Source organism: Manihot esculenta, chromosome 9 (genome assembly GCF_001659605.2).
Source record: "Manihot esculenta cultivar AM560-2 chromosome 9, M.esculenta_v8, whole genome shotgun sequence".
Lineage (NCBI taxonomy): Eukaryota > Viridiplantae > Streptophyta > Magnoliopsida > Malpighiales > Euphorbiaceae > Manihot > Manihot esculenta.
In genome coordinates, this window is record NC_035169.2 from 4,163,566 (window position 1) to 4,217,053 (window position 53,488).

General features: G+C 34.5%; 1 protein-coding gene across 5 annotated transcripts; it reads right to left on the bottom strand.

Moving 5' to 3' along the window:
* Nucleotides 1–233: 233 nt before the first annotated feature.
* On the bottom strand, nucleotides 234–50,699 carry LOC110621937 (ABC transporter A family member 1). Of its 5 annotated transcripts, XM_021766240.2 has the most exons (40): nucleotides 50,406–50,692; nucleotides 49,962–50,041; nucleotides 49,496–49,664; nucleotides 48,040–48,122; nucleotides 46,257–46,473; nucleotides 45,082–45,305; nucleotides 44,931–44,991; nucleotides 44,690–44,776; nucleotides 38,194–38,426; nucleotides 37,979–38,093; nucleotides 37,791–37,880; nucleotides 36,959–37,140; nucleotides 36,773–36,885; nucleotides 35,455–35,561; nucleotides 34,424–34,486; nucleotides 31,151–31,237; nucleotides 29,863–29,961; nucleotides 29,601–29,785; nucleotides 28,580–28,634; nucleotides 28,402–28,473; nucleotides 27,330–28,037; nucleotides 26,370–26,548; nucleotides 16,585–16,795; nucleotides 15,314–15,397; nucleotides 14,617–14,658; nucleotides 14,379–14,475; nucleotides 13,207–13,334; nucleotides 13,005–13,109; nucleotides 6,833–6,979; nucleotides 5,774–6,034; nucleotides 5,541–5,673; nucleotides 5,217–5,296; nucleotides 4,998–5,105; nucleotides 4,504–4,654; nucleotides 4,061–4,197; nucleotides 3,880–3,954; nucleotides 3,440–3,743; nucleotides 1,707–1,840; nucleotides 553–611; nucleotides 234–449 (listed from the first exon to the last, which is right to left on the bottom strand). In XM_021766240.2, the coding sequence occupies exons 1-40, from the start codon at nucleotides 50,490–50,492 to the stop codon at nucleotides 368–370; spliced, it is 5,634 nt and encodes a 1,877-aa protein (XP_021621932.1). In that variant the 5' UTR covers nucleotides 50,493–50,692; the 3' UTR covers nucleotides 234–367. The 5 variants fall into 5 exon arrangements, with proteins under 5 accessions (XP_021621932.1, XP_043815842.1, XP_043815843.1 ...); XM_043959907.1 differs by lacking the exon at nucleotides 4,998–5,105 and having other exon boundaries at nucleotides 50,406–50,694; XM_043959908.1 differs by lacking the exons at nucleotides 49,962–50,041; nucleotides 50,406–50,692 and having other exon boundaries at nucleotides 48,040–48,118; nucleotides 49,496–49,634.
* Between the last annotated feature and the right edge of the window lie 2,789 nt (nucleotides 50,700–53,488).

The window sequence follows — 53,488 nt, forward strand, 5'->3', positions numbered from 1 at the left end:
GTAAATAATTCATATATGAAGAAAAATAGCTTTTCACAAAATCACAACCAAATTCCATTCACCTACTTTTATGTCTCAAATCATTAGATATAGCTATAGCTGGAACCATGGTTGTTAAACTTGAATCAACTCATCAGTTGGATCGATTTAATGAAAATTAATTTAACTAGCATTACATGTTTTTCACAGTAGTTCAAAATTTTAATTATGAAATTGATAAAAGAGCACATGTATGTTCAAAGAGAAAAAGGATGGTAATCACCATGTTTGATTATGCTTTGGATTTTATATTTACAGTTACAGATGAATTTTGTGTCTGTGTTTCTCTTACAAAAGTTAGCACCATCTAACCAAACTAATGCATTCCTCAAAAACTTGCTGCAAAATGATTAAAGATGGTTTCCAGAGTTGCCTGGCTGATGCTGTATTCTGCTACGCCCAGTTGATTTCTGGAGTATGATATTGCAAACATTTAGTAATCAGCATTATATAAAGCAACAAAATAGATCAAAAAGTAACTAGAACTAGACAAAAGTGTTCATGTGTATTCACCTATTTTGCTCCAGGTGTCCGAAAACATCTGCGAGCGAGAGGCCGTCTTTGTATGGTAGCTGCAATAAAATTATGGATGAGTCATCACTTTGTAAGCTGTCTATGCATACACACAAAGTTTATAATTTTGCAGAATCAGCTGTAACAATGGCAAGGGCCACTGTCAAACACAAACATAAATCTGGAGTTCTTTTAAAGCCCAAATGATGCACCAAGTTGAACTTGCTACATTTCTAACATATACTTAAATGCTAGAAATAAGGGTAGCATTCTGGCAAAATTATACGAATGAGATCAAACTATAAAAATCAAACTTGCTGACTGATAGTTATGCATTTTAACATCCAGGCGAATAAATCAATCTGAGTTTCTTTCAGCCTACATATATTGAATTCCACATCATTCAATTATCAATATAAAACACTACAAATATACAGTTCCTGAGAAAACAGAACCGAAACATTACTAAAAGATAAAAAAATTTCTTAGAATAATTAAAGGTTTTACTTGGCTGGAACTCCTGTGGTACCTTATTTTGATTTTGGCCTCTACGAACAGGAATTCAAAAGCAAAATGGTGGAATAGAGGAAGCACTTGAAAGAAAAATTCATAATCTCTTCTGATCTCCCTCATAGATTAAACTTCAGGTCATTAATTTTCGTTCTTTTCTGGTGTTTGAATTTTGGGCCAAATTCTTTAATATTACGTTACGTAGTTTGCTCCACTGTCATTACTACCTAACCATGAAACACTTCCGCAATAGATTACATGTAAAGGGAGTTTCGTAAGCTCTGCTATTCCTAAGAATTTTCTGAGTTATGATGAATTATAATTTTCTTTTTCAAAAGAACCTCTATTGAAGATTCAAATAAACCGAACAGAGGCCTCATATCAACTGTGGCAAATTCAAGGTGATCTTGTATAAGTAATGGTTCAACCGCTCTTACTTCGTAAAAGATTTTTCATACATCACAAAGATGGTCAATGCAGAATGAAGTAGAAAGCGATAATAATACAGGGATTATGTAAAATGGATTTGCGGAAATTCCATTGCACTGCATATTTCCTCCAAACACCAGAACTGAAAATTCATGGACAATTGCAAGCAAATAATATAACATGTCCAAAGTACTTTTATGCATTAAGTATTTCACCTGATATTTAACACTCAAACTGTTGCACGCTTGAAATGTAGCCCCAGGAAATGAAGACAGCACAAATGAATCAATAGCTGAGAACTTTTCTTTGGCTAACCACCACTCAGAAAATATTGGTAGTGGTATCCCACCTATAGACAAATACAAACAGTAAATTATAAATGCATAAAAATATGTTATGAAGTGCTAAAAATACACAAATATTGAAACATTTCTCAAATGTATCTATCACAGAAACAAAAGAAAGATGCAGGCTACAGATATAGCCCCACCCATTTTCAGATAGCTTTTTCGAACTTTGACTGGGTTTGGGGCAGGCTAAACTAAAATTGTGGTTTCTGGAAAGGCAGGGTCAATAGATGACGTCTGCAACTTGAGACCCAATCTGACACCAAGCTGATTTTGAAATTGTGACTATATCCTTAATTTTATGATGCAGTTACAAGAAACCCATGTTTTTATTTATTATTTATTTTGTTTTGGAACTGATAAAGCCCATGTTTTTATGCATGTATAATTTCATCTTTAAATGAAAGAAGAAATAAAAATAAAACAAAAAAGAAAAAAAGAAACAGAAAGGAAACGGGATCACTGAGCCATGTGCAGGATGGCATGGGGTCAAAGACTTCTGTGACCCAGCAGGGTAGGGGTTTGCTTATCTTGTACGGATTGGAGCAGGGATAGAGACACCAAATCCCACCCCCAAGTAGTCCCATTCTTATTTCTAACAAAGAATCTATCCAATCAAAGGGCCGGCAGAAGAATTATCATTATCGTTGTTGAAGTTTAGAATATTAGAGATAACAGGAGAACCACAAGAGAAGGATTTTGTTATGTATCGGACCTAGAATGCACTTCAGAACAAGGAAATAGGGAGAGAGAAGAGAGATAGAAATAGACAGGTCGAGAAAAGAAGCAGAAAGGAGAGAAGATTTAGAGGGAACTACAGAAGAAATAAAGATAATTCTTTGTATTGATTCAGGTACTGCTTCTATTTTCTTACTACTTATAGCTAGTCAATGCTTTTAACAGCTATAGCTATTCTTCTAAGATAGTTGTAACTGTAATACTTCTTTTCCCTCCATTTCTAATGTAGGAAACTACCAGCTAAACTCATTGAGCTACTGCTGGTCACTTGCTGCCCAACACCTTGGTCGTAACAATTTATGACCGAAGATCCAAGATGTATAATGTATCCCAATTCCCAAATTACTTTGGATCAGCTAAATGAGTATGTTTCCATAATTCAATCCAGCGTGGCAGTATGATGCACCTTTGTGAAGATCTAGACCACTACATTCGTTTTTCGTTCCACCAAGTCTCTAATTAATAAGGCACAAAAATACACAAAGATGTGTAAACTGACCTAATTTACCTCAAAAGCTAGCTCAAGAGGAGGTGTACCTATGGCCCACACAAGAAGCACATTACCTTTTCCCTTTCCCAAGCCGATGTGGAATTCAACCCCTTACGCTCAGGATCACATTGGAGCGTGACACATTTATGAGAGGCCAATTTCAGTGGGAGGCTCTAATACCATTGATAAATTTGGGTCAGGTCTAACTCGTTTCAAAAACTAAAGCTAACTCAAGGAGAGGAGTGCCTATGTCCTATATAAAGGGCATATTATGATGTGGGATTCAATATAAACAAACATGAAAGGATTTCAAAGAATGTGCAAGTTATATAATAAATAAAAAGTGCATATAAGTATATGCAAGGATAGCTACCATCTCGAACTAACTGCTCTGCCAACTGTTCACCAAAAACTCCATCAGAAACTGGTGTTGAAGATATAAGAGAACGTGCTCTTTCTTCATTGCGTAGCCAGCGTCCAATCAACATTATTGTTTCTTGGGACAAGCTGATTTCTGCCACTGAAGCATTTTCAGATGTGATGCAGTCAACTGCCCCAATGCAAACTTCGAGGTCGTCAAGTAAGCTTCTTGGATTTGAAGGAATGTTCAGAAGCCTTTCTTGAATAATTCGGCAAAGATTTTCTAGGTCTACAGAGCTAACCTCAGTAGGTTTAACCTGCAGACAGAGACCACAGTTATCCATTAGATTATGCTCAATATGCTCATGAATGTACAAAGTGGTCATTGGTAATTAATTTTCAATCTTATCTTAAATATTAAACTAGAATAAGGAATGATTAATAATTTCATACCTCTAGCTCAAGGTGATTCCCAAATCGTGTTTTCAGATGTTGGGGACTTCCAATGCATCTTAATCTGCCTCCAACCTTCAAAATAAATTAAAAAGGGAAAGCAAATGCAATGTCGACCTTTAAAATACATGAGGGAAAAGTAAATTCAATTAAAACTAGTGAAGGACAAACATGTAAGTACCATTATTCCCATACGAGTGCACAGAGCCTGAGCTTCATTCATGCTGTGGGTTGTAAGAATTACAGCAGTCTTTCCTTGTCTAGTAGATAGATGGGATATCACTTCCCACATGAATCGTTTGGCGATAGGATCCATGCCTAAAATCATTGACAATCAGCAAGGAAGCAGTTACTTGAGATAATGAAAGCAATTACATTGATGAAGACAAGATTATGCTTGTATGCACAAAATGATTTCTAAACAAACTGATGGCGAATCAAATTTTCGTTACAACAAAAAACATAAAAGCATGAAACATTTCATATGCTCCAAACTGTGAAAACAAAAATTAAAGAACACAATTTTCATGTTTGCATGAGCAGCAACTATGTTCGCTTCTTTTTTATTTTCATTTCTTTTTCTCACAAAAACTGAGGCACTAACAGACTGATCACCATGCTTACCTGTTGATGGCTCATCAAGAATTACTATTGGAGGATCTCCGATCATTGCAATTGCAACAGATAATTTTCGTTTGTTTCCCCCACTAAGGGCGAATGATGGTTTATCAGCATGCCTCATTAAGTCAAACTCCACCAACTTTTCCATGACAACCTGATCAGAGTATACACATCATAGATCAGTTATAAAGCTCTTATATCCTAAAATAATGGCAGCAAATGAGTACTTGATAGTGCAAACAACAAAAAACAAATGAGAGTATGCAAACACAAACTTTATACAAAGCGATATTTACACTGATGTATAATATTGTTCGATTAATAAATTTACTCCAAGCTATGAAGCAGAAATGGAATAAAGATTCTGGTCAAACTCTCATGAATGAAGTTCAAAGTAGGCAGACAGAGGCAGAAATTTTTAACAAATCCCAATTTAAGGGCATAAGAAGTAACAAAACATGAACAAATATATATAAACTTTTTAAATAAATGCATACATCATTCATCCTGTAATCTGCAACTCCTTTTATTCTTGCATAAAGTTCAAGATGCTCCCTGGCAGTTAAGAATTCCAAGAGAGCATCAAATTGGGGGCAATACCCAATCTGCATTTGACATATATAACACAAAATTTTAGTTAGGTAATTGCAATATAAATAAACAGATAATCTACCTTCATTCATTAAGGGAATTTAATAGAAGAGATTAAAGCATACATGCCGACGAACAGCCTTGGGATTTGAACGTATATCTTTGCCAAAAATAAAAGCAGTTCCATCAGTTGGAGATTCTTCCCCTGAAACAATTTTAATAGGAAGACCACAATCAACCATTTAGAAATTTTAAGAATCAGATTGATATAGTACAGCTTCTGTGACATAATCAATTACCACTGATTATGTTCTTTTGGTGAGCTTCTCCAATAAATTAAGCAAGTGCACTCACAAATGTGTTACAGTATATGTAGGAAAATATAGATTAGGGCATTCAAATGCCTCACGCATGCAATCATAACATCACAGTCAAGCATTGCTGCGTACCAGATAACATTGAGAGAGTTGTAGTCTTCCCAGCTCCATTTGTTCCTAAAAAGCCAAAACATTCTCCTGGTTGAACTGAGAAAGTCAATGAATGGACAGCAACTTTCATGCCATATTTTCCTCCAGGATATACCTAGAATGGGCAGCGCACGTTGCAATATTACAATAGAGCATTGGAATAGTTTAAGCATTATATAAATATAGAATTCATGAAAATCAAATATAAAAAATACCTTCTGAAGATTGCGCAAGTAAAGGATGGCATTGTCAACAGATCCTGAAAGTACTTTGTTTCTTTCTGTTTGCACATCTATATCTTCATCAAAGTCAACAGCAACAGTTTCTGATGGAAATTTTAGAAGAGGTTCTGAAAATCCTGAAGAACCATGCCAGAAATTTGTAAAATTCCTCCAGCACTGCTTGATTGTAACTGGAGTTAATTTGTGAGACGGCAATAGTTCAAGCCCAATTGTCAAGAGAAAGTAAATAATGCTCTGTCACAATTGAGGAAAATAAATTAGATAAGATCAAGTCTATTTTCATTGACCATGCATCAAAAGGAACTGCTAATATATTACAATTAAAATAAAAACTGTATGGATCGATGGAATCCATTCATAGAGCCTCAACAAGCCTCTAAAGAGATTAAGTTAAGTCGTTTTTAATATGGTAATCCAAGTTTGTTTGATTCATGGCCAAATGCTAGGCAAGCTCTCAATTTATAGTATAATGAAACTTTAGACAAGCTAAACATCTCAGCACAAGCTAAGTAATAGCTTTGTTTCTTGAGATCTCATAGAAAGTAACTTGTTAGAAATTCAACTTCTAAAACTTTATTTAGGAATGATATACTACAAAAGAAAACCCTACAAATGATTCTCGATCTAGACACCATACTGAGGGGTGAGGCAATATTTGGTTCAAACAGAAAAAGAGACCAAACCAATTTATTTTGAATTTTCGGTTCAGCTTATTAGAAATTCAGTTCGGTTTGGTTTAAAATTTAAAACAAATCGGTTCTTTTGGTTCGGTTTAGAGAAAATGAAATATAAAAACAGATATGATATCTGAATTGCATGCAGCCTAATAGTAGAAAGCTTTTCTCCAGATGCTCACATCCTGGGCTCAATTCCTAATGTCATAGGTCTCTGAAACTCCTTTGACAACCCATTCAACTAGGTTCAATCCTAAGGGTAAATTGTTTTCTTACTGAACAACTACAACTAAAGCCTCATAGAGATGTAAAATAAATAACTAACATTATAGTACAGAGAAAAGGATATGATATTGACCTCAATGCCAAGGTAACAAATGGAGGCACCAGTAACATTCCAATCAAAAACTGCATCGCTAGATTTGTCTTTCATCCCTTGTCGTAAAAGGGCCAGTGAAGCAAGTCCATCAGCAAAGCAAAATCCAGGTGATATTCTGAAGAAGTTCTGTTTATATATACATATTTATACCAGAAACGTTAGGCAAGATGACTAATCCATCTAGAATATGAAAAGTAAATTTTAGCAAAAGGAAAACTAGAACATACACAACCAAATGCAATCACATTAATTTCTCACTAAAACCAGAACTTTACTACTGAAACAGTGATGAAAAGGAGAGGGAAACAGAGACTTTGAGAGAGAGATGCTTGATGATTCCCCTCAAGCCAATTTGGGTGTATATACTACTTACAAGAATATACAATAGGAAATAAAATAAATCAATTCTCTAGCCTAATCATATTCCAATTATATCACGTAATCTAAACACCTAGCACACAATCACTAAAAATTTAGACTATTTACAGAAAATATCTCAATGCTCCCCTCAAACTGAGGCGTACATGTCATATGCTCCAAACTTGTTACAAATATACTCGATTCGTGAATCTCATAAAAAAATTTTGTGAAAATATCAGCTAGCTGATCATTTGAGTTTACAAAACTAATAGAAATGTATCCCGACTCAATCTTTTGCCTAATAAAGTGACAATCGACCTCTATATGTTTCATCCTCTCATGAAAAATTGAATTTGATGCAATATGAAGGGCAGCTTGATTATCACATATCAGCTTCATTTGGTCAATGTCGCTATACTTCAATTCCTGAAGAAATTGCTTCAACCAAATGAATTCACATATTGCCAAAACCATAGCTCGATATTCTGCTTCTGCACTTTATCTTGCAATCATCCTCTGTTTTTTACTTTTCAAGAATATAAGATTTTCTCCAATCATAATACAATATCTTAAAGTAAAACGTCTATCTAAAGGGGAACATGCCCAATCTGCATCAAAATAGCCAATAATTTGTGAATAACATTTGTCCTCATAAAATAGACCCTATCCTAGAGCTCCTTTGATATATCTAAAAATGCAGATGACTGCGTCCCAATGACTACTGTATGGGATTTGAAGAAATTGACTAACCACACTTACAGCAAAGAAAACATCTGATCGCGTGATAGTGAGATAGTTGAGCTTGACAACTAATCTTCTGTATCTAATAAGATCTTCAAGTGGCTCCCTTGTTCAAGAACAAGTTTGACAGTTGGATCCATGGGAGTATCCACATGTCTACAGTCTAACATGTCTGTTTCTTCCGATATATTCAAAACATATTTCTATAGAGAAATCACAAATAACTGTTTGACTATGCCACTTCAATTCCCAAGAAATACTTCAATTTTTCTAGATCTTTAGTTTGGAAATGATTGAACAAATATTGTTTAAGCTGAGAGATTCTATCATGATCATGTTCTGTAATGGCAGTATCATCAACATAGACCACCAAATAGATGCATCTATCACCATTATGGCGAAAAAATACGGAATGATCAGATTTACTTCGAGACATTCCAAAATTTTGAACTACAATACTGAATCGTCCAAACCATGCTCTTGTAGACTATTTTAGACCATACAAAGAGCGTCGAAGACGACATACTAAGCCTGACTCTCTCTGAGCAACAAACCCTGAAGGTTGCTCCATATAAACTTCTTCGGCAAGCTCACCATGAAGAAAGATATTTTTAATGTCCAGTTGATGAAGGGTCTAGTGATTAACTGCAGCCAATGAGGTAAGGAGACGAACAAAAGCTATTTTGGCTATTGGAAAGAAAGTATCACAGTAATCAAGTCCAAAAATTTGTGTGTAATCTTTAGCTATAAGGCGAGCTTTAAGATGATCAATTTTTCCATCAGATCCCATCTTAACTGTGTAAACCCATCGACAATCAACAGTAGACTTGCCAGGTGGTAAGGATACCAGTTCCCAGGTTCCATTGTTGTGAAGAGCAGTCTTTGCATCAATTAGATATCAAGAATACTTTTCTTTATAGTGATCTTCATGAGGTGTATGTGAAGCAACTACCAAGATTTATTGCTTAGGAGTCGGGTTGGTTTGTAGGCGTCAAAAATCTTTGTATGGATTGAAACATAGTCCTCAAGCTTGCTTGAAAGATTCAGTGAGGCAGTACAAGAGTTCGGTATGCAAAAGATTTATAAGAGTCTGAGGCTGGCCTAGATTTGTTAGTTTATGTGGATAATATTATTATCGCTAGGAGTGATTCCACAGGCAGTTCCTCCCTTAAATCTTGCCTAAAAAGCCACTTTTAAATAAAAGACTTAGGCTTGCTAAAGTATTTCTTGGATATTGAAGTTATGAGAAGTAATAGAGGTATTTTCTTGTATCAGAAAAAGTATGTTATTGATTTATTGGCAGAAATAGGAAAGTTAGGTGCTAAACCTTGTAATGCACCAATTGATGCCAAATTTACAATTGACAATAGGGGACGGTGACTTGTTTGAAGATCCTGAGAAAAATAGAAGACTTGTAGGCAAATTGAACTATCTCACAACAACTTAGCCTAACATTACAAACTCTGTTAGTATAGTAAGCCAATTCATGTCTTCCCCGACTATTACTTATTGGGAAGTTTTGAGATTTAGTGTTATCTAAAAGGAGCACCTGGGTTGGACTTGCTATATAGTAATCACGAGCATTTGGATATTGAATGCTTCTTAGATGCAAACTGGGCACGATTTAACATTGATAGAAGATCAACTACAGAATAATGTGTCTTTATTGCAGGCAATTTGGTGTCTTGGAAGAGAAAGAAGCAAAATGTAATTTCTCGATCCAGTGCAGAATCAAAATATAGGGCTATGACGCAATCAGTGTGTGAAATAATGTGAATACTTCAATTAATTGATGAAGTTGGCATCAAAACGTCACTGCCTGTGAAACTATGCATGGTGTAATAATCAAGTTGCTCTTCACATTGCTTCTCATCCTCTGTTTCATTAGCAAACAAAAAATATAGAAGTTGAGTCACTTTGTTCGTGAAAAATTCAATAGAAGCTCATCTCAACTGAACACATCAAAACTAGGGAGTAATTAGAAGACATTTTCACTAAAGCTCTTAATAGAGCTCCGATTGACTACATTTGTAACAAGTTGGACATGATTAATATCTATACTCCAACTTGATGGGGAGTCTTAGAGAAATCAAATGTAAATATATTATATATACCTTTTCTTGTTAGATAGCTCGACTCTAGGATTGATTTTAGGGCTTGATTCTAGGGATTTTAATTGGATTTTACATTCTTTTTTAGTGAGAGAATATGTATATAAATATGAATTATTTCTCCATGTGAATATACATCAAATGATTATTTTTTATAATAAATAAGATTGTTGTGTTATAAGACAAAGAACCTATATAATTATGTAAAAGAAAAAAAAAAGATGGCCGCAGTTATTGGTACAGGCATCACAAAAAGAAAATAAGAGAAAAATTGAGATTTATAAATCTAGGATGGAACAATAGCTACGCTTTCAAATGTGAGAGAAATCCCTAGCAAAATTTATCATTTTTGTTGTGCTATCACAGCCATCCAACCTCCCCATCCCCGAAATGAATAGCAAAGCAGTTCTTGAGAAGTCAACAAATTAGTAGATATTTACATCTAAAATCACTCAGATCCCTCTCATTCATAAATTCTTCATGAGTTGGCAAGTTCAACTTCTTACATAGACCAAATATGAACTCAACTATGCTTAAACCTAACAAGATTGAATATGATGATACATTTCTCCATTACGATCAACTTTATTGAATCCCACATCGGTTGTGGAAAGGGGTAATGTGCCCCTTATATAGGCTATAGGCACTCCTCCCCTTAAACTAGCTTTTGGAGTATGTTAGGTCTGACCCAAATTTAATATGGTATTAGAGCCTCCCCTTCGATGTTGGGCCTCCTATAAAATATATCACGCACCAATAAAATTCTGGGCGTGAGGGAGTATTGAATCCCACATCGGTTATGAAAAGGGGTAATGTGTCCCTTATATGGGTTATAGGCACTCCTCCCCTTGAACTAGCTTTTGAGGTGAGTTAGACATGGCCCAAATTTAATAAACTTAAAGCCACTTTTTTCAGTACGGCCAGTGATGCTTAATCCTCATGACTATTTCAGCCTATGCCATCTTCAATCCTTCTCCCGTTTGCTTCAATCATAACTTGGAGAAACTTCCATACTTGTGCATCCTAGAATATTTATTAAGAAATCTGATGGACCTGGTCCAATGTAACTGTGAATATTAGGCTAAAATGAGCTTGATGGGCTTTAGCGATAGGTGGCCTCCTCCAAAATGACTTTAGGCATTTTTGGCCCCACTTCAATTTATAAACCCTTCCTTTCTCTCCTCATTTATCGATACTGGATTTGCTTACCCCCATTCTGCTTCTTCTTTTCTATTCTCCAACACTCTCCCTCAAGTCCAACTGGTCCAGCCCAGTTGTGATATGCCTTTCATATTGTCATCCTAGACTTGTATTTTTTGAATCTCAGTGGCCGCAGGTCTCCCTCTCAATTTTTGCCTAGGCTTGAAATTTTCTTCAATCTCAAAAGCCATAGGGCTTCAACATTTTGACTGCAACTTCCTCATTAAGCCTTCATTCTTGGACATCAGGTCTAGGGCCTCAATCTTCAACATGCATTGGTCTTCCTTACTAAGTTTTCATCTTTGGACTTGAGGTCTTGGACCACAGGTCTTGAATATCCTTGCTAAGTCTGGCCCGTAATTGCTGGCCCAACCACCAAGAAATTTCTTAGACCTTCGATTTTCATGGGTCGTGAGACAATTATTGGGCTATGATACCATGTTAAGAAATCTAATGGACCAAGTCCAATGTAAATATGGCATGCTAGGCTAAAATGAGCTTGATGGGCTTCAGTGATAGGTGGCCTTCTCCAAGTTTGGCCCCACTTCAATTTATAGACACTTCCTTTCTCTTCTCATTTGAAGATGTGGGATTTGCTTACCCACTTTCTTCTTATTTTTCTTTCCTATTCTCCAACAATATTTGCTATTTACATCATTTTTATCCACAATGGAAACTGTTAAACAATCATACAACCTCCAAATAATTTTAGTTGTGTTGAGACTATTTGAAACCTTGATTACTTAAAGCTTATTCTGAAATCTTTCACTCTTAACGCGCCCTTTTCGCCAACATTCTAGCCTAGGTATTTCGGCAGCTAGATTGACATACATGTTATACAACACTAAGCACTAACATGTGACAGACGTCAAACAAAAGACACATATGGCAAACTTGGAAGTGCAAAAAGTTGAAGTAAGACAAAAAGCCACATAAATTAGAACTGTATGTTAAACACTTAAATTATATGAAAGTCTTGAGTTAATAGATGGAAGGTATGTGATTAAATTCTAGTTTATGTTTATTCTAAGAAACCTTTTATAATGTGTCATTTCACCTTCTAGAAAATACATTCATTCCTTATATGATCATTTATAGGACCTTCATATCCTTTCAGCATCTTAATTTTTCACTTATTTTGTCAAAATGATTTTATTATATGTACCACGTTGTTGCTAACAATGAACAATATTCACAATAACAAGTAACAACGCTAAATTAAAGGAAAAGCGGAGGATTATGAGGTATTCTCACATATATAAATAATTTTTTTCAATTAACAAACATTTGCTAAGCAACTTCAAAATGGAAGAGAAAGAAAGTGACAAAATTAAATGTGTATATTCCTAGTGCAGGAGGTGAAAGCTTTAAACCATAGCACCACGACCGTACCACCCTCCTTTTAAATTTCATATTGTATGAAATTTAAATAATGTCAAGGATTTTTTTCCCTCCCAAGTTAACAAGTATATATTAAGCAACTTCCACAATGGAAGATGATGGAAGTAGAGAAATACTACTTTCTCACTGATTTTTCCTAATCCTAGCAAATACACCTTTATGGTATAAATAATTAGCAGGATGCTTGGTTCAAGTTTTGGAGAAGAAATGGACTGCTATATATATATATATATATATACCTACTTAGACATCAGATATTTCATTGGTTAGAAATTATGACCATTACAAATAAAGTAGTTCCTTGACAAAAAAAAGGACAGCATCAAGAAGAAATAAACCTTGAGAAAGTTATTTGCACTTGTTGTTGTCTCTATAAGCCCCATGATGAATGAGATAACCATAAGAATCAGTCCAGTGAAGAAGTGAACCAGCAGAACCACATTCTGCAGATATAGTAATTAGGAAGAAAAATTTGCAATTTGGTACAGCCTAGTGACTTGGAAGTAAGGAGAACACAGGGAGAAAGGAATATTGAGCTACCTGAGCCATTGTGTGATCAGAAAACATGAATGTAAGGCAGTATGTTGAAGATGCAATTGCTAGTCCATACTCCAAAAATATCAGAATTGTTGGCAAGAAACAATCCCTTCCAATAAACTGATCCAAACCTGCAGGCCCAAATTAACTTCTCAAGGTTAAAACACCCAAAAGGATATGTGTGTATATGCATCAAATGTGAAATTCTGTAAATCAGGTACAATTTGTGACAGCAAAGAGACAGGATGGATATTTATGCAGAACCAATTCCTCCTTGTTTGTGATGGGTCAAATTGTCACTATTAAGCAGGAGGAAAAACTTGCAAAGGTTTCAGGATGATCCAATTCAATTTTGAGCACCGCCACCCATGCAAAAGATTTGGAACCTACACGCAAAGAAAAGTTTTGTATGCAAAAGATATGGCACAAATGATTATGCAGAGGAATTAGCTTTGAAAGCTACAACGATGTGTAATAATAACAATGCTTTTGCATATTTGATTGAGAAAAAAGCTAGAATATTTCCCAGTCAGTCATAAATTTCCAGTCATTATTATGGCTTCTATGTCAAGGTCTTTAATAAGGATGTCTTAAAAAATCCAATATTCAGGTTTATTAATTTACTGTTCATGAATTCTTTGTTTGAATCACAGGAGGGACCTTCTCCATTATATTATATTTTTTTTCTTCCATAGCTCATCCACTACTATACTCCCAGTAACTTCCTAAAATTAATTCTGCTTCACGATATCACTGCAAACTAGAATAATGGAATGTGTTGGCCTATAATTAAGAACCCACAAAGCCCATTAGGATGACAAACTTCTAAAACATCAACCAATATGTCAAAAGTCATTGCTTAAGAAAAATGATTGAGCTTGAGGAAATCAGAACCGGAGTTTAAATTCCACAGGACATTCTTTTGAATATAAACAAACCACAACAGAATATAGATTCATCTTGCATAGGTCAATAAGCTAAGAAACAGCCGAGACACTTGAGAAATCAATTTGAAATTCTATATGACACCATGTTCATCAAATGCATTTTTGGAAGGAAAAACAATAATACTCTAGCATTAAAAATAAGATATCTAAATTCTATATAATCAATATATTCATCAAACCCCCTAAAATAACGGAACTATTAGCATGTTGCTAACATTTAAAACTTACCAAATATGTAAAAAAGAACTATTGCAAAAAATGAAGGAAATAAGAAGCTGATGAAGTCCCAAATGTATGTAGAAGCCCAATATGAAAGTACTGAAACCTGAGAACACCATGACATTGTTAATCATTACTTTTCAAAGTTACAAGAGAGAGAGAGAGGGAGGGAGAGAGATTTTCAAGGTTATGACAAAATAAAGGCTAAGAAGCTAATTTGGCCTTAAAGATTACAGAGCAATCATACCCCACTAATCAACTGCTGGTGCTTAGCCTTCACTTCACGTTCCTGGATGAAATGGAATATAGATAATATGAGATAACATCCATAGAAAAATGAAAATACTCAATTTATCCAGTCCCTTATGAGATCATTAGATGCCAGGCAAAGAGCAAAATGACACTTATGAAACAAGCAAATACTTTATGAATTGGCCTTGCTGAAAGGTAGAGCAGTAAAACAATGAAGATGAGGTAACACTGGAAAAATGTATAAGAGCAGTAAAACAATGGAAAAATAATGCAACAGGACAGAAGGAACATGGTTCCATCAAGATTCGTTTACAGCCAATGTCCTGTGTACTCTCTATGACAATCTCTTTGAAACAAAACTCATATACAGACCCATGGAGATGCACATACCTGATACCTACAGTTGTACACAGTGCTATTGTTAACAGAGCTAACATGCTAGGAGAACAAAACGAATAGGAATAATAATGGAAATTTTTTTAAAAAAAATCTACATTCAAAAAAACCTATTTATATTACCTCTACTTCCAGAGATAAATGTTACATAATATGACGCTGCTTAAACTGTCATAATCGTCTTGCTACTAAAGTTACCACATGCTCTTTGAGTAGTGGGTATTAGGTGTATGATAATAATCCATTAAGAAAACCACCTACAATAACTAATTCAGAGTAACATTCATAAACAGTACCTTCACGATGGCAACAGCAAATGAAGCAGGAATAAATGAGAAGGCGATATTAACAATAACAGCAGCAGAGAAGGCATCCAAGTCCTACACAATACAAATGATAATTCAAGAAGTAAATTCACAAGTTGTCTGAATGAACTAGCAAAATATTCACAAATAAATATGTCAGAGGCAATGCCAAATCAAGATGCACATATCATTTTATACAATGTTACATTTAGTAGAGTCCATCCATAACATAATATGAGATGCTAATATGCTGGTAAAGCAGGCAAACAGATGAGCATGCATGTCAGACAGCATTCCTTTCAGGGTATTAAAAATCTGCAACACATAACAAGCATCTAATGATGAAACAAAAGACATAGGCACTACAGTCCTTTTACAAAAGGTAAGTCTAATTTCATGTGGTATGCCATTTGTTAGCAGCATGCTTCACAATACTCTCCAGAATGATCTTGTCCCATATTCCCAAAGAATGAATACAGGAGATTTCTAGATTGAAGAAACAATTTCCTTGGAGCCTGTCACCTCCTAATGTCAACCCACCCCTTCCCCACATATCCATGAGCGCATGAGAACATAAACTGTGATGTGGATCATCCAAGGAGGTGAGATCCCATATAGACCCAACTATCTATTCACTCATGGGATCCGGCTGATTAGAGGGGCCACAATGACTCTTTTCTTCTCAAAAAAATCCAATTGTTTGTCATTGTATGGACAACAATTTCTCAAGCTAAGATTTAATCCTCAATTGGAAAATAAGGAGGAGCAACTAACACGTATCGTTATTACAACTAAAACTATCTTTATATTAATATTTTAATACCCAAATGGGCTCAAATTGACTAGCGTATAAATTGTTTACACTACAGAATATGTGCTCCAAAAAAAATTTTGATTTGAATGTTTTTCATAAGAATAGGTATTTCACCAGTTCTAATCGAATGTAGAGTCAATAACCTATCAATTAAAGTAAATATATCAATTTCTGCCTGATAACTATCTTCAGTAAGAACTGAGAATTATTGACTTGAGAATTTAACCAGCAACTGGTCAGTCTATCCTTTTGCTATTATTCTGTCCAATCTTATGATTTTACCTTTTACTACTAAGTATCTCAAATTGCATAAGCTTATGGATGTTATTTCCAATACTATATATTTTTAAATTGCATATAAAAGAGTAACAATAAGGCTCAATCTTGGCTTCTAAAGTAACCTGTTTGTGTAAAATGCTTGAGAACAGAACATGGAAGGGAAACATACATGTCGTTGCAAGTGCTGGCTTTTTGTCATCGGCAGAGGGTGATTGCGTGTTCTGATTGTCATATTTTGGTCACCAGTAGCAAGCCTAAGAATTGCTGCATTCATTACATTGATATAAGTTGGAGCAGCATGCTGACAAGAACTATTATGCAAAACAGTATATCCCAAGCTTCCATCATCATACTGATCATCCATCACAACTGCTCCATACCTGCAAAAGGATCAATATCAGATGGAACAGAACCCTGGATATTATTTTTTTGGTCGAAACCCTGGATAATATATTAACAAGTTCAAAATGATAACATGTAGTTCCAGATGCTTCCCTCGGAAAAAAGTGCAACGTCCAGAAATTGGCCCTATCCTAACCTAACAGCCTAATATAGGATAAAAATCAGTTTCATCCAACAAAAAAGGCATGTAAAGTAACCAGAAAGCCATTCAACTACCACATTCAACAAGAATAATTACATGCATTGGACTTTGATGTAAGAAAACTAAAGCTTATGTACTATTAGTCTATTAGTTTGACAATAATTATGACAAATAAGTCTAGTTAGACATAGCCACCAGTTTAGGTGGTTTCCTGGAACGAGGGACCTAGGACTGGAGAAAATACGATCCTCCGGCGTGGTTCAAGTTTGGTCCAGTACCGTTTTGATCCAACAGTTGAAATTTTTAACACTTCTCTTATTTTTTTTTTCTAAAGCTGGTTTAGGATGGGAGAGAAAATTGATCAATTCAAGCCAGTCCAGGGATAGACCAGTCTGGTTCTAGGTCTGAACCAGGCTGTGGCCAAGTCTAAGGCTAGTGACCATATACAACTATGCCAAGTGACATTCCAATTTGGACTCAGAAACAAAATATTCTTCTAACAAATTGACAGTAGTTCACAATCAAGATGCAAGCAGTGTTTGAAGATTTAGCAGTGAATGTGAGTTCATAAAAATGTCAACCCACTCAATGATGACACACAATAGTTGAGTAAGCAACCATGGCTGTACAATTTACTAGGGAAAGCACAATAAATCACCATGCACAAAACTAACAAAAGCATTTGGTGACACTACAAGTATATCTATATGTCAATGGGATTATGTTAAGTTCCCTAGTTAAGGATTGTGTCATGGGTCCGCGGGTAAGAGAACTGCCTTCAGCTATGACCTTGCCTTTATTACGATTCCCTCCTGTATAATTTGAATTTGAGATGAATTTTTTATTTTATTCTGCTTAAATTGATCTTTACAAGATTTATACATAAAGAATCTACTTAAATTAAGAATATTTACAATAAAAATAAAATCTCTTAAATCAAACCTAATTAAGATCTCAAAGATTTAAATCCTCCTAATTAAGAATCTTGTATGTTGGTCAATACTCCACTCAAGTTGGTGCATAGATATCACACGTGCCCTCAAGTTGGTGCATAGATATCATATATGCCCAACTTGCAAACCAAAGTATGATAGGTCTTGTTGCTGAGCCTTTGGTAAACACATTAGCTAGCTGTTCATCGAAAGTCACATGATCTAACCTCAAGACACCATTTATTAACTTCTCTTTAATGAAGTGTCGATCAATCTCTATGTGCTTTGTTCAGTCATGTTGAACCGAATTGTGAGCTATACTGATGGCAGCTTTGTTGTCACAGTACAAGAGGAATTTATCCCTCTCCAATAATTTTAATTCCTCCAACAATCTCTGCAACCATAAGAGTCCACGAACACCTTGTGCCATCGCTCCATATTCTGCTTCAGCACTTGATCGAGCAACAATACTTTGCTTTTTGCTTCTACAAGTGACAAGACTTCCTCCCACAAGTGTGCAATAATCACTAGTTGACCTTCTATCATAAAGAGATCCAGCCCAATCTACATTTGTGAATGAATGTATGTGAAGATGACCGTGTTTAGAAAATAGGAGACCTTTTCCAAGAGCAGACTTTAAGTCTCGCAAAATGCGAAAAACAGCTTGTATGTGAGACTCATGAGGATCATACATAAACTGACTGACTAAACTGACTACATATGCTATGTCTGGTCGAGTATGTGCAAGATAAATCAATCTGCCTACCAACCTCTGATATCTGCCTATATCCGTTGATTCACTAATCCCTGCTTGTAGCTTGTGATTGCCCTCAATGGGAGTTTCTGCTGATTTGCAACCTAGCATATCAGTTTTTTCTGAAAAATTCAGAATATATTCTCTGACAAATGAAGATTCCCTTCTTTGACCTGACAATCTCAATTCCCAGAAAATATTACAATTTTCCTACATCTTTAATTTCAAACTCCTGAGCGAAAAGCTTTTTCAGCCGAGTCATTTCTTCAGAGTCATCCCTTGTCATTACTATGTCATCAACATAAACTATAAGGAGAGTAATTTTACCCTTGTGATGTTTGATAAATAGGATATAGTCAGCATCGCTCTATTGATAGTCAAAGAAAATCATAACTTTACTGAATCAATCGAACCAAGCTCTGAATGACTGTTTTTACCCATACAAAGCCTTCTTTAGCCTGCACAATTTTCCTTGTTTTTTTTTTCATCAGCAAATCTAGGAGGGATTTCCATATATACTTCCTCCTCCAAGTCTCCAAGGAGGAATGCATTTTTCACATGAAATTATTGGAGATCCCAATCAAGGTTGACATCGCAAGATAGCAATATTCTAATTGAGTTCATTTTGGCAACAGAGGCGAATGTCTCCTAGTAATCCACTCCATAGGTTTAAATGTATCCCTTAGCCATTAGTCTAACCTTGAATCTTTCAATTGATCCATCTGCTTTGTGTTTCATAGTGAACACCCATTTGCAACCAACAAATTTCTTCTCAAGTGGGAGAGTGACAAACTCTGAGGTCTCATTTTTTACCTGTGCTTTCATCTTTTCAATCATTGCTTCTTTCCACATAGAATCTGCAAGAGCTTCTTTCCACTTAGAATCTGCAAGAGCTTCCTTCCAATCTTGTGGAATAGATACAGAGGAAATAGATAAAGCAAAAGCTCTATAGGATGGAGACAAAGAATCATAAGAGAGAAAGTTAAAAATAGAGTGTTTTGTGCAAGATCTAACTCCTTTTCTTTGAGCAATTAGTTTATTTAGATCATCGAAGACTCAAGGTTTAGGATGACTCACCAGATGGAGAAGAGGAAGATTCATGACACTGAGTAGGCTGCACAATGGCTTTTTTTTGTTTATGTTTTGTCTCTTATTGAGTATCTCCTTAAATTTAGTTTATCCAAATGCCCAACTTGGTCACCAATAGTCTCCTGATCACCAATAGTCTCTCCCTGTATAGTAGTCTCCACTACAGTAAAACGTTTTAGAGTTATAAGAATAGGAATCACCTCTTCTCTCTCATTGACCTCATTGTCCTCCCTTGAAGAGGTGATGGCTAATACTGAAGTAAGATTCAGTGTCTGTAAATGTAACATCCATACTGACAGTATTTTCTAAATGGAGGGTGGTAACACTCGTAACCCTTCTGTGTGGGAGAGTACCCAACAAACACACATTTAATAGCCCTCGGATCGAGCTTCCCACCTGTCCTAGTATGAACAAAACACGTGCATCCAAACACCTTTGGTGGAACAATATAAGCATTTTTCCCTTGTAACACCTCTAAATGGCTTTTAAAGGCAAGAGCTTTGAGAAGCATTCTAGTAATGAGATAAACTGCAGCTAAGACTGCATCTCTCCAATAGGTTTTTGGAAGGCTCATGTTGAAAATGAAAGATCGGACTACTTCCAATAGGTGTCTATTCTTTCTTTTAGCAACACCATTTTAAGCACTAATGTAAGGACAACTAGTTTGATGCAATATCCCATTAGACTCCAGATAAGCAGAAAAACGGTCATCCACGTACTCTATACCATTATCAGTTCTCAAAACTTTTATCTTAGCATCAAATTGAGTACAAATCACCTTGTGAAAAGATTGAAAGCAAGAAACCACACCACTCTTTGCCTTTATCAAATAAACCCAAATCATCGAGCACAACAATTAATAAAAGTAACAAACCAACGATTACCAGATAGTGAGACCGTATGAGTAGATCCCCAAATGTCAAAATGGATGGTCATAAAAGGGATCATACTCCTATTATTACCGGAGGGATAAGAGGTTCTTGTATATTTAGCATACTCACAAGTATCACAAACTAAAGAATCACACTGAGCCTTGGAAAATAAATCAAGATAAAATTTCTCTAACACGGATAATTGTTGATGCCACTATACGATTTCCTAGTTGACATCCTGATTTTTTCCAAAACAAGCTTTAGGTGAATTCAAACTCAGATTCCCTTCCAACATATATAAGCCATCGTGTTTGTTGTCTACCATTGCCTATCATCTTCTCAGTTTGAAGGTCCTGAATAACACAATGATTAGAAAAAAAAAATTCAATTTTACAATTAAGTACTTTGGTGAGAACACTAACAGATAAAAGATTATCACGAAAACAAAAAAAAATGAAAAACAGAGGATAGCTTGATATTTGGAGTACAAACAATAGAACCGGCTCCAGATATAGGAGTGGAAGAATATCTGCAATTCTGACAGTGTCTTTTTGTAGATATAGAAAGTAATTAAGGAAGCCTTCAGAGGAGTCTGTCATATGTCTATTTGCACCAAAATCAACAATCTATGAAGCAAAATCAATAATCTACGGAGCATAATCAAGAGATGAAACAAAAGTATTATCAAAAGTACTTAAATAACCCACACAAGTCACTGCCATTTCAAAAAACCCCACCCTTTTTCTATCAAAAAACAGTGCAAAATTATTGTTAAGAAAGAATTAATGTTCACCGACGAAAAAGGCACAGGTTCAACAGAACAGAAGCGCGACTTGAAGGCGAGTCTGCTGAAAAGGATCACTGCCGGAAAAACCATCGAAGTACCAATGGAATTAGTAGATCAAGAGACAGAATTCCTAAGTGGCAATATTAGCCGCCAAAGCCAAACCCAAAGCTACTAAGGGTAATCACCTTACCAGAGTACCAAACCTCAAAACATCACCCAAGGCTGCAATACCCAAGCCGAATCAACGCCAGAAGAGGAGACGAAGCTGCCGGATCTCGTCGGAAAAGGACACGCGCCAGGGCGTGGCGTGGGAGTGGAGAGAGAGGAAGGCGCATGTGGGCTATGCGCTTCGTACGGTCGCCCGAATAGGACAGGAGGCCGATCTCAGGCCGCGATTTTGATTGGTAGGGGTGGTGACACAAACAACTCACCCTAAACAGGTGATCTAGAGACGGCAGATTTGAGACTCAAGAAGCTATCAGAAAAAAGAAAAATTTAAACCAACAGACCGGAGCTGCAGGCAGATCTGAGAACTAGACTCTAATACCATGTAGAATTGGAGAGGAATTTTTAATTCTATTTTGATTAAATTGATCTTTACAAAGTGTGAGTATTTATACACAAAAAATCAACCTAAATTAGAAATACTTACTGAAATCGATGATGAAAAGAAGAAGAAAGCAGAAGTTTTGAGAGAAAATACTTGATTATTCCTCTCAAGCCAATTGAGGTATATATACTACTTACAAGAGTACATACTAGGTAAGAAAATAAATTAATTCCTTAATTATAGTCTAATCATATCCCAATCATATCACATAATAATATCCCTAATTATCACTACAATTCTAGGCTATTCACAGAAAGAATCTCAACACTTACAATAAAAATAAAATGCCTTAAATCAAGCCTAATTAGAATGCTAAAGATTTGAGAGCCCTCCTCTTCGGGTGGAGGGCTAACGAAGGAGTATGAGAGCTCAATGGAGGGAGCTCGGATACCTCAGAGCTCATTAGAACAAAGCTCTAGATATTGAAAGAATTTGGCAAATAGTTTTTGCTTATTTTATTCATTAGTAGTAACCCCTTTTTATAGTAAGGCTTACAATGCAGATAACTAATAAGATACAAGCAGAGTTTAATTTGAATTTGGTCACTTATCTAGCTGATAAAATAAAGATAAAATCTAATCTAACTACTTAATGAATTGAGATAAAAATAAATCTCTTAATTTGAAAAGATAAACTTCTACTACTCATAGACTTCTAATTCTGTTTGGAGCGCTTGTTGTAGTGCTTACTGCTTACCCACAAATGCATCCATAATAGATTAATTGGTAGAATATTACTGGCAGAATATCTGCCATTATTAGCCGAACATTCTGACAGAATATCTAGCATTTAAACCAGCAAAATTTGTGGGATTGTACAACTTTAATTATGTAATTATGTTATTATCTCCATAATTAGGATAAACCAGCGGTAGAATAGCATTTGTAGTAATTTAGCTAATTTTTAGGGCTGAAAATCAGCATTGTATTACACTATTTATATCAGAATTCTCCAGTAGAAGAGAACACAATTTTGACCTACATTTTTTTCAAACTTTGACATAGTATCAAAGCGGGTTACGATCTAAGTCTAGCCCAACCAGAAATTCTTAGCCTCTTGTCTCTTTTGTCTCCAATCTGTCCTCCTTCGGTCCAAGTTCCTGTTTTTTTTTTGTCCCTTTTTGCAATTCATTCCTTGTTCAGTCTTTGTTCTTTGTGAATTTTTTTCCTCAGCCTTATGTCTACTGAAAAGTATGATGTCTTCTTGGTTTGTCTTAATCGCAAGAACTATTCAGCATGGGCATTCAAGTTCCAGATCCGTGTCAAAGGGAAGGACCTTTGGGGTCATGTTAATGGTAGCAATCATGCCCCTCACAAAGAGATATAGAAAGACGAATATGCCAAGTGGGAAGTCATGCTCAAGTCATGGCATGGATCACAGGCTCGGTTGATCCCTATTAAATTTGGGCCAGGCCTAACTCACCCCAAAAGCTAACTCAAGGGGGAGGAGTGCCTATGGCCATATAAGGGGCACATTACCACTTTCCACAACCAATGTGAGATTCAACACACCCCTCACGCCCAAAATTTTTACTGGTGCGACACATTTATGGGAGGCCCAACATCGGATGGGGAGGCTCTGATATCATGTTAAATTTGGGCCAGGCCTAACTCATCCCAAAAGCTAGCTCAAGGAGGAGGAGTGCCTATGGCCCATATAAGGGGCACAATACCCCTTTCCACAACCGATGTGGGATTCAACAATCCCAATCTTGTCCTCAATCTTAGACCATTCAACACTGCTGCAAAGATGTGGAACTACCTGAAGAAAATCTATAGCCAGAACAACACTGCTCGAAGGTTTCAGCTTGAACATGAAATCGGCATTTTTCAACAGGATAGTCAACTCCATTTCTGACTTCAATTCTCATTTCATGGATCTTTGGGCTGAATACAAAGACATTGTCTATGCAAATTCGTCATCTGATGGTCTTACTTCAGTGCAAACAGTTCATGAAGCTACTAAGTGAGATCAATTTCTTATGAAATTGAGATCTGATTTTGAAGGTATTCGGTCCAATCTCATGAATCTCCTGCACCCTCCTTGGATGTATGCCTCAATGAACTTCTTCATGAAGAAGAGCGTCTTCTTACTCAAACAGCCATGGAACAACAAAAATCCACCTCTCTTCCAGTGGCATATGCTGTCCAAGGCAAGCCTAGAGACGAGACAGGAGTGTTGTTCAATGTTTCTGCTGCAAAGGTTTTGGTCATTTTGCTTCAAACTGTACTAAAAAGTATTGCAATTACTGCAAAAAAGACGGCCATATCATTAAAGAATGCCCAATTCGACCACCCAAGAAAAATGCTACAGCCTTTACTGCTTCTGTCGATTTTTCTGCTGCTCCTATTTCTGTGGATACAGAAAATGCACAACAAAATGCTCCTACTCCTGTTCAAACTTTGACCCCTGAAATTGTTCAACAAATGATAATTTCAGTATTCTATGCTTTAGGACTCTCAGGTAAACCTTTTCCTACCTCTTCCCCTTGGTATTTTGTCTCCGCCGCATCCAATCATATAACAACAGTGCTGAAACTCTTACAAATGTCACCAAATATTCTAAAAATCTCAAAATTCATACTGCTGATGGAAACCATTTACCTATCATAACAATTGGTTATATTTTTTTCCTCTTTAACTAATATCTTTGTTTCACCTGGTCTTTATTTCTGTTGGTCAGTTAGTTGACAATGATCGCCAAGTTGAATTCTCAAAATCTGGTTGTCTTGTGCAGGATCAACAATCAGTGATGACGATCGCGAAGGGGCCTAAAGTTGGACATCTTTTCCCTCTTTCTCCCAAAAGAAAAATCAAAATCATAAAAAATTAAAACGGAAATCAAATGAAAATTAGAGAATAATCGAATCGAACCAAACCAAATCGATTTAATTCAGTTCAATTCGAATAACTAAAATTAAAGATACAGCATGCATGCTTCATCCCTTTCCCTTCTTCCCCAATTCTACGGCCAAATCAATTGTAAAATCACTCAAAACTCAATAGTTTCATCAACAAAATTTTCAATTCTAAAAACAAAACAACTAATTACAACTATAATTACAAATACAAAATCGTCGCAAGGAGAGCTATAGATGGCACAACACTGACGGCGTGATAGAGTAGCATCGACGATGACGGCAAAAAAAAGTAGCACCGGCGATGACAGCAATGACGTCAAGATCCAGAGCGAAGGCGAGACAAAGCAGCACTAGCGATGATGTCGATGACGGCGAGATCTAGAGCAAAGGCGAGATAGAGTAGTACGGGCGATGACATCGAGATCCAAAGCAAAGGCGAGATAGAGCAAGCGAGATAGAGCTGCAACGGCGATGACAGCAATGATGACGAGATCCAGAGCAAAGGCGAGACTGGGAGTGGCATTAGCGACAAGATTGAGAGTAGCATTTGGGTCTTTGAAGCATTTGGGTCCACTGAAGAAGGAGGAGGAGGAGAAAAAGAAGAAGAGGATTGGGACGGAGAGATAGCGAGATGCATAGATTTGGAAGTGGAAAATAGTGTTTGGTTGAGTTTTTTTACTTAAAGGGCATTTTGGTCCTCTTCATAAAAATTAACAGCAAGTTAAGTCTAATTCTAATGGTAGGGACTAATTTGTAGTTTTTTTTTTAAAATGTGAAGGATTAAATTGTAGATTTTTAAAGTTTCAGGGATTAAAATAGACATTTCATTAAATCAAAGGGACTAAATTGCAATTTACCCTAAAATAAAATACTATACCTATTTAGGAATACAATAGGAATAATTTTCCACATCACTCCCCCTTAAGTTGGACAATATTTTCAACATCTCATATCGCTTTGTGAGTGAGTGAATAAAGAAAAACCAAATTAGGTGAAACGGCATTCATCCTAGTTCTCAAATAATTGCATCTTGAATTGGAGTTGCAGAAGAGGTTTTATTGCTGATAATTGGAAGAATGAAACAAAAATGGTATGGAGTTGTAAAAGAGGGAAATTTTGGGTTTTCAAAATTCTCTCTCATTTGACTATCTTTTTTAAGGGAAAATATGTTAAAATTGGATGGAATGACTAAATTGTTAATGGAGGCAAAATCCAAGGATGTATTGATGAGTTTTTTTCAAAATGCATGGATTAACTTGTAAATAATAGCACAACCTGGGACTAAATCTTAAATCTCTCGTATACAAACGGAGGATCCAACTATTCATCATTTCTGATGAGGGAGAAAAAGAGACATGGATTTAGAGGAAGCAAATTAGCAAAAGCACCAAAACTATGAAGTAGACAGAATTAAAAATGATTCACAAGATGTTGTATTTCCACATGTAGTTTCGAGAATGCAAACTTTTGAGAGAATCAAGTGATTCAGCATTCTAGTTAACATACCTCGACTGATAAGATTCATTGAAGCTAGACATTAAGAATTCACTCATTGAAAGTAAGACTGGTCCCAAAGTTGGCCCAGCTGCTTTGATGGCATCAGCCAATGCCCCCTTTGAATCAGGGAATTTATACACACTCTTCTTAAAGCTTTGAATCCAACCACCTTTAATGTATTCTACAACCTGCAGATTCGTAATATTTATTGTTGTTAAAAGAATATTTGCAATCACAAAATAATCAGAACATGAAGTTTAACTTGTTCAGAAATTTGCCTACTCCATGAATTCTTAATATAGAAAAATAAAACAACTAATTAATCACACCAAAAATCCTTGAACCCAATTACATACAATGTTATTCACCTTACCAAGGACACATTTAACATTGAGGTTGGGAGGCTAAAAGACACCTTTTAGAAAAGCACCATTTTAGATGCTAGTTAAAAAGGAGGTTTAATTATTTTGTAGTTCTTATGAGTTATGCTCAAAGCATGTCAGATTTAACATTAAACTAATTTTTTATCTCTTGTAACTAACACAGTTAAAGAGGGTATTTTTCTCAACGTCAGCTCTAACAACAATGCGAAATAGAATCCAAGCTAGCACACTCACAAAATAAACATTTAGACAAAATAATTGCTCTCACATGCAAGCAAGGAGCTTGCTCCACCCATGGCACTCACTTCACGATCTCTCAAATTTGTGGCCACCCCAAACAAGAGCTCAAAGCCTCGAGCCTAATTTGTGTACCTACAGTAGTTTACTTGGGTACTACTCCAACTTTCAAGAAGTTTCTTAAATAGCCTACATATTTTCTCAATTACTAAGTATGCTATGGGTAGACTTAAGATTTAAGAATTCAAATGTTTTTGAAATGAATTTGACTGCCCAGAATACAGCTTCAAAGGCTGCAAGAAAAGCATAAAACAATAAAATCAGAAGAAGGTAAATATAATAAACAGACCTCTCTTGCAATAGGCTGGGATAGATCAAAAGGAATTGGACCACCACCACCACCTCCACTTAAGAGAGGATTAAATTGCGAAGTTGTCAAGGTAACAGACTGCTGATCAGGATGTGGCTTAAGTTTGAGAAAAAGAAGACCAAGAAGCAGGAATACAGCAGGAATTACAAGCTGGAAAACAATTGTTTTCCGGTCTCTCCTAGCAGATATTGCCCTCTTAATAAATAGTGCCTTGGTATGTTGCCAAAATGTTGACCCAGTAAAGATACAACAGCTACAGCATTGCATGCCTAAGAAATTAATGAAACTTAAAACTGTAGCAACCATTAAACCACATGCTTTCGCCACTATTGCAGAAATGAAGCCCAAAAACTTTCTATAATTTCCTAGAAGTTTGGAATCAAAAACTCTTTCTGAGCCATCATTGTGAGAAGCCGTAGGAACCACAGAATCAGATGAAAGAATATTGCTCCTCTGCTTGAAACCATCATTCCCATCATAGTCGCATCCTGCAACTCTCAGAAATACCTCCTCCAAAGTCGTAACTGAGATCCCATAACTTTCAATGCCAAGATATTTTTTGTCCTCATTGCTACTTATTTCTGAGTTTGAGACTGATATTCTCAAGCAACTTTCGATTTGCCTGAACATGCTCTCAAAGGACAAGGAGGATGCCAAAGGGAGCTTGAAGGAAATCTCAGTTCCAACCTGGAAAGGCAAAATAAACCGCACTTGAAAGTTAAAAAGCAAGATCAAGAGTATCTGTATATTATACAAAAGGAATCAGGGATGAGTGTGGGAAAGAACAGAGATGCTCATGTAACATATAACATCAATAGCATAAATATATCCAAGATAATAGATCAACTTAAAATTTTAATGGAACTTATAATTCAAATTTTCAATTCATTGAAGTATCAAAGTCCAAGCCTATAAAGATTTCTATCTTGAAAATGAAGAAAGTAATCCATTCTTAAAGTAGTAATCATCAACAGGTGTGTTTGGCATCAGAGTAGAAAGCATAAAATATATACACTAACCATGTAAATCCCAATTAAGCAATATGTCATACCTCACTCACACATATTGCTGATGGAATATGGCGGTAAACAATATCAGCAGCTGCAGAGGCCGTAGGTGCAGACTGAAAGAATGTAGTTTTAACAGTAAGGCCATTTTCAATGATATCAAAAAAGAACAGGAAGTCAGAAAAGAAGCTTTACAACTAAACCATCACAGAAAGGACAAACCTTCACTAAAGTAAGAGTATAACCAACCCCATACTGATGCTTCAAGAATAGAGAGCTGTCAAATGAGAATTGAAAACATGAATGATGAGAAATACTATTCATATTGTAAAAAGATTTGACGATATCATTCTCTCAATCTCTCTCTTTCTAAACCAACAATTGAAACCAAACCAGTATTCTGAAAAGGACTAAATTAAATAGAGTTATAATATAAGAAAGCCAACCTTGCATTATAATAATCCTATTTAAGATAGAAAAATCTTAGGAATCACATTATTTTAGGAATCTATTCCCTCATAAAACTTCAGAAAAAGAAAAATGCCTTAAAAAGCATCATGGGAAATAGAATTCCCTTTCTATTCTTTTAGAGAATTTCTTCAAAAGCTCCTAATGGCCTTGAACAAATATTAGTCATTGGAGAAAACCACGATTTTTGTCTCATTCATCATTTACATTAACCATATGACCCTCGTTTATTAAATATAACTTCTCTATACTTTTATTGATTAAAAAAATGAAAAGATTGTGGGTTATATAAAAGAAGAGAATAATTCATAATACAAATGTTAACAGGAAAAGGAGTATTAGAAAAAGCAGCAAAACATTTCGCTTAAGATACTGTTTAACTACAGAAACATGAAGTCTCAAACAAATAATGAGTTAAAATAGTTACATGCAACAGGGAATTAGTGTCAGAAGCAATAACCGAATCTTCAAATTGCGATTATGTATATGAAGCATTTATGATATCACATGTGATCCATATTCATACCCAATAATGAATAGTTGCTAATACTCCAAAATAAATATAAAATTTTTCAAAGCATTTTTTCTTGCCAATGAGATTGTTCAAGGCACCTTTTATTTGAGAAGCTACAAAACTAATCATAACAGATAGATTAACCATCATATGCTTAATTATTTTTTCGAAAATATTTATTCAACCAGCTGTTAGATTTCCTTCCTAGACAATTTTCAAGAACAACAGGAGCAATTGGTGAAAATAGAATGAGATAGTTACCTTCCACAGCATTTTAGAGAACCATTAGCCATGATAGCTATCCGATCTCCTAGTTCATCAGCTTCATCCATTGAGTGGGTTGTTAGTAAAATTATCCTACCCTTTTTTATTTTTTTGATTAATTGCCATGTCAAACGCATCGAGTATGGATCCATTCCACTAGTAGGTTCATCAAGAACTATAACCTGAGACAGATGGTGAGAAATAATTAATACAAATTTCAGCAAAAATAAGGATATCATGTTTCAAATTTGCTTCTCACTTTACTATCTCCTATCAGGGCAATTCCAAGAGACAATTTCCTCTTCATGCCACCAGAAAGCGCCCTCACAACAGTGTTTACTTTGTCAGCCAAACCCACCTGAAGTAAACAAGTCATTCTCCAATCTCATAACACGACAGAAAAGGAAAAATAAAATAATTAAAATTTTTTTTAAAAAAAGCTATTTCAAATGCATCAAAGAAAGAAGCTCATATGTCCTCAATAGAAGAAACAGAAGAAGAAGATGACGGTGATGGTTATATTTAGTTAAACTGACCAGAAAACAAGGCATATCCTGGTTTCAATTAATGGCTATGATGATGATAATGTTAATTTTAAAATTGACCAAAATAGAACAAGGCTTAGCATTGTTTCAATTAATAGTTGTGCGCCTATGATATAATTATGTAAGAGCTCAAGAAATTGCTTATATGTAACAAACAAAAATAAAAATGGAAAAACTTTCTGCTGTTGTAACGGGCATCATGTAATGCTAACAGCCATTATTTGGCATCATCAATAGAATAATGGTCATCACGGCCTTTACCTGTCCAACTGCCCATTTTCCCTGCCAAAAGACTCAACTCCCCTAGATACTTCTTTGGTGGAGTTAAGTTTAGCTTTTTATTCTCCACTTTGCTTTGTGCTATTTTCTTCAGTATATATATCATGCATTCAATGTCTTTGATGTATTTATGCTCATTACTGCACTTAGAAATTTTAGTACAATCCTTCAGCAACTCTGTTAATTTAATGCATTTTGCAATTTTAAATGTACACATGTATTGCGTAGTTTTGGATCACATCTGTAACATAATAGCCACAAAGGCCCAATCTTCATTATATCAACTGCCACTTTAACCAATGTGCTATATAGCATTGTTATGCCCATGAACTCTTAAAATTAATTAAAAAATATGGAAAGAAATCAAACCTTCAAAAAGTTATTTTGTACCTCATTTTTCTAATATAATGTCAAACTAAAAACAGAAAAAAAAAAAATTATAAGGTATATCACGAACAACTAACATCAGCAATGGAGAATACAAAGATAGCAAGTGTTGGTCTATTAATAATCCAAAATCTTCTAAAACCAAAATGGGATTAAGGTTTTCCACTGACGACAATGATAGTAGTCCCAGTTCAAAAAAATAATGTAAACTTGTATGTGCTAGTCCAAATTTGCAAAAAGAATTTCATAATCACAGTTCAAAAACTAAAACAAGTTATTATTTGGACATTAAGTAACAAATAAGTTGAATAATCAATTACATTAATGAGAACTCACATCATCAACCATATCAGTTACACTGGTCTCCAGAATCTCTTGCTTTACACCCTTCAGCGTAGCAAACATTTCCAGATGCTCTCTCACCTAGATAGATTAATTAACCATGTAAATTGGTGCTACTATAAATCAGCTAAAGTCATTATTTAGCATCCAAGGAAGAGACGTTAAATGGATATGCTATAAACAAATAAATCCAATCTAAATAGCTAAGCAGGGAGGGAAAAAATGATGATTTACTAGCATTTCAAGGAAGAAACATCTGCAATGAAGATTTTTACAGCAGCAGTGTGGGTTCATCTACTAAGGGTAATTGCTCTATAGTCAAGCAAATACTGAGAACCACAAGTTCTAGGCACATTATTATCGAATGAAGTGGTCAAACAAACACAATTGAAAGAAGATGTTATGGAAAAAATAATAAAATACCAAAAAGGAAAAGAGAAATCCCATCATCTTCTTCCCCGCCCCCCCAGTCTCCCCCTCATTTTCTTCTCTGCCCCCCCCCCCCCAAGAACGTAAACTTTTCCTTCATCGACAAGTAAAGACGTATCAATTAAATCCTCCAGAAAACTAAAACACTATTTATGTTGCTGTAAGTTACAGTAACTGTGGGAAATTGCGATATGTGCCTGTCCCTGTCCCTTTGACTGTCCACTCTTCTCTGACCATGTCTTATTCATGCTTTGAGGCTTTCCATGAAGCTTCCAGCATTTCTCCTCAGTATGGTGAGATTTTTTTGCAGTATGTACACCACAAAGAGTCCTTGTTGAATGGGTTTGAGAAGTCCGTTTGTCCGCTGCCCTCACCAGCATGCTGCTCAGAGTTATTATTCTTTATAGTAGCATTCTTAGACACCAAGGTTGTACTCTCCACTGTGAGTTTCAATCATATTCCTCCGCAAGAACAATTGCTATTACCTCATTCAAGGATGGCAACTCTTTTTCCCAAGTATTTGTATCCTGACAGCATCAAACTCAAAGTTCAAGCCTGCAAGTCATAAATCCGGTCTTTTTCAACAAACCTTCTAAGAATGGATACATCCTTGCTGCATTTCATCCTGATGCACTGATAATGATCTATCTCCTGCCATAAACTCTTTAAGAAATTAGAACATTCTGTGAATGATTGATTTCCCTGTTTAGTTGCTGAGATTTTGGTCTTGAGCTCATAAACTTCTGCAGCATCATGAACTTTTGAATAAGTCCGTTTAACAGCTTCCCATATTTCAATGGTGTGCTAAGAAACATGCTCGTACCACTGATTTCTGGTGACATAGAATTCCATAACCAGGACAGAATCAAATTTTTGGATTCTGTGTCTGGACCAGTATCAAGCGACTTAGTTTCATTTTCCCTTCAGAAAAGTATGAACTAATTGAAACCACTCCAGATTGTTTTTCCCATTCAACCTATATGCTGCCTGAATATTCTGCAATTCTCTCATTGAGATAGAATTGTTGTTGAAATCAAAGGCACTTTTGGAGCTGCAGTTGGTTTCTGTTACTTATGACGTAGATGTTTGGTTAAAATTAGATGCCATATGGAAGGAAAAAAAGGTTCACAAACTCCGTTCTGTAACACACAAAAAAAAAAAAAACAAAAAACGACAGGGGCTAATGTGCTCTGTTTGGCAAAGGAAAAACAGAGGTTCGCAAAATCTGTTTTGGAACAAAAAAAACAGGGATCAACAGGATATGAAGGTCACTTAAAATCAACCCTAAAAAAAGGGCAAGGCTCTGATACCATGAAAGAAATTGAACTCAATATTTTTGTGTACAAAATTGATTTAAAGCAACAAAGCACACTGAGTTATATAGGGAAAAGAAGCCTATTCTAGGTAACTTCCTAACAAGTCCATACAAATCAATACTCACTAAAACAAAACAAAAATCTAATCACTAAAAATCAGAGATTACATAGCTCAATCTAATCCTACAAATAAGAGGTTACATAAGTGAAATTAATCCCTAAAAATCAGAGATTATATAGCCGTGCACATAGCTGTACATGGCATTTTCCCACAATAACAATCAAGTGAACAGGAAAGGACAGCCAAAAGAAAGCATAAAATATCCCTGCAAAACTTCAAGTGTATGAAAATGCTTATAAAATTCTGGTATTCCTTCCATTCAAAGTCCAGACTCCAACCTCTATGTTGCAATATGAAGTATGGTGCTCACAGCATTTAACTCAACCCCAGTAAATTTTTTACTTGAACCAATGGCACACATTATTGTCCAGTAGAAATGCTAACTAAGTACAAAAAAATTTCTTTTTCAAAATTCCACAAAATATGGCAAAGCCAACCTATTTGAAGAAATTATTCCATTAACTCTCATTTTCAAGGTAAGCATCAAAGAGCAGTACTTTTTAAGAACTGCCTTTGCTGATAACAAAGACAAAACAGCATGAAAATTCCAACCCAAAAAGCACGCTCAGATTTCACATCAGTTCATACTCATCAGACCACAAGCACACATAGAGAAAGCTCTTCCAGCCACCTTAACGAAAGGTAAAGGAGGGATGGAGGGCTAAAGATGAATGATAAACAACATTCTTAAAAACACAATAATCGATCTGGAAGTGAGCTCATATCTTATACCAAAATAAATCAGCTCTTATCAAATCAGCAAGCTCCGTTGGCAAAATCACATCTGAATCATTAATTTCATAAAACAAAAAAGTCTAATGCTTGACCACTGAATATTTAGGAAATCCACCCACTGGAGAACAGAAGATAGCGTCCTCTGTAATATCTCATCATGTCTTAAAATTCTATGATACTAGTCGGTCATCTCTCAAAAAGTAATCACAGGAAAACATGCTTCCACCAGTTATAGACCACCTGTCCCAATGTTGTCAAGGATCACAGGGAGCACACCACATATCACAAACGCACCATGACTACTCCATTATATTCCAAAACAAACCAACAACGCATCAATGGTCATACACCTTATTACAAACTGCCACATATTATTCTCTTTTCTTTCCTGCACTCTTCTTATTTCTTACAGCATGTCAGTCAAAATATTTTGATTGTTTGAACTTATTCCATATTTTATTAGATTTATGTTGGAAGACTATTTTTGCTAATTAGAAAGACCAATAACATGAATAAATTTAAGACAGCAACATGCAATAAAAAGCCCGAAACTTCTTGTCTGAATATCCAGTTAGCTTCAAACCACTGCTATCACCATTTTCAAGAACATAAGCATATCTGTATTGGAAGAAATAAGTTGGAAAATAAAAATTCCCTCTTACTTACAGTCAGTTCTGGAAAAAGAATATCATGCTGAGGGCACACACCAAGTCCATTCCGTATCTCATCCTACGAAAGATGACAAATTGATCACAATATTAATTTCAGAGACGGAGAAAATAAAAGAGATGAATTTGAAATTTCAAAAACAGAACAAAAAAAAGGGCTTAAAAGCCTGCAAAATGATTTACATCTTAGGCTCCGTTTTGTATTTGGAAAATATTTTCCGTAGAAAATGTTTTCTGTGGAAAATGTTTTCCATGAAAAATTTTCCAAGAAAATAACTTATTTTTCATTTTTTAATTTTAATTTAAAAAATAAAATGTAATAATAAATTTATATATAAAAGTCTTAATAAGAATCCTAAAGTGCGAAAAATAACTCTCTTTTGAACAAAGGAAGTTATTTTCTTTAAAATGGCTTAAAGAGGAAGTCATTTTTCTTAAAATGGCTTAATTTTTCCTTTTTCAAAGAAAATATTTTTATTGACTAAATTTTCTCAGTGCCCAAACACCAGAAAATGCGGAAAATGTTTTTCCATGAAACAAAGGGGAAGCTCCAAAAACTGAAAAATGTGCAACTGCATAAGAGACACTGGGGGAGAGTGGAAGGAATTAAAATAAATAAATAAGCTTCCAAGCGAACACATCCTGCTTTAAAAAATCTCAATGGCCTAACATAAAGAGCAACAACTTCTTTTTTTCCTTTTTTGAAGATCACAGTATCCCCAACCCTCACACCCCTGCTACACAAGGAAAACCAGCATGATAAACAATCTGTTGTAAACAATAACCATTAATACACAAATGAAAATATATTAGTGAACCAATTTAATGTTGAGGATCTCTGACAAGAGTGGATTACAAATATTAGACAATCCATTCAAACAGCCAAGAAACCACAAAGGCAAAAAGTGAATAGTGTGTCAGAAGTTGCTACAAGAGCATTTATAATACAAATGTTAGAGCATTATAAGATCTATAAGAAAAGGGTGGGAAGGGAGGAGGAATAGTTTCAGAAAAAGAAAGACTACTTACCATGTCAGTCAGGATATTCTTTCCAAACACCAAAGCATCTCCTGAAGTAGGAGGAAGAAGACCAACAAGCATTGAAATAGTTGTGCTTTTGCCCGCCCCGTTGTGTCCTTCGGCACAATAATATTATATTAGTACACCAAAACTAAATTATTTTTCAAGAAGTAGACTAGAGATCTGTTTTGACAAATGAATAATGCTAGTAGCTTCCTGATATATTTTCTGTACTATTCAACTTCTTTGACATTATCTGACATGACTTAATATTCACAATAAGAAGATACTTCCAAATATGCAAGGCATAGGAGGAGCCTGATGTTTGCTAGTATTTGTGAGAAACAACCAAGTATCTTGACAATCAAAGCCAGATAGAAGTTTTTGTAATGGTTGGAAACAAGAAGTGCCTCTTAGCCTGATATCGAAATTATAAATGTTATTACAGGTCACAGGAGGAAACTGTGTTCTAGATATTACAGGATTAAATTTCTGAATAAAAAAGTTGGTCAACCATTGGTTATCAACAGACATGCATACAGAAATACTCCTGCTCAAAGTTTCAAATAATATTAAGGATTGCACTTTTGAAGTTGCAGTATTAGACCATATATCAGTAAGGCAGTATGGAAATGCACCAATATATGAACAACCAAGAAGTTCCAAAATAAGCAAAACTACTCAAATTTTCAGTTTGCCACGTATATTTTTTTTTCTTGGTTATAGTTTGCCACATAGTTAAATAGATACCCACGCATCAATATTCTCAAAAACCAAAACAAATTATGATTTTCAATTCAGATACTCACAATTGACTAATAGTTGTAACATCTCTTTTAGTGCAAAAAACAATATATTAAAATTTATTAAAAAGTTTATATTACAAAAATTTAGAAAAACAAAAGCATAACTAGTAAATCAAACAATTCTAAAATAATTCCACAACACAAAATTCTATTCGTATATATGGGCACCTTTGTCATATAAAAATGTTAAAAGGAACAAATAGCCTAAAAAGAACTTCAAAAGAAGCTCACTATTATGATATCATAAAGAGGCCAAAAGTGATTAAGGATTTTAAAAGGAGAATCATAAAAGGGAAGATGTAAAAGAAATTCCAAATTTGTTTATCTGGTTTGCACTTATAGCCAATCATTTCAACTTTGTCAATTATTCATGCAACTTTGAAATTGATGTGCATTTAGCCAAACCTAGGAGAGCAGATGCTACAACTCTAAAATTATTAATATGAAATATATTTTGATCAAAAGAAATCATATTAGCATATGATATGGCATATTTAAGTGAAGTAAATTGCAGAACCAACCTAGAAGAGCAAGAATCTGATTTTCATACAAGGTGAGCTGCAGAGAATTAACAGCAGCACAACTCCCACCTTTAGTAGCATACACCTTATGCAGATTCCTTATTTGGAGACATCTACAAACCAACAAAATAAATATGAAAAATTATTAACATGTGAAAGAGTATCTTAAAATTTTAGTGTCCATACCTGTTATCAAGTTCTTGTTGTTTCATATCCAAGTTTATTGCCTCAACAGCAGATTCAACAGTGTCATTTCCCAATTTAGAAATCCTGCCATTATGTTTAGCTTCCATACTTTTCTTTCTCCAGAAGCAATTCTTGAATAAGAAGTTCCATGGGTAACGCACTCCATTTTCCCTCGGGAGAACCTGATCATTCAAAGATCTCACTGAGTTTTGCCAAATGAAAACTAGCATACCAAAAGAGCAGACTTAAATAGAGGGGAAATAAATTGAATCCAATGCACTTTTTTTGTGGAAAGATATACCACAAAATCATTTTCCCCTCTTTTGATAGATTACGACCGTAACTAATTACGTATTACGATAGCACCTAAGTTCATAAAAGCTCCAACTATAATTACTTAAAAATAGGGCAGCCACAATCCATTCACTTAACTAAGCAAGCAATCTACCTGACAGAAGATGACAGGCAGTTCTGGCTCACAAGGCATCCTACATTTTGAGCTTGATAAAGGATCAAATATGCATAGCTCTAGTTTTGAATTACAAGAAGGCTGATTCCATTATTTAGCACATCACCTCCAAGGCATAGTGGAGCAACCTTAATGTTGCTCCAATGCTCTCTCTCTCTGTGAGTGTGTGTGTGTGTCTGTCAGTTTTCAAATCACAGAATAAATGTAGGAAACCTCCTCACAAGGATATAAGCTTTCCCCTATTATGTAAGAGGAAAAAGGTAAAAGAAAAGGAAAATGTATTTAAAAAGACGTACAATAGCACATTGTACAACAGTTTAAGGTACCAAAACATCTACAAACATAGAGTTTTTATTTTAATACCTTGTCAAGATATAGACCAAAAGCACAATATAGCAGCATGTCAAGCCACATCATCAAGAGACAGACCAAAAAATTCACTCCAGATGACCCCTACACCAATGATGGGTTAGATCTAGATAGATAGATAGATAGATAGATAGATATAGAGAGAGAGAGAGAGAATCAAAAACCACTAATGTAGAACTTACCCTCCATATGTTGCTCCAACGAAGCCCAACATGAGCACGCTCATAATCAGCAAAGTTAATTGATCCAAGAGCAAAAGCTGTAGGTGAAAGCAAAGAAGCAAGGACCTTCAATATCCTATAAGAACTAAATGTTAGACAGAGTTCTTCAGCATTAAGATATGAGAAGTTGCAATACAGCAATCAGTGTAAAAAAAATTCAAAGCAAGAGTGCTTACATAGGGACAGCCTGGTCATTGACTGTATAATAGGGAAAGAAAGCACCAAGGAAGGAAAGGGTTCCAACTGCAACAGCTGTTTTTGCTCGAGTGAAGAATGTGGAGATCAAAAAAGACAGCATAATTGCACCGAGTCCAAAGGAGAAAAAATACACAAACACCACTGACTTATCACTATGCTGGAAAAGGTTATTCATGGTGCAAGCTGTGATAATCCCAGATGAAATTGCAAACTGCAGGAGATTCAACCAGAAAATGAGTAAACAGACAAAATAACAAGAGGGAGAGAAGGAGAGGGAGATAATGAAGAAGAAGAAAGTAGAGATAAAAGCGAGACCACGTTTAAAGATGGACCACCATATGTTCCTAATTTCATATAGCAAAATAACAATGTCAGACCTGACACATCTCGTAAAGGTTAATCAATAGCAACCCAAAGAAAGAATAGTAGAAAGCCAAAGACACTGCAAATTAAAACATAGCTCAAAGAAGCATACATAGGATTTTTGCTTTAGGGAAAGTTTTGCGGTGCAAACTGCAACATTGATCTAGGGCTATCTCTATATCCACACCTCACCTTAGACACAACATAATGAAAATGGAAATATAGTTGAACTTTTTATTGTGTTTTACCATGTCAAACAAGTTGCTTTCATCGATAGATTATTCAAAATCCTTTACTTAAATAGGTCCAAAACTCAATAAATAAATCAATCACGTTTCCTAGTAATGACTTGAAATATTGTTATAAGTTATAGAAAGTAAATATGTTAATATAGGAAGTAAATATTGATAGATGGGTCAGTTGCTTAATCTTAGGGATTGTATAATCATAGGCTTGATTTTCCTTCCGGTTTAATTACCGTCTCTCATGTATAAATAGGTTGTAATCTCTATTGTGATATACAATAAATATTATCCTTCTACATGGTATCAGAGCCTTTCTCATAGAGATTTTTTTTTCTCTTTTCTCTCTCGTAAAGTTTTAAAATTTTGTTTTTTTGGAGACTTAGGACTCCGTTCATTTGGGTTATCCATAAAGGGTAACATTTGGATCTCACCATCGCTGGAGTCACCACACCGACTCCTTGTCAGATTTGAGGTTTGTTTGCCGTTCGGGTGTTGGATGGAGGTGTTTTATTTGGTACTGTTCATCGGCACTGTTCACGGGGTACTGTTCATCGGTACTGTTCACGCCGGGTACTGTTTTCTGATTCTGTGTTTCTTTTGTTGCTATCGTTTTTGGGTTGTTGTCCTTATGGCTGAAGTTAAAACCACCACCGTAACTGATGTGATTCCTATGATGACTAAAATCACGGAACACAAATTGAATGGATCTTCCGATCAGAGAATTTTGATATCTGCAGATGAGTATGCACAATTCATCCAATACCAGGCATCTATAAAATCTTCTAATTCCTCCTCTATCACTGCAATTGCCGAGTCAGGTAACTCTACTGCATGTCTTGTGTCTTCATCCTCCAAATGGGTTATTGATTCTGGTGCTACCGATCATATGTCAGGTAATTCTACCTTTTGTCCAATCTTGAGTCTCATACATCGCCTTCTTATGTTACTCTTGCTGATGGCACTAAATCGTCTGTCATGGGTTCTGGTCATGTCAACTTAACCCCTTCTCTTTCTGTATCCTCTGTGTTATGTCTCCCTAAGTTCGCATTTAATTTGCTTTCCGTGAGTAAACTCACTCGTGCATTGAATTGTTGTGTCTCATTCTTTCCTGATCACTGTATTTTTCAGGATCTTTCGACGAAGCAGATTATTGGTAGAGGAAGTGAGTCAGAGGGTCTTTACGTCTTGGATCAGCAACTACCTCGATCTCCTCGATCTCTGGTATGCTCCACGCGTTTAACACCTTTTGATGTTCATTGTCGTTTAGGGCATCCTTCTCTCTCGGTTTTGAAGAAGTTATATCCACAGTTTCATTCTTTGTCTATTCTAGATTGTGAGTCTTGTCAATTTGCCAAACATTATCGTTTACCTACTCTGTCTCGAGTCAATAAACGGGCTTCGTCTCCCTTTGAGTTAGTCCATTCAGATGTTTGGGGTCCTTGTCCTGTTGTGTCTAAGTCGGGCTTTAAGTATTTTGTTACCTGACCGGGGCAACAGCAGCTACCTAAGAAGTCTATGTCATCAGAAGTATCTAGTAGCTCCCCTATAGAAGTATCTAGTAGCTCCCCTATAGAAGTATCTAGAAGTATATTGGTTGAGAGGAATTCTTTTCTAGCTTCTCTGAGTTTTCCTCAAGCGCTAGTTCTGCTTTCACGTCCAATGGTCTTTAGTCGTGCCTGGTATGCCTCCGCCCTGTGTCCACAATTCCAGAACTTCAATCCAGCTCAGAAGGAAGGCTAGCTATATGCTTAACACATGCGAGTCGAACGTTGTTTCAGTTCATTAAGGAATATTAAGAGGGAAGGAAGGGTATAAGTCAACTCCACCGGTTAGGTTTTCGAGAATCTATATTGATTGGTCTCAAAAGAGGAAAGATAGGGGAATGGATTTGAAGTTTTTAATGAAGAGTCGTTCAGAATTATTTTCTATTTTTTGTGCATTTTATGCTGAAATCCAAACTCAATTCAATACTTCCATCCGTATATTGCAAAGTGATAATGCTAAAGAGTATCTCTCTGGGGAATTTCAATCTTATTTGTTACAAAAAGGGATTCTTCATCAGTCCTCTTGTGTTGCCACTCCTTCACAAAATGGAGTTGCTGAAAGAAAAAATCTACATCTTCTTGAAGTAGCCAGAGCCCTCTTATTCCAAATGAAGGTACCTAAATGTTTTTGGGCTGATGCTGTATCTACTGCTTGTTTTTTGATCAATCGCATGCCTTCCTCCGTCCTTTATGGTGATATCCCTTATAACATTTTATTTCCCACTAAATCTTTATTTCCTATTGAGCCACGTCTCTTTGGTTGTACTTGTTTTGTTCGTGATGTTCGTCCACAGGTTACTAAATTGGATCCTAAATCACTCAAATGTGTCTTCCTTGGCTACTCTCGACGTCAGAAAGGGTATCGTTGTTTTTCTCCTGATCTGAATCGGTATCTTGTGTCTGCAGATGTAACATTCTTTGAGTCCACTCCGTTTTTTCCGCCATCATCTGTTTATAACACCCAGGAGGAGGAAGATGACCTCTTGTTATACACTGTTCGCTCTTCGTCTCCTCAGACTACTCCTACACCTTTCGCTCATGTGCCAGGTCGCCCTCCCATCTTTCATGTGTATTCCAGACGCTTAGAGGACTCTGACTCCGTTCCGCTATCCGCTTCTTCGTCGACCGATCCTGCTCCTATTGATCCTTCATTGTCTGATTTGGATTTGCCCATTGCTCTTCGCAAAGGTAAACGTACTTGCACTTATCCTATTTCATCTTGTGTCTCTTATGATCAATTATCCTCCTCTTCTCGTTGTCTTGTCACTGCTTTAGATTCTATTTCAATTCCCAAAACTGTTATTGAGGCTTTGTCCCATCCTGGTTGGCGTGCTGCAATGGAAGAGGAAATGATGGCCCTTGACACTAATGGTACTTGGGAGTTGATGTCCTTGCCCCCAGGAAAGCGGGCTATTGTGTGCAAATGGGTGTTTGCAGTGAAAGTAAATCCTGATGGATCTATTGCTCGCCTCAAGGCCCGTTTAGTGGCCAAAGGTTATGCACAAACTTATGGAGTTGACTATTCTGATACATTCTCCCCAGTTGCCAAGCTCGCATCTGTCCGATTGTTTATTTCCTTGGCGGCTACTCATGATTGGCCTTTGCATCAACTGGATATTAAAAATGATTTTCTTCATGGTGATCTTCAGGAGGAGGTTTATATTGAGCAACCACCTGGTTTTGTTGCTCAGGGGGAGTCAGGTAAAGTTTGTAGACTTCGAAAATCGCTTTATGGCTTGAAACAGAGTCCTCGGGCATGGTTTGGCAGGTTTAGTGAGGTGGTCCAACAGTTTGGAATGAAGATGAGTAAGTGTGATCACTCAGTGTTTTATAGAAATTCTGATAGTGGAGTAATTCTGCTTGTAGTATATGTGGATGATATCGTTATCACAGGAAGTGACATTGCTGGCATCACATCCTCAAAAGAATTTCTTAAAACACAGTTTCATACAAAGGATTTGGGTTCCTTGAAATATTTCTTGGGAATCGAAGTTATGCGGCGTAAGAAAGGCATTTTCTTGTCTCAAAGAAAATATGTTCTTGATTTGTTGGCAGAAACAAGAAAATTGGGTGCTAAGCCTTGTAGTGCCCCAATGACCCCTAACCTTCAACTTACCACAGAAGACAGTGAGCCATTTGCAGATCCTGGAAGGTATAGAAGATTAGTTGGCAAGCTGAATTATTTGACGGTGACTCGTGCTGATATTGCATATTCAGTGAGTGTGGTAAGTCAGTTTATGTCTTCTCCTACTATTGCCCAGTGGGATGCTCTGGGACAGATTCTTTGTTACTTTAAAGGGGCTTCAGGGAGAGGCCTATTCTATGGTAACCATGGGCACTCAAATATTGAATGCTTTTGTGATGTTGATTGGGCAGGCTCGAAAGTTGATAGGAGGTCAATTACTGGGTATTGTGTTTTTGTGGGAGGTAACTTGGTCTCATGGAAAAGTAAGAAGCAAAATGTGGTCTCCCGTTCTAGTGCTGAATCTGAATATCGAGCTATGGCACAAGCCGTTTGTGAAATCTTGTGGGTACATCAACTGTTGGAAGAAGTTGGGTTCACAAATTCGGTGCCTGCTAAGTTGTGGTGTGATAATCAAGCAGCTATCCACATTGCCTCCAATCCAGTATTTCACGAGAGGACTAAACACATCGAGATTGATTGTCATTTTGTTCGTGAAAAGGTCCAACAAAAGATAATATCAACAGGACATATCCGAACTGGAGAACAATTAGGAGATATTTTCACTAAAGCTCTAAATGGGACTCGAGTTGATTATATATGTAACAAGTTGGGCATGATTAACATTTATGATCCAACTTGAGGGGGAGTGTTATAAGTTATAGAAAGTAAATATGTTAATATAGGAAGTAAATATTGATAGATGGGTCAGTTGCTTAATCTTAGGAATTGTATAATCATAGGCTTGATTTTCCTTCCTGTTTAGTTACCGTCTCTCATGTATAAATAGGTTGTAATCTCTATTGTGATATATAATAAATATTATCCTTCTACAAATATTGCTCATATGAAGGACCAGGATACCATATTAATAATCACACTAACATAGCCTTCATACACCACCAGCAAAACATCTAAAGATAACCTCTGTAAACTTTAGACTATAACATTTTTTTCACAAGCCTGAATACACAGATGTTTAGAATACTTTTATAAGACTATTTTCTTTGGAATGGTTAATTTTGCGGAGATGCAGATCAAAGATTTGTAAATAACATGCATGAAAGAAATATTTTCAAGGGAAACACAGATCCCACTGCATAATTCAACCATCCAACTCAAAGACCAGGTGTGCAACATGGACTTAAATCGCCATTGCATCCACGTTTGTGGTCGCAGTTACGGTCACAACTCACAAGTAATGGTAGTGGTCATAATGTAACAGTAACGGCCTATCACTATGCAAATTATTCAAAAAAAAAATAGAGAAGTTCATGAGATATGAGTACAACTACGATACCCAATCAAATAATAAGCAAAAGTACATCAAAGAAAGACATTCATTCCATCTTTGTTAGACATCACTGACAAAAATCAACTTAAGGCTAAATAATAATACGTATAGCACAGATAGTAAAGAATAAATTTTTCATACTTAAATTTGAAAAAGAAAAGACATCCAATATCATTGTCTTTGACAAATAAGTAAAAATAACAAAAACAAAGATAAATAACTCATATTTTATATGTTATAGATGTGTAGACCTAAAAAGATGGTTGATGATCTTAGCTTAAGAGAAAAGAAGTGCAAGATTTGTAGATAAATAGATAGTTAACTTGCGATGGAAATTTGAGAAAGTGAGATGTAACAACTTAAAACTCTCCAAAGTAGGGTAAAAGAATGAGGAAGAGTTGTTGGTCCATCTGGCTTTAAAAAAATTTAAAAGAGAAAAAAGAGTGAGATAATGGACCTTTACCATTACTTAACAGTAAATAACGGTTGTTACCATTATGTAACAAACATAACAGTCGTTATAGGAACAAATTTTCCTTCGCCTTTAAATAAGGGGACAGTAACAAGACTACAGGAGGGTCAAGAACCTATAAATAACAGCCACTATGTTACATTTAAAACTACAATGTGCAAATACACATAACACATGCATGCATAAAGCTCATACGTACATGCAGCAATCACACACACATAGATCTTTTGTCATTTGTCTTGTTATAACCAAGAACACATAATCATCATCCCTAAATAATCATATGATCCAAAGCCCTTTGAGAAAAGAAAACAAGGTCATGCAAGATTGGTCATTTTGATTCAAAGAAATGATAAGATACATGGAAAATGCACCTGTAAAGCATATGTAATAAACCAAGAGAGGTGAAATATTCCATCTTTCAAGCCCATCATGTACAGACCTTCTCTTATTTTCTGTTCCTGAAATATCAAAAATCAATAATGGATTTAGATAACTGTTACTAAAAAAATTAACACATGATAATGCATTATCAAATTTAAACTATATGTAGAATAAGAAGTGCACAGCAGACATGAAATTATGCTTTATGCCAACTATCAGTCATTACCAAACCTTCTCGAACACTAAATAGCTGATAAGGCGAGAGATTGGGTAGAGAAATCCCAACAGATACCTGCTCAAAGGTCATCAAAAATAATTGTTACAAAAATAGACACTAGTACATGATAACAAAGAAACAATTGAGGAAAAAAGAAATACATACAGTACACCCATGACATTCTTGACAATAGTTTGGAATTCATCATCAGTGTATTCACGAGTTGGAAAGGGAGCAATTCTAATTTTTGAAGGGCTCATTTGCGTCCATGGCACTTTGAGAAAAGAAGAGCTGGAATTAGAAGATGGCAGCTCTATATGTCCATTTGCAGTATTGGTCACAGTTTGCTGAGCAGAAAATATTATGAATGAATCCACCACCTGCTGAAGCTGCAGAATCATGACAGCATCAGCCATAATTGTGTGTTCTTAGGGGGGGGGGGGTGGTTGTGGGGGGATTTATAACTGAAATTTTCAATCTTCCAATTACTATTTGGATAGCAAAACATTTAATAATAAAGCAAAATTGAAGAATTTCTACAAAATACTGAAAGAGTTACTTATAACCAAAGGAATCACCAACTTTGGCCAAATATAAAATTGGAGCCACTTCTTTTGGGAACACATTTCCTTAAAGCATGGATTACCATTTGCATATATATCACAATTATCACCAAGGACAAAATCTTTTAACATCATAATCATTAAAATAATAGAACATATCAAGCGAAATGGTCCTTTTTATTTGACAGTGTTAATATTGAACTCAATCATGTAGCTCTCATATAAGCCCAATAGCCACATCATCTCCTGGAAAGTGATTTTATTGCTTGGTTTTAATTGTCACTGGCAGGCATAATATAAACCACAATAATGCATTTACGAGCCCATATCCTTGCTTTTCTATCAATCTCTAATTCCACTCTCCCCCCCCCCCCAAATCTGATATTATGGTGCCGGTATAGACCGAAATTCCATTATGTTCCAACTCTGACCAGTAATAGTACCGGGACTCTGCAATATTTGATTGATCACAATTGCGACCAAAATAGTTAAGTTGATGGAAGTTGATATTTTCGGCTATTAATCGTAATTAAAGTAGTTCCAACAAATCTGCAATTGAAAAAGGAGGACAGAAAGAAAGATAGCATATCATGATTGCTTTCAATAATTGATGTGCATACAAACACCTAAAAATACCTTTGATTGGAAATCTATAAAACTGAAATATTGATGCTCTGAATACAAGGACCAAAAATGCACATGCATTCACAATTAAATATGCCCGATAAAATATGAAAAGGGACAAAAAAATAGTGGGAAACAAATAGGCAACCATACAGTGAAAAATCCGCTGAAGCTGTATTGCATAGTTGGTATGGGACTAACACCCAGTTCCAAGTCATTTAGGTAAGGACCATTTACATCCATGATAGTTTTAACATCAGGAAACCCCGAGAAAGCCCATGTGTGATTAAGGCGTATGCTATAATCAAATAATTGAGGACCTTGATCATGAAATATAACAGCTCCTTTGATTTTGGGATTTGAATAATTCCTAAACAAAGAAAACAGAAATCCATTAAGTTCAACAATGTTATGACATAACGATGAAAACAAAGATTTCATCTCGTATCAAGTGCATGTAACTCCTGTAAGATAAAGTAGAATAATGACCACACCAAATGTGACTCCTCAATAAAGTCATTCTAGAAAATGACAGAATATTGTGGCATATGAACGTTACATGGAAGGGGAAGAAAATATTCTACATAGTTCAATATTTTGAAGTTCTCGCAAAAGGTAAACACATTCCAAGCACGCTGAAAAGCACAAGAAAATGGAAGAGGAGTTACATAAATAAAGGAGGAAAAAAAGGAAAAACTGATATCTATTGTTTACTAAGGTAAAACTAATCCTGACTACCTTAATAGAAGATATATGCTAATAGGCTATGCAATCGTATTTTGCCCTCATCTTCTATTTAAACTCCAACAGGATTTTTGTTTTTAGCCTTCAGAGATGTTGCTATTAGATAGAGTTTACAATTTGGTGAAACAAATTCAAGAAAAACAAATTTCAAGCTTGGTTCATTTACATTTAAATCAAGTTTCATCCAAACTCATGGTAAGCTTCCAGCAAAAGATCAGATGAAGTTTCTTTTTCCTGAGCGATACAGAAATATCAACAAGTACAACAAAATAACCAGACAATTTTCATCAATTTCCAATTATTACCACATATCTATATCATGCACCAATAACAAACTTAAACATGAAATTTTCTCCTTTTAAGTATTACCTATAATTAAATATCTTATATTCATGTACAAAATATAAATACATTAAATATCATATATTCATCTATAAATACATTTTCTGTTTGGTGTTATTAGTGGTATTGAAATTTTGGAATTGCTATTGAGAAAAGCACCTCCTTAATATGTTAGTCATAATAACTCTAAAGCAGCCAAACAAACGTTTTTCAAACTATTTTTTTCAACATCTAAAATGATGCTTCTTTAAAAAAATAAATTTTTTGTCTTTACAACTTCAATCCCAAAACCATCTATTTTATATTATTGTTGGAGCCGATATTGAGAATCGCCTTCTTAAATATATTAGATAGAGAATTTTAAAAACTGATTTAAAATTAAATATGGCATGTTTTAGTCATAAGATAGCAAAGCAATGAAATAGATTTTTCTGAACAACATTTAAAACAGTTTTTCTTTTAAGAAGTGCCCTTTTTTTAACCCTGAACCTCAATGTCAAACTGTTAGAATTCACACGGCTTTCCACAAAAAGCGAAAACAATAAATTGACTACTCATCCTGGAGCACAAATATCCCAAGTAGACATTTTCATTCACACTCAATGATCTTCTAGTTGATGGTTGATGGTTATTTTGAACAATGGTAGATCTATATTATAATTCCTCAAATGGTTCACAAGTTGACGGGCAGCTTGGTTCCTTTCAGAACTGTTCTTAGAATTCCTTAAGTACTAATCAGCATATAATACAAAGTAAAGTTAATGCTTTAATCCCAGACAATTGCTGTGTGTCATCATTCAGCCACATGACAAAAGAAATTCATTAGAATGAACATAGGAATACAACTTACTTGACTCCATTGTAAGCACCATAAAGATCTGAGCATATATAAGTTTCCAACTCATCTTCATCTTTGTAGACTCTAGAAACTTCCTAATAGCACAAGACATAACCAAAAGCTTACAAATCATATGCAAAATAAATATTGTAGAATAATATGAATTGCTAATTGCTACTTCTACATTTTCAATAGTGTAAGAAGTGCAAAACTTTGGTGATAGAAGATATGAGAGAAATCTCATCAAAGAAAGAAGAGGGGGGGTGGGGGAGTAATGCTGAAACCAGAGCCTACAACAGAAAATAACTCATCCAATTGACGATATAATCATTTATTTAACCCCCTCCCCGCCAAAAAAAATTATTTCGGTTCTGATTTTCATTAATCGAACAGTTGATTTTTTTTTCAAAATTTTTATTTTCTAAAAAGAAAGAACATGGTTAGGCCCAAAATGGACCAGCCGGTACCTAACCTGCTCCTGGTCAAGTCTATTATAGGTTATGAATAACAACTGCAAAATTAATAGTTAACCATGTTTTGTATTAAGAACAAACGAAATTAGCATTATTTTAACCTTTTTCATTTATGCTTAGGGTCTAGTTGAGTGCACATTGCCACATCCACCATAGTGGCACTAGATGTGGCAAAAATGGTTGTTCAAAAAAAATTCCCCCCTTATTTCAACCCACTTAAATGTTACCCCACCTAAAACAAGAAATACTAACTCTTAGTATCATTCTACAATATCAACTTAAAATGGGATGAAATGTTAAAAAATGTGGTGGACTTTACTTGGTCTGGATTAAAGGAAACCAAATAAGATCATTAGCTGGGAAAGTAGGAGGTACATTGGTTAAACTGATTTCCATCAGAGGATAATTCTGTTTGGTATAAGGGTATTAATGCAAGAATACACTATCACACATGATGTACAGTACATAATAACACCATTGCATATTTGCATGAGACATACTCTGCAATCCTACGCAAGAAACTGCTTACCAAAATAGCCTGTATTTATCAGTCTGAAGTATGAACAAGTTCAACTTCAATATCTCCCCCTCAACTTCCAATTTTTTTTTCTTAAAATGCAAAAGTTATTTAAACAAACCCAGACTATTGGAGGCATTTAATCTATAAGCTATGAGATATTTGTGTAAATTTCAAAAAAAAAAATGAATTCAAAAGAAAAAGGGCCGATGACCTTGGCCATAGGTATTCATTACAAGACTATGTTTCAAGCACATTCCTAACTGATTGGATGAAGAGGCTAATTGTAATTCACTCTGCTTCAAGTTCAAACAATCTCGTATTTAATAGGCAAAAACAGAAATCAAATGCATAAAATTTTAATTGAATACTTAAATATGCATATCAAAGTAAGTTAAAAACATAAAATTCACACACCCAGGATATAAAAGAATTCACAACTCCTATAATGTATATATACATTTATATATGTAGGTACCTTAATTAAAGGAAACTTCATAGACAGGAAGTGGATCATCATCCTTGTTTCTTCTGTATCTGGTGCAAAAGCCAAATGCTCCCCCTCTGCCAACAATAGTTCCAGAACCTGTTGGAAATTAGGGGAAATTCCTTTCCCCACTTCCACAAACATATTTTCTCGTATATACCTGAGATAAAATCCAATAAGACCTAAGTGCCATTTACTTTTCACAATATCATGAACAGGTAATCACAACATACTCATGCAACCATGAAACCAATTTTTCTTTTACAGAGATCATTTTCCTTACTAACCTAACATTGAATTAAATTGTGCAAGTCGCCCCTTCACAAAACAACCAAACTAACAGACACATAACATGTTCAAACTTTAATTTTCCTTTCTCACCCAAAATTCTCAGTCAGCTAAAGGGTTCAAACAAAAACATAGAGCTGAAGTATAGTGAAGAGCAATGGCGACTTACGGCTGTGCAGGGTGAATTCGGGTATCAACTCGTGTCCTTACAGCTATTAACAGTAACATTACAACAGTAGGAAGCAAAATCTGCCAAAACAAGAAAAGAACATCATTACTTTCTCATTTATCTTGTTCAACACACCTCACTAATAAATTCGACAAACAAACAAAAGGCAACTTAATAGTACATTTGATGCCAGTAACAGACCCTTGAAGAAAAAGAAACTTGTTTGTTACAAATAAACTACAGGCTTAAACCAATTGAATCCAATAACAGAATAATAATTGAAGGCAGATATTCAAAATAAAACAAACAGATTGAAGGTAGATATTCAGAGTGAAATCAAAAAACACCATATTTCAAGTAATAAAGAATGACATTTCCAATAAATTACAACATGGGTTACATTTAAAACAATCAAATACATGTAAGAAAGATGCAAAAGGGGACCTCAGCAGCAGTAACAAAAGGATGACGAATTTTTAGAAGCCAATTCTTGCGAAGCATGGCCTTCAACTGCCGCCGGCGGGTACCCATATCGATGTATGCTTGTGACAGCCCCTTCACTTTCCTCCCAAACCCTGTAAAACCCTAAAATCTTTCGGAGAAAGGAAGAGAGTCTCTCTATGTGAAGCGGAGAAAGACGAAGGAATAGTGAGGAGGGAAGATGGAGGTGGCAATGCCTGAGGAAATTGAATGGAAACTTTTGTCCCGATAAAGACATTTGGAACTGTAAGCCAACTGCAACTACTTTACGCATCAGCTACCAATTTTTCCTTATTTTATCGCGAGAATATAGAATTTTTTTTCTGTCAAAGATAATATAGAACTGAAACCCAAGAGATTTTGATGTTGAGATTTTACAGTATGGTTGGTAGGGCTGGGTAGTTTGATTTTCCCTTTTCGGTAAATTTTACAAAATTATATTACAAATTTTTTAGAAATATACATAAAAGTATAAATGAATTTTCTTAGAGAGAAAATCACCTCTTATTTGTTGGTTCTAATCAAACCGAATTCAATAAGATTAATTTTATTTAAATGAAATTATTTTTTATTTAAAATTAATTTAATTTAATTATTTATTTAATTTAATTTAATTTTAAATTTAATTAAATGACAATATTTATTATTAAAGAGATATTATTAAAAATACGATGTAAATTTGACTTAGAGACATTGAGTCTTTAAATATATATTAATAAAATCTAGTAGTGAAGCTTATTTCTTCATTGATCTTTAATTATTTAAATAGTAGGTTTTCAAAAATTCAGTATTGCAAAAAAAAAAATTTATTTTAGCTTACCGTTCAAAAAATTTACATTCTTCGGAGTTGTTGGAGACCTGCACAATCCTAAAGCACATTGACATGCTAAGGAGGATTAGTCGGTGAGAATAAAAAATATTTAAAATATTTATCAACACTAGATAAAAAGGACGCTAAGATTAGACTTATTTTTGTCATGGGGCGGCTTGAATGGCAAAAGAAAAAGTAAAGCGGCTTAGTGGGGTCACTCATTTATTTATTTATTTATTAATAAATATATAATTACATGTTTTTTAAAACGAATTCAAATTACGGTAATCTCTCATATTTATTTACATATATTTATTATTATATATAAATATAATAATATAAATATTTATTAAATAATATTATATATTTAAAAATATTTAATAATTTTAAAAATAATTAAATAATCTAAGTAATTCTCGTACTCATATTACATTGCATCAGCACATGACTAAATTAGTAAAATTGATTAATAACTATTAGATTTACTTAGCTTTATTAGCACATCAATGTCTTGTATTAACAACTTATCATGATTAACTACCTTAACACGTGATTGGCATTTTTGAAAACCCACAAGTCCTTAGGAATATTTACTAGCTGTGATGGTTAGCTAGGAAAATTTGAATTTCCATTTATGTCCAAACAGTCTACCACTGTTTTATTAATTTAATTTGTTTGAATGTATATTTACAATCCTAAATTATAATAATTAAATATAAATTAATTATATTATTGACAACTTATAAAAAAATAAAAATAAAAGTTAATCAATTCTATTATAAATTTTATTAATTGTGCTATAAATTTTTATAAACTAATAAAATTAAATTATTATAATTTTATTATATTATAAAAATTTAAAGTTTAATTAGTAAAATTTTAAATATTCGTAATAATAAATCAAATTATTTCTTACTTTTTTTATAAATATCGATTAAGAAAGATTTAACGTTTGTATTTATTTATATTTTAATTTTAATCTTTTTAATTTTAATTTAATTAGTTTAATTTTTGTATAGTGGTATAATTTTATCTTATCTATAAATTTATAATTTATAGTCTATATAGTAATTTGATAGTTTTATTTGCATATTACGTGTATTATTATTATTATTATTATTATTATTATTATTATTTATATAAATTAATAATTAAATTATTAAAAAAAGTCCAATATTTATATTATTTTGTGTTTTAATTCAAACATTTAAATTTTAATTTAATTAACCAATGTTCACATTTGAATATAAATTTAGTTTAATTGGTCCAATGTTTGCATTTAATATAATTTCAGTTAATTTTTAAAAAATAAAATATAAGAGTTTAGATAAAATATTAAAGGTAATATCTTATTATTTTTTAAATATAAACTAATTCTATATATAAAAATAATATTAATTTATATTTAATTATAATTAAATAATATATTTAATTTTAAAAATAGTCGTAATTTAACTGTTATATGCCATCGACAACTTAAATAAATTTTATTTTATATTAATAATTATAAAAATTTTATAATAAATATGTTATTTTTATGTGCGGTAATTTTAAATTAAATAATATATTTATTATAAAATATTCATAATTATTATTATAAAATAAAATATATTACTATTGAATATATGAATTACATATTTAATTATTAGATTATTTATTTTTAATTTTAATTTTAAAAATTAACAAAAGTTATATCCAAACATGGTTAATCTATCTAAAATTTAATTATTTGGATTAAAATATAAAATGATATAAATATTAGGTCTTTTTCAGTTACATATATAATAATTAAATTATTTATTTTTAATTTTAAATTTAAAAATTAGTGAATTATATTCAAATTAATGGCATAAATATTAGACTTTTTAAATAATTAATTAAAAAATAATTATAATAATACACATGATATATTAGTTAAATGATTAAATTATTCTATAAACTATTAAATTTAGAAATTTATAAATTGACTAAAATTATATTAAAAATAAATATTAAACTAATTAAATTAAAATTAAAAGATTTAAATTAAAATATAAATATATATAAATATTAAACCTTTATAGATTAATTGGCCTTTTATAAATTATAATGACAAGGTTAATTTATATTTAATTGTTATAAATTTGATAAATTTAGGTATTTAATATATTAAATCTGTTCTACTATAATTTTTATTTATTTCACTTTTTCATATATATTAATAAATATAATTTATTTTATTAACTTTTTAATTATA

Coding starts and splice junctions, on each gene's coding strand:
- LOC110621937 (XM_021766240.2), bottom strand. CDS start 50,492: ATGGGTACCCGCCGGCGGCAGTTGAAGGCCATGCTTCGCAAGAATTGG. Junction 37,141..37,790: donor TTGGTCTATATCTTGACAAG/GTATTAAAATAA, acceptor TTGAATGATCAG/GTTCTCCCGAGGGAAAATGG. Junction 1,841..3,439: donor AGAGCAGTTAGTTCGAGATG/GTAGCTATCCTT, acceptor ATTTGTCTATAG/GTGGGATACCACTACCAATA.